Raw genomic sequence first — 72,089 nt, forward strand, 5'->3', positions numbered from 1 at the left:
AAGCAGACACCACTGGGTCTCAAGGTTAAAAATCTTGAAGCTTGGTAAATAGGGGATCAGAAGACAGAGTGACGTCATCTGAGTTCTGCAGATCCTGTACTGGGGCTCAGAAGGATCAAGCTCACCACACCAGTGGATAATTGAGGAACAGCAGATAGAAACTGGTGCAGTTGTACTGTGCTGTGGGCACATGGTGGGGTCAGACACTGACTACAGGTGGCTGATAAACATCACCATAATGAGCGCATCCAATGTGGTTAGAACACATTGGGTTGACTATATCGTATGGTGGCCAAGAGGGAAGCAGTAGACACTGCCGATATGGGTCAACAGACACTACATTCAGTCTAACAGAAGGCGACTAGACATATTACTGTGAGTTAATGGGAGGTCAGCAGTCACCGTGCTGAATCTAAAGGAAGGCAAAAAAACCCCGTGATACTGAGTTAATGGAAGATCGTCAGTCACAAAGCTGGAGGCTAAAGGGGTGAAAAGACACTCTGCTGTGAGCAAAGGGGTCAGCAAAAATTGTAATGGCAGTGAAAAGGGGTGGTGAGACATGATGCTCCGAGCTAACGGGGAGTCAGCAGACTTTGCTGGATCAAAAAGTTGTGATAAGACAAGATATTGTGAGCTGATGGTATAGGTCACTGTACAGACACTGTGCTCTAGGCCCACAGAAGTGAAAAGAAATGCTGTAGGTTAATGGGGCTGACATATCCTGGGGTAAAACCTACTGTGGCGGTGGCTAATGGAGGATCAAGAGGAATTGTGCTTAAGCCATTAGGAGTCAAATACACACAGTAGTGTTGGCAGCGAGGGTGCTAACCGAGGGTAAGCATAAACCATCACGGGGCCTCAGTGAAGGTCACCTTCATGAAGCAAGGCCATTTCAAAAGCCTCCAGAGGACTAAGTCTCCCATTGCCAGTGTTCTTATCTGATCTAGTGGTCAAGATTCCTGGTTTTCTCCCTGGAAGCCCACATATGGCTCCTGTTGTGGGAACCCATAACATTTGTATTGTTGCTTTTAAATTTTAATTGAGATATAATTTATATCAATAAAGTGCACAAATCTTAAATTTACTCATTTAATAATTTAATATGCATTCCAATCAAGATACAGAATAGTTCTTTCACCCCCCAGGAAGGTCCCTCCTACCCCTTAGGATTTAATCCCCATCCCACAGGCAACCACCGATCTGCTTTCTGTCACTGTAGATTACTTTTATTTATGTTTGACATTTTCCATAATAATAAGAATAAGAATAAGAATTTTAAAACATAAAATTGAAGTTTTTTAAATGGTTGAGCTGAAGATTAAAAGAATAAATAAGATAACATCTTGATAAATGTAATTAATACTCAGTAAATGAGGGTTAGGGAATGCTGTTTAAAAAATGCATAAAGTATATTATACACATTCACGTGTATGCTGTATTTGGAGGCATCTGATGATTAATCCAAATATCCTGGGTCTTCATATTTATTATGAAACATCCAGGAAACAAAACAAAAACATGTACTTAATTTAGCATCAATTTACTATAGCATAGTGCTACAAAATACTAATGGCAAAGGATTAACTTTGGTGGATCAAAATGGTGCATTAGAAAACATTTCCAGGGTGCCTGGCTGGTTCAGTTGGTAGAGCATATGACTCTTGACCTTGGGATCATGAGCTGGAGTCCCATAGTGGGCCTAGAGCTTACTTAAAAAAGAAAGAAAAAGAAAAAGATAAGCTTTACCAAAAAAAAAAAAAAAGAACACATTTTCCAAGTTGAGAGGTTTGGGTATACACTAACAAACCTCCACTAAAGGGTATTTTTCAGGCAAAGAAGAAAATGATCCCGGATGGAATGCAGAAAGGAATGAAGAGCAACCAAGATGGCAAACAAGTGGGTAAAATGAAATGAACATATGAAACAAAAATGTTTTGTGGGGATACATGACTGTATCTGTGTATGTGTGTATATGTTTGTGTGTGTGTGTATATATATATACACATATATATAATATATACATATATTACATATAAATATATAAACCCCATAATACACTATTACATTTTAAAATATATATGTACATACAGCTATATGAGCAAAGTTTCTATTAAAAATTAGCTTTAAAAGATAATTTCTTGGGGAAAACCATAAAATACTATCAAAGGTCAAAAAGGCGACTTAAAAAATAAAAAGACAAACCATATTCATGAATACAACAGCTTCAAGCCATTTTACACCTTTCAGACTGGCCACAGTTTGAAAGACTGCTAATAAGTCCTGGTGAATACGTGGGAAAATGTAAACTTCATCTCAAACTGCTCATGAGAATGTAAGTTAGTACAACCTAGAAGGGGAAAAATCCAATTATTTAACAAAGTTGAAAAACTTCTGCATCAATCTGAAGAACCCAGCTAGGGGACAGAAACAATACCAGTTATTTTTTAATGAAAAGAGCTTATTATAAAGACTTTTTAGCTAGTCGCAGAGTTACTAACCATGTAACTGAAAAAATAGGGAACATTAAAATTATCGTGGCGATAGCAACTACAGGAAGCAGCTGGGCTAAGGTAACAAGGGAAGAAACTGGAATTGAAAAGTTGGAGGAGTAATGTCATGTGGGTGGGACTCACACCTCTAGGGAGGTGGCACTGGCCAGCGGCTGCCAGCGTCTCTGAGGGGGTGGGAGGCGTACTGTACGTAGGGGGTTCCATGGGTGATGGAAATCTACAACCTGGATTAAACTACCACCACCGGGAGGAACTGCTGCTTGGCCAAGGGAAGAAGTAACACTGGGCTGACACTCAGATGAACAGGGAGTTAACAGGAAGGGGAAAAAAAAGAGCATGTCCCTTCTTCCTTCCTCACCCTCAAAGTTTATATTTAGTATCTCTTATTGGGAAGACTCAACAGGAAGAACATGGCAAGACAGAAACATGTTTTGTAGAGTCACAGCCCAAGCACCACAAAGCACAGTGTAGAAGGGGGATGTTAGAGCGAGGGCACAAGAGCTGAATCACTTAAACACTGCCTACACTCTATGACCCATCAGTTCCGTTTTTAGATTTAGACACCAAACACAGATACGATACAAATGTCTTGCACCAAGAGAATGCAGAGAGAAATGAATGGACCAGACCTATATTTATCCGTGTGGACAGACCCTGGAAAGGTAACATTTCATGAAAGGAGCAAGCTGCAGAACTTTCAACACTGTGTGATACCATTCATGTAAAGTTTTTAAAAGCAATAGGGTATTATATATTGTACAGTTCACACTATACACACAAAAATTCTCAGGGTAGATGACAAATTCTCAATGTTGAAAGGAAAACCTTAACTTTAGAAGAAAGAATAGGAGAATATTACCACCCTGAATCTGATCCATATTCCAACATAAAACCTCAGCAGAAGACTTAAAATTAAACAACCAGGCACAGTCCGTGAGGACATATCTGTAACACACATAACTGAAAAAAGATTTTTATATTCTCATATAGTAAAAAACAAAGCCAATGGACACTTAAGCCAAGAAGTAAAAGAGAAGCTCATTAAAAACAATTAAAACAATTAAAAACAAACTCTTTGCTCATTAAAAACAATGAGCAAATGATAGAGCACTGTCAGTGCACAAAAGAAAAAACTGAAATGGCCAATCAGCAGACAAGAAGCTATGCCACCATACCATAGGGAAATGAGAAATCCGAATGAAATGAAAATGACAATGAACTATCCCCTAACAGGAACTGGGATGTATTTTCACACCAGTGTAGGAGCCAAACTGTTACAGGTGTACTTTGGGTGCAGGGTGACCAGATGACCCAAAGGGCTTGATCAAATGGTGATGAGAGTCTTCACAAAGAAGCTTTCTCCATTGTACAAGGCAAGGGCCGGCCTACGTGGGTTCTCTGATGTTCTGTGAGGTGTGCTTTCCGGCAAAAGGCTTTCCCACATTCCCGACACTCAAAGGGTCTCTCTCCTGTGTGAATTCGCTGATGTTCGATGAGGCGCACTTTCACGTAGAAGGCATTTCCGCATTCGCTACATTCGTAGGGTTTCTCTCCGGTGTGAGTTCTCTGGTGTTGACAAAGGGATTTCTTCATACTGAAGATTTTTCCGCATTCGCTACATTCATAGGGCTTCTCTCCTGAATGCATCCTCTGGTGTTCAATGAGGCGTGCTTTTACGTAGAAGGCGTTACCACATTTCTTACACTCATAAGGTTTCTCTCCTGTGTGAATTCGCTGATGTATCCCAAGAGATGAGTGTACCCTGAAAGATTTCCCACAGTCATTGCACTGATAGGGTTTTTCACCTGTGTGAGTCCTCTGATGATTATTGAGAGTCATTTTCATTCTGAAGAATTTCCCGCATTCACCACATTTATAGGGTTTCTCGCCTGTGTGAATTCTTTGATGTTGGTTTAGGGATTTCTTTGCACGGAAGTTCTTCCCACAGTCCCCACATTCGTATGGTTTCTCCCCTGTGTGAGTTCTCTGGTGCTGGGTAAGGGATATCTTAACTCGAAATGTCTTTCCACATTCACTACACCCGTAGGGCTTCTCTCCTGTGTGAGTTCTCTGGTGAATCATGAGGGTTGCCTTCTCAGAAAAGGTTTTCCCACATTCGGGACATTCATAAGGTCTCTCTCCTGTGTGCGTTCTCTGATGGAGAAGGAGTTGTGACTTCCTGCCGAAAGATTTCCTACATTCGTTACACTCAAAGGGCTTCTCCCCTGTGTGAGTTTTCTGATGAGCGATGAGGTATGACCTTGCACTGAAGGTCTTTGCACAATCTGCGCATTCATAAGGTCTCTCCCCGGTGTGTATTCTCAGATGTTCAATAAGGTTTGATTTCCGGCAGTAAGCTTTCCCACATTCGTGACATCCAAAGTTTTTTACCCCTGTGTGTGCCTTTTTAGGACCAACAAAGCCTGTTTTCTTGTAGAAGATTTTCCCGTAACCATTATATTCAACAGCTTGGTCCAAAGTTTGAATCTTCTGATGCCGGAGGTCATTATCATGCCCGAGGGCATTACCCCCAACAGAACTGTTGTCACACAGCAGTGAGAGAGATCCTTTAAAAACAAATTAGATCACCTTTTCACTTAAAAACTCAACAACGGCTTCCCCTGTCACAGTATCAAGTGAAAGTGCTGCATAAAGTCTATTTAAAAAGTGCTTAACAGAGCCTAAAAATCTCCACATGATTGCCCCCAGCTAACTCTCTTGATTTTGCCTCTCACCACCCGCTGTTAAGTTGCACTGGCCTCTTTGCTATTTTTAGGATATACCACTCAGACCAGACCTGACACGTACTATCCTCTCTACCCAAAATATTCAAAATCTCCATGGTTCTGTCTCTCTCCCATCACTGATGTTGGCAGACTCATGTTAACCTCACCAAAGAGTGTTCCCTGAGCACATTCTCGACAAGCACAGAACCATCACTAGCCAGCTTTCATATCTTGCACGGATTTTCTTTTTACCACCAAACATGATGTATTTGTCTCTGCTCCCATTCCCTCATCAGACTGCCAGCTCCAGGAGATCAGAGCTGTTAGGTCATTCGCTGCTGGACCTCCACACCGTGAACGTGACCAGATTAGAGCGGATACTCATTTAAGATTTGGTGGAACACTAAATGAATGAATGAGTGAAGGCCCGACAACAGAAGGCGTCCCAGGCAACAGAGGGAAGGAAGGCAAATTCGAATACTAAAGAGAGGCACAACAGCTAAGAATGTCAGAGATGAGGTGGGCAGGGATAGAGAAGAAAGGCAGATAACGACAGAAATCAAAATAAAAGCGCACGGAGCACGTGAGCGTGAGCATAACTGGCGTGTGTGATTTAGGGATCTGAAGTGCGCGAACCTTACGTGGCCTCCAGTCGTTTCCAAAGCACGAGGGCCTCTAAAAAGAGAGTACCAGAGAACACCTCCCAGAGTGTTTTGACCTGCATTTCTGGGCTCTCATTTCCCGTTTCCATATGTCTGGCTACTGCACACTCACCTGGGTAACCAGGGCCTGGCGATTCCTCCTCTAATATCCACAGCTCTTCCCCTCGCTCCAATTTGAAGATCATCTCTGGTTTGGCCACGCAGAGGCCTGTTAATGGGAAATGGCACAGGACATGGGCCAAGTTGTCTGAGCTTAGGGCCTCTGATGGAGGAGGAAGGTGCATCTTCGTGAGCTGCACAAGGAAGGGGGCCCATTTAAACCTTTCACTGGGGGGAAGCGACGACACACACACTTCCCGGTGCCCCCAACTGATCAGTCACCTGGGACCCCTGCATCTAGAACTCGAGCATCATCAACGTCTACAAAGGCTGCACACATCCCAGTAACCAAGAAAGGACACACATGCGACCGGGAGTGACATGGGAGATAATCCTCACCCACAGATGCCAGGTTGCTGTAGTTCTCCAACATGACATCCTTATGCATGGTCCTCTGAGCGGGGTCCAGTCTGTGCCATTCCTGTCGGGTAAAATCCACAGCCACGTCCTCAAATGACACAGATCCCTGTAACAACAATCTGCAAGGATCAGAATGGGACACACAGAGAAGATGTGTGGGAACTAATTCCACGGAGCACTAATGTAATAAGAGTTAACTAGGAGTTGGGGCGCATGGGTGGCCCAGTGGGTTGAGCCTCTGCCTTCGGCTCAGGTTATGATCTTTGGGTCCTGGGGTCGGGTCCCGCATCGGGCTCCCTGCTCAGTGGGGAGCCTGCTTCTCCTTCTGCCTGTCCCCCTGCTCATCTTTTCTCTGACAGATTAATAAAATCTTTAAAAAAAAAGAAAAGGAATAAGATGGAGTGCCTGTTCTCAAAGACCTCATGCCCCAATAAAGAAACTTGTATATAAACACATTCTTGCCAGGTGCCTGGGTGGCTCAGTAGGTTAAGCATCTGCCTTCAGCTCAGGTCATGATCCCAGGGTCCTGGGATCAAGCCCCGCATCGGGCTGCCTGCTCAGCAGGAAGCCTGTTTCTCCCTCTCCCCCTCTCTCTGCTTGTGTTCCCTCTCTCACCATCTCTCCCTCTTGTCAAACAAATAAAATCTTTATTTTTTAGCACACGGGAGCTGTGCTAGACTCGTGTGCAGGGTGCAGCGGGCTTTCACAAGGGATGGAATGGGAGTCTACTTTGTGTATCAGATTCAGCTCGATTCAGCTTCATTTGGGGAGACAGAGCTTTGAATCCCTAAACAAGAATACAATTTCTCCCCACAAACATGGGGCAATCACATAAGAAAAGGCAGGAAAACATGAAACACACATGGTGAGTTAGGGAACCTCACATAGAACAGTGTGACGGAAAACAGCACTTCAGGCTACAATGAAATAAAGGCTGTGGAGACACTCAGGGCCCAGAGAGTGGAGGGAATTTGGGGCTCTTCTTCCCTACACATTATCAGTCTCTAAGATATTTGACTGCATACACCATCAGAATATTTTCTGACCTTGGCACAATATATTCATACTTATAAATTATATAGAAGTACTGTCAAGTGGGGGAAAAGCACAGAATATTAACTCCCAGAAAAATGGCGTGAGCAGATGGGTTGGGGCTGGTGGCACATATTGAGATTAGCAAAACAAGAGAGATACTAGGCTGGCAGAAGGGGAAATTAAAATAGATCTTGGACCTCAGCTGGAGTGTTTATGACACATACTGATAGACATCCAGCTGGCAGGTGGGTATATGATTCTGAAGCTCCGAAGAGAAGGCCAGGATAGGCCAAGGCTTGGGAGGCAATCACATTTCAGTACCAGCTGAAACCACCAGAATAATCTGGATAGCTAAGAAAAAAACAAAGAGCTTGAGAAAACAAGTACTGAGTCAGCAGGGACACCAAAATGGCAGGGAGCTTGAAGGAGGGTACTGTGGGACAGAGAGAATGGGAGAAGTCCTGTTTGGGTTTTTGTTTTTTTTTTTTTTAATGCAATCCTGCCCCAAAGTCAGCCCCAGAGTCAAAGCCACAAGCTTTGTAGAAGCAGACACCTCGCACTCTGAGGAAGAGAAATCTTTTTCTTTAGCAACGAGAATAGTGCTCTGAAGAGTGTGGAAAGGAGAGCGCCTGGGTGGTTCAGTCGGTTAAGCGTCTGCCTTCGGTTCCGGTCCTGATTGCAGGGTCCTGGGATCAAGCTCCACATCGGGCTCTGTGCCCAGTGGGAAGCCTGCTTCTCCCTCTCCCACTCCCCCTGCTTCTGCGCCCTCTCTTGCTGTGTCTCTCTCTGTCAAATAAATAAAATAAAATAAAATAAAATAAAAAGCGACTGCCTTCGGCCCAGGTCATGATCCGGGCGTCCCGGGATCGAGTCCCGCATCAGGCTCCCAGCTCCATGTGGAGTCTGCTTCTCCCTCTGACCTTCTTCCCTCTCATGCTCTCTCTCACTCTCTCTCTCCCTCAAATAAATAAATAAAATCTTTTTTTTTTAAGAGTATGGAAAGGATCCACATTGCCTTTTCTCTAACCACCTCCCCACATGGCCCTGAGGGTAAACACAGTTATAGAAAGTGAGAGCCAAAGTGGAGAGATTAAAGCCCTAAGTCTCCAGCCAAAAGACCATGGAGGGGACCGTGGGGGAGCGGGATCGTGGAAGGGAGGAATTGCGCTAATAAAATAGCCTAGAATACATGAAACAAAACGAAAAGAACTGGAAGGAAAAAATGGGCAACTCCACATTTACAGCTGTTGACCTTCGACACTTCTTTTACTAATAAAAGTAACTAGAAGACAGAAAATCAGCAGGGATATAGAAAAACTGAACACCAACCAACTGCCTTTGCAGAGCATTCCACTCAAAAATATAGAAATTAATTATGTTTCTTCAAATACACATGGAATATTCACCAAGCTAGAACACACTCAGCATCATAAAACAAACCTCAACACTCTCCAAGACCCGCTGGGTCCCAAGGAAAGTTGACCTGGAACAACCAACTCCGAGATATATTTTAATAAAACAATTAGAATTTAGAGACAAGGAAACTATTCCCTCAGGGCCTCCAGGCAAAAAGATGAAATAACTCCCAAGACAAGAGAATTAAACTGGCATCAATTTCTCAAGACACAAAGCAGTAGTCATGTAGCACTTTCAAGAAAGTGAAGGGGGAAAAGTACCAACAAAGGCACTCCGATGCTTTAGACTTGATGCTCTTCAAGTATCGAGGCTATCAGAAGCACAGCTGAGTGGGCCAAAACACTGGTGCCCTCCCCAAGGAATTTCATAGAGCTGCACCATCCAATTTGGTAGCCACTAGACACATGTGGTTATCGAAATTTAAGTTTTGATGAATTAAAATGGAGTAACATAGGAAATTCAGTCTCTCAGTCGCATCAGGCATATTTCCAGTGTTCAGTAACCACATGTGGCTAGTTACAGTCCTGGACAGTAGAGACCCAGAACATGCTCATCGCTGCCGGAAATGCTATTGGCCAGCCCTGTACCATCCAACCAAAACCAATGAATGGGAAAATTCTGGCAAAAGCCTAACAGTGAGCATTCCATATACTAATTGTAAAGCTAAGACTAAAACAAGGTCGAAAGACAATGTATAAACTTGAAGTTGTCCTGACAAAGTAGAAGAACAAAGAAAAATGGAAGAATAGAAAGAAAAAGAGAAAAGATGAGTAAGATCATTGACTTCTATATAGGCAAAGCTGAGATACAAATTAGATGTTATCAAAGATTAATAAGGAAAAAAAGGTAGGGCCATCTGGTTGGCTCGGTTAGTGGAGCGTGTGACTCTTGATCTAGGGGTTGTAAGTCTGAGGCCCATAGTGGGTGTAGAAATTACTTAAAAATAAAATCTTAAAAGGTAAACAGGTATAGTCGTTATGGAAAACAGTATGGAGGTTGTTCAAAAAATTAAAAATAGAACTAGATGATCCGGCAGTCCCCCTTCTGGGTATGTATCTGAAGGAAGTGAAATCACTATCACAAAGAGATATCCGTGTTCCCATGATCACTGCAGCATTATTCACAATAACCAAGATATGGTCCATCGGTGGATGAAGGGATAAACACGTGGTTTATATATACAACCAGATTGATTGAGTCATGACAAAGAAGGAAATCCCACCATTTGCAACAAATTAGATGAAACTGGAGGACATGATGCTAAGTAAAATGAATCAGACAGGGGCGCCTGGGTGGCTCAGTTGTTAAGTGCCCACCTTTGGCGCAGGTCAAGATCTCAAGGTCCTGGGATCGAGCCCCGCCTTGGCTTCCTGCTCATCGGGAAGTCTGCTTCTGCCTCTTCCTCTGCCTGTTGCTCCCCCTGCTTATGCTCACTCTCTCACCCTCTCTTGCTCTCTCTCTGACAAATAAATAAATAAAATCTTTTTTTTTTTTAAAGGAAATGAATCAGAGAACGTCAAATACTGTATGACCTCACTTGTATGTGAAATCTTTCTTAAAAAGGTCGGACTCATAGAAGCAGAGAGGAGGGCGCCTGGGTGGCTCAGTGGGTTAAGCCGCTGCCTTCGGCTCAGGTCATGGTCTCAGGGTCCTGGGATCGAGTCCTGCATCGGGCTCTCTGCTCAGCAGGGAGCCTGCTTCCGTCTCTCTCTCTCTCTCTCTCTCTCTGCCTGCCTCTCTGCCTACTTGTGATCTCTCTCTATCAAATAAATAAATAAAATCTTAAAAAAAAAAAAAAAGAAGCAGAGAGGAATGTTACCAGGGGGATGGGGGAAAAGAGGACATGTTGGTCAAACAATACAAAGTCAGTTGTGTAGATGAATAAAGTCTAGAGATCTATGGGCACCCGGCTGGCTCAGTCAGTGGAGCGTGCGACGTTTTTTTTTTTTTAAAGATTTTATTTATTTATTCGACAGAGATCACAAGTAGGCAGAGAGGCAGGCGGGGTGGGGGGAAGCAGGCTCCCTGTGATCCCAGGACCCTGGGATCATGACCTGAGCTTTAACCTACTGAGCCACCCAGGCGCCCTGGAGGGTGCGACTCTTGATCTCAGGTTGTGAGATCTACACCCACGCTGGGTGTAGAGATTACTTAAAAATAAAATCTTTAGAGATCTAACATATAGGCATGAAGAACATACTTAATAATACTATATTGAACAACGGAAATATGCCAAGAAAGTAAATTACGGGTGTACTCATCACACACAAAAAAATGGTAACTATGGGGGCGCCTGGCTGGCTCAGTTAGAGGAGTGTGTAACTCTGGATCTCGGGGTTGGGAGTTCAAGCCCCATGGAGGGGTGTAGAGATTACGTAAATAAATGCAACTTTTTAAAAAAAAATGGTAAATATGTGAGGAGATAATATATTTATTAGCTTACCTGTAGTAATCATTTCAATATGTATATCAAATTATCATGCCATATACCTTAAACATATACAACTTTTGTGAATAAATAAGCAAATGGAAAGAAAGGAGGGTTGACTGAGGGTACTATAAGAAGTATTAACACGAAGGGGTGCCTGAGTGGTTCAATCGGTTCAGTTTTGGCTCTTGATTTTGGCTCCGGTCATGATCTCAGGGTCGTTAGATCCAGCCCTGCGATGGGCTCCACAGTGAGCATGGAGCCTGCTTAAGATTCTTTCTCTCCCGTGGGGTGCCTGGGTAAGCATCCTACTCTTGGTTTTGGATCAGGTTGTGATCTCAGGGTCATGAGACTGAGACCCACCTTGGGCTCGGAGTCTTCTTGAGACTTTTTCCCCCTCCCTCTCCCCCTCTGCTCCTACCCCCACCCACACACTCTCTCTCTCTCAAATAAATAAATGGTTTTTTTTAAAGATTTTCTCTCTCCCTCTCCCTCGCCCCCCACCGCCCCGCTCACACCCTCTCCCTCTCTCTCTGAAAGAAAAAAAGAGAAGTATTAACACAAAGGGAATTACCAGCATAAAAATACAACCTTCTCAATTACCAAAAAAATTTAGAGGAAACACTCAATAAAGAAGCACAGTGAATATAACATACACACAGTTATTACATCAGAAGAGAAAATGAAAGTATTGAGACCAAACATATTTGTATTCTTTCTATCATCAAACTATAACAGAAATAACTATTAATGGGCTTACCTCACCTGTTAACGAAAAAAAGATTTTCACAGTGCCTCACAAAGCAGAGCCCACCAACACCATGCATAAGAGACATGTTTAAAACATAGTCATTCCAAAAGGCTAAAATTAAAGAGAGGGACAAAGATTTACCAAACGAAAACAATATAAAAGCAGGGATAGAAATCCTGATGCCAAAGTAGAATTCCAAAAGCAATTATATGAGCCAAAGGAAGATACTCTGTAATGTTAAACGCCCCCTCCAAAATGAAGATTTGAAAACAAAGATACGTGAAAATACCTATGCACAAAGTTACACAGCAAAAGCCTCTATAAACCAAAACTGTAGGAATGCAAGAAACAGAAGCATTCTTTAATGGGAGACTTTTAATATACCACTCACAAAATGAGACAGGTTTAGTGGACAAAAGAATAAGCAATGATACAAAGGACCCAAGCAACATAATTAAGAAGGTGAAACTTTTGGACCTATACATATTGAACATTACAGATCATACAAAATATAGTCTTTCTCAAGCACACACAGGATATTCACAAAAACTGACCATATAGTAGGGCACAAAGAAGATAATCTCAGTAGGCTCCTTAAAATAGAAATATGACAAACGCCAATCACAATCAGTACAGAAATTTAACAGTTAGAAATTGACAAGCTGATTCTAAAATTCATATTTAAAAAATTAAGGGACCTAGATAGCCAAAGCAATTTTGAAAAAGGAGAAAGAAGTTGAAGGGCTTATATTATCTCATTTTAAGACTTATAAAGCTACAGTTCTCAAGACAGTATGGTATTTTTTCAAGATACACATGACACAAAATAAAGTTTAGAAAGAGACCTGCACATAAATGGTCAGTTGATTTCTAACGAAGGTGTCAAGGATATTCAGTAGAGAAAGAATACTTTTAACAAATGGCCCCAGAAAAACTTCAGAGCTTGGATAGTCATGCCCAAAAAACTTCAGAGCTCATGAGTGCCTCGGTGGGTCAGTGGTTAAGCATCTGTCTTTGGCTCAGGTCATGATCCCAGGGTCCTGGGATCAAGTCCTGCATCGGGCTCCCTGCTCCGTGGAGAGCCTGCTTCTCCTTCTTCTACTCCCCCTGCTTGTGTTCCCTGTCTCACTGTGTCTCTTTCTGTCAAAGAAATAAATAAAATCTTAAAAAAAAAAACTTCAGAGTTCCTGAAGGATCTTACTCAACTGTAAAGACTTATTATCTCCAGAAGGTAAGGAGATTATGAGGAATTTTCAAAGTAAGATTTTTGTATTTCTGGTCATTTAGTTAACATGGTGTCTTATCATGTTTCTCCATTATAAAGTTACCAATTTTCCCCAAGTCATTAATGAGTAATCTGTGGGGATGTAACTTGAGACTAAATATTTTGTTCCTCATTAAACTTTCATCCAGTAGCTTTGGCACTCATCAGTGATGCTTGCTTGGGTCGATTATTACTTTAATGATTTCAAAATACTTATTTTTCTAACTCTCATTCTTTCCACACTATTAATTGGCATTGGACATTAAGGAAAGAACTTTCCCTGTCTCCTCTTCCTTCATTTATTATCAATATGGACTTACGGTTTAGCTTGGTCTCCAACCAGATTCAACACCTAGCTGCACCCAAGACCGTATGCCACGTGTGGGTAAAATGGCCAGGAGGGCAGAGAAGAAACTTCTCTGGGACCCTGTCATGAAAAAATAATGAACTTGATTCCAAAATCTGCTGGCAGAGTCCTAACAGGGGCCATAGTTAGATAAGGAGGATATAGGGATACAACAGTTGATGGAATTAAGGTGGAAGATTGGATGAAAATGGGAATGTCTGAATGGACTTTACGGGAAGTAGTTACATCTCCATCTAAATGTATTTCTGAGATGGATATTGTGTCTAACGAGGGAATACTTCTCCTCTCTAGTATGGTAACACAGAAGGAATAGAAGTTCATCCTTTGGGCAGTATTAATTGTACATGATAACTGAGAATCTTCAGAATTGCCCAAGCCTACACAAGTTGTTATTCTTGGTGGACAAAAAGAGATTACTGCTTTTAATTAATGGCATGTTAGAAGCTGGAGTGCTGGTCCAACAGATTCTCCTAGAACAGCCTTGTGTGACCTGTGACAAAGGTGGATGGCACAGGAAGACTAACAGCAGATCATCAGGGCTTACATAATTTAGTAACGCTTTCTAGAATCAGTAGCTTCTGATATGGTTTCAACAGTGGAAAAAACAAAGAAAAGTAAGGAGATTGGTTCTCAGTGACTGATCCTGCAAAGGCTTTTTCTTCTACCTCAATGTAGGAAAAGAGTCAGTGGTACTTTGCTTTCACATGGGGAAGATCCCAATTTCCACGTACGGTACTACCACGGTGTTCTCTGAATTCTAGAAGGGATTTAGACTTGATCCAGGTCCCAAGGACAATAATACACTACACTGATGACATCATGGTAAAGTCAGAAACTGAAATTCAAGCCAGGACTGACTGACTCGCAATAGCAACACATGGCGAACAGAGGGGAGTAGATAAATCCGACGAAAATCCAAAGGCCTCCTCAGATGGTGAAATTCATCAGAATATGCTGATAGCAAGAGCGATCCATGACATTCCACAGGTAACCAAAAATGAACTCTTGCTGGACCACCAGCATGGGCGAGAGCCAGAAACTGACTGGCACTTGAAAGGAGCCAGAAACTTCTGTCATTCTCAGAAGGTCAGGAGGCCTCAGGCCCTGCATAAGGCATGAGTGATGGGATCTACTCTTCTTCCTGAAAGGAGGATTCCACGTCACCAGGTCAACCGGCGCAGGCATTTCTTTCATATGATGAAGATCAGGGATCTAACCTTACCTGCAAAGCTAGAGAGGAACCATGTGTCCCCACTGGGATGACAGGATTTTCGGCAATCATTGTGTGTAGAGTCTATAAATCGAAGAGCAGGCCAAATACTAAAATGTCATCTGTTCACCGGACCCACATGTGCCCGGCAGCCCAAGGCTTTGCTGTGGGAGCAATGACTCTTGCTATGGGCTAAGGAATTCTGGGCAAAGCCTAAACCTTAGAAGGAGGGAGGCTGTCTTGGTCTTGGAGGGGGTAGTTGCTTTACCTAGACATCTCATCTTGACGTTGAATGTTCATGTTGAAGGTAAGTCATTATAGTGGGTCAGACAATAACACAGTGATTTGAATATTGGCTTCCTTTCTTGCAGGCTTCATCGGTCTGATGACCAAATTATAGGTGATGAGTTCACGAACCAGGTCATTCAGGGGAGTCAAATCAGCACCCCAAAATGTCACTTTTGTATTAATAGTTTTTTTAAAGATTTTATTTATTTATTTGACAGAGACCGCAAGTAGGCAGAGAGGCAGGCAGAGGCTTTAACCCACTGAGCCACCCAGGTGCTCCCAAAATGTCACTTTTAAAAGTACCTGTTACTGGTATATTTACTTCCTTAAACTCTTCTGGTGAAATCAGTTCTAAAGAGGACAACATTCCAGTCCTGATGTACTTCCAGTCACTGCAGAATATCATGTACATCGGATGTTACATAGGAATCCGATTTATTCCAGTTAATTTAACTTTCTTCTGTGTGCTTTGTAGACTGAGGGAGTACTTTGCTTTTAAAGCTGGTTACCTATTGACTCCTCTCAAAACATTGCATGGAATGTAACATTCTAAGCCTCCCCACAAGTGAAAATATATGGATGTGTTTCAACCAAACCCAAAAAGCTGAAAGAAGAACTATTCAGAAGTAGAAATATTTATTTCAGGATCACACTTGCAAACATGAGAATAACTCACTTATGGATCCCAGTGTAGCCCTTCTGTAACTGCAAAATTATGTTTATGTTGCTGCTATATTAGAATAATTTGTAAAGGGCACCTGGGTGGCTCAGTGGGTTGGGCCTCTGCCTTTGGCTCGGGTCATGGTCTCAGGGCCCTGGAATCGAGCCCCACGTCGGGCTCTCTGCTAGGCAGGGAGCTTGCTTCCTCCTCTCTCTCTCTCTGCCTGCCTCTCTGCCTACTGTGACCTCTCTCTGTGTCAAATAAATAAATAAAATCTTTTTTTTTTTAAAAAAAAAGGAAAAAAAAGAATAACTTGTAAATGTCATCTTGAAATAGAAATACATATTTTGGGGTGCCTGGGTGGCTCAGTCAGTTAAGCATCTGCCTTTGGCTCAGGTCATGATCCCAGGGTCCTGGGATCAAGCCCCACATCAGGCTTCCTGCTCAGCGGGGAGCCTGCTTCTCCCTCTGCCTCTGCCTCTCTTTCTCTCCATCTCTCATGAGTAAATAAATAAAATCTTAAAAAGAAAAAGAAATACGTACTTTAAGTGTTAATGCAAAGGTAAATGAAGAAAACTCTTTAAATATATGAAGTATGTTTATTTTTCCCATAAGAATCATAAATGTTAATGAATTACCTATAATGGAAATGATTAATGACTCATGAGCCAGCTGGTTTGGTCAGACATTATACACAGACTTCGGTATACTCCAGGTGTTATTGAACTTGTGAAATTCTCTCGTCTAACCTAAATTTACATTCCACGGTCATAATGTGTAAATGTAGTCTTACTAGAGTAACTGAACACATAAACAAACAAACAAACAAAAAACCCAGAAACCTACTGTTGCCTACCGCTGGTACTAAGCAAAAAACACAGCGTCTGATCAGGTTATCTGGATTTTGAAGGATATTTGTTTCATATCTGTGCATATTGTTAGCTCCTATCTATAAAATTACCCAAATAAGGTCATATTTGAATAAGATCCTGAAAAAAAGTAAGCCATCTCAACTGCAAAAAACAGTAGCTCGTTGTATGTGTGTGGGTGTGGGTGTGTGTGGTGAAAAAACATATTTAGAATTAGCCAGCTGGACCCAGTTTTGATGCTCCCATTTTTGCCGGCAACATCCAAAGCACCATAGTCAGGAGCCCGTCGAACATATGACTTCTTCTCTCCATTGGGCCTGATCAGGATGTTGATGATCTTGGCTACGTCAATGTCATAGAGCTTCCTCCCAGCCTGTGTGATCTGCTGCTTGTTGGCCTTGACGTCCACAATGAACACAGGTGTGTTGTGGTCTTTCTGTCCTCTTCACGGCTGGCTTGGTAGTCAGGGGGAATATGATGACGGCACAGTGGTCAAGCTTGTTTCTCCTGGGGGCGCTCTTTTGAGGCTACTTAGGCTGCCTTCAGAGACGCAGAGTCTTGAGCCGTCAGAAGTTACGTGGCAGGCAGATCTTTTTTGTGTGTGACTGGATGCCTTTCAGCACTACTTTCTTGGCCTTCAAGGCCACCACTTTGGCTGCAGCTTTGGGAAGGGCAGGGGTTTCCTTACTAGCCTTCGGTGCCATCTTAGTGAAAGGGAACCATGGCTCTCTTGATGCCTTTGGCCATCAGGATCCACACTCATATGATTCTGAAACCATCCACAACTTGGGCTAATGAAGGCAGGAGCCCAGGAGGCTCACGAGCAAAATTACTGCGGTGATGGGGATGGAGGTTATGTACGGACCCAGCAACATGGGCTTCCACTCACTAAGGCTGATCTGGCTCCAACCACAGTCACGTGCCCAAGGTGCTAGTCGCAGAGACCAACACTGAGTCTCTGATATGGCACCATTCTCTGGGGTTATCACCCACCAACCTGGTGGCGGCATGACGACACCGGACCGCTCCCGTCATGGAAAGGGGAGCACGTTGTTACAGGAATAGACAGTCACTATGAATATGGAGTTGCTTTTCCTGCACACCACGCTTCTGCCAGAACTACCATCTGTAGACTTACGTGCTGCCCTACCCACTATTGTGGTATGCAACACCGCGTTGTTTCTGACGACGGAATTTACTTCACGGCAGACGATGTTCAGCAACGGGTCTGTGCTCGTGGAATCCACTTGTCTTACAGGGTTCCCCACTGTCCTAAAGCAGCCGGCTTGACAGAATGGCAGAACGGCCTTCTGAAGACGCAGCGGCAATGCCAACTAGGGGGTAATGCCTTGCAGAGCTGGGGCGATGTCCTCCGGGGGGCTGCACGGGCTCTGAATCAGCATCTAATACATGGCACTGGCTCTCCCATAGACAGGAGTCGCGGCTCCAGAACTCAAGGGGTGGAAACGGGAAGTGGCACCAGCCACTATTACCCATAAGGACCAACTAGCAAAAATGTCCCTTCTCGTCCACCATGTGACCTTATGTTCTGCTAGTACAGAGATCTCTGTTACAAAGGGATGAATGCTTCCACCAGGGGACATAGTAGTGATTCCATTTCCCTGGAACCTGGGACTGCCACCCAGCCACTTTGGGCACCTCATGCGTCTGAATCAGGCTGATTGAGTCTGACTACCAAACAGAAATTAGGGTGAAGTAAGGAGGTATACGCCTGAAACACAGAAGGCCCCTTGGGCACCTGCGTGGTGGCTCAGTAGGTTAAGTGTCTGACTCCTGATTTCAGCTCAGGTCTTGATCTCAGAGTTGTGAGTTCAAGCCCCGTGTTGGGCTCATGCTACGCTCCGAGCAAAAAAAAAGGCCCCTTAAAGCATTCTATCGTGCTCTGTGATTAAAGTTAATGGAAACCTATACAACCCAATTCAGGAAAGACTATTAATAGCCAGACCCTGGAGGAATGAAGGTTTGGGTCACCGCACTAAGCAAAGAACCATGACCCACAGAGATGCTCGCAGAGGGCAGAAGGAATATGGAATGGGTAGTAGATGTATTTATAAATACCAGTTATGACTACATAATGAGTTCCAGAAATGAGGACTAAAATTTTTATGAGTATTTCTTCCTTGTTTTGTTATGAACATCTGTAGAAGACAATTATTTTTGCTTTGTGCCCTCCCTTAGCCTCTTATCATCCAACATAAAGTCTATGCATAATGATTAGCTTTACATCACAGTATTTAACTTATGGTATATCAAGGAGAAGAGTAAACACCACTCAATGACTTTGCATCCTCTTCTGAGGAAATAATTGGCCTGTTTTCAGCTGTACACGTGTACACGTTGGACAGAAGGATGACCCTATTATTCTCTTTATTTGGGGACTGAGCGTGATGTCAGGTGATGCATGTGGAAGCCAAGCTGACAAGGGGTGGACTGTGATGGTCAGTTTCACGAGTCAAGTTGGCTAGCCATCGCCCCCAGCTACTCAGTCAAACACTGATCCAGGTGTTGCTGTGAAGTTATTTTGTGGTTGCGTTTGAACATCTCCCATTAGTTGACTTTAGGAAAAAAGATTATCCTCGATAATCTTGAGTGGGTTTTATCCAATCAGCGGAAAGGCCTTAAGAGCAAAACTGAAGTTTCCCCGAGGAAGAAGGTCTACCTGTGGATGGCAATGTCAGCACCTCCAGCCAGTTTCCTGCTCTGTGGATTTGGGACTTGCTTAGCCAACTCACACAATCACGTAATTCAATTCTTTGCAAAAAATCTCTTAAAGTACCTACAAATATATACCCACTACTGGCTCTATTTCTCCAATGGAACTCTGACTGATACAGAGTACCCCGTTGGGCCTTTAATCCCTATAAGACATGGAGGAGGAGAAGGCAGACACAAAGGAGAGGGTCACGTAAAGACAGAAGCAGAGATTATAGTGATACAGCCACAAACCAGTGAATGCCTGTACCCATGAGAAGGTGGAAGAGGTAAGGAAGGGCTCTCCCTTTAGGTAATAAAGCTAGAAGAATTTTGAGGCAAGTGACAGGAAAAACCCAGACTTCCCTGTAGAGAATGTTGGAAGAAATATGGACATTACAGGGCACCTGGGTGGCTCAGTCACTTAAGCGTCTACTTTTGGCTCAGGTCATGATCCCAGCGTCCTGGAATTGAGCCTCACATTGGGCTCCCTGCTCAGCGGTGGGGGGCCTGCTTCTCTCTCTCCCTCTGCCTGTCTCTCCCCGTGCCTGTCTCTCCCCATGCCTGTGCTCTTCTGCTCTCTGTCAAATAAATAAATAAAATCTCTTAAAAAAAAAACAACCAACAAGAAATATGGACGTAGGGACGCCTGGGTGGCTCAGTTGGTTAAGCAGCTGCCTTCGGCTCAGGTCATGATCCCAGCGTCCTGGGATCGAGTCCCACATCGGGCTCCTTGCTCAGCGGGGACCCTGCTTCTCCCTCTGCCTCTGCCTGCCATTCTGTCTGCCTGTGCTCACTCTCTCCCCCTCTCTCTCTGATAAATAAATAAAATCTTTAAAAAAAAAAAAGAAAAAAAAAAGAAAAGAAATATGGACGTTAAGGGCACTGCTGGAGAGGGCTCAGAAGAAGGTAGAAAGGATGGTAGAAGAAGTTTCTATCATTTTAGACAATACATATATCATTAACACAATGTTAACAGCCATATGAACATTAAAGGTGCTTCTGGTGAACCTTCAGGTGAAAATGAGGAACATCTTACTGGAAACTGAAAGAAAGACTTTCCTTGTCATATAGTGGCAGAAAATTTGGTAGAATTGAGGTGTACCTTGGTTAAGCATCTTCGGCTCAGGTCATGATCCCAGGGTCCTGGGATCGAGCCCCACGTCAGGTTCCCTCTCCCCCTAACCCTCTCCCCAGCTGTTCTCTCTCTTTCATAAATAAATAAAATACTTAAAAATTAAATTAAACTAAATTCAATTTTAAAAACTTGGTAGAATTGTGTTCTATAGTTCCATGGGAATGAAACCTTATAAGGAACGAACTTGGATATTTAGCTGAGAGATATTCAAGCGAAGTACTGAAGGTATAGCCTGGTTTTGTAAAAGGTAAAGGTAAAACAAAAGGAGTATCTTGAGTAAGGAACAATTACGCAGAAAAAACCCAACACTTGATGATTTGGTATATTCTCAGCCTACACATATTGTCATGAATGCTAAAATTAGAAAACTCATTGTTGAGAACTAGTGCTAGGAAAGCCAAGGGTGTGGCTAATCTTTCCCTGAAAAAATTAGGTATGTGGCTCATCGATCCACTGAACCATCTCCACAAAATCCAGGAATGGCGATGGGATTATCCAGTACAGATCTTTGGGGTCCCTCTTGTCTAAAGGGAACATCCACAAGAGAGTCACAAGGCTTTTGAGAACGCTATAGGCATAGAAACTTTGCCAGCTTGAACTGAAAGGGACAGATGGGGGACAAAATGAGAACATGCTGAGAGCTTCTAGGTTGGTGAACATGTGGAAGTGGGGAGACTGATATGTCTCGAGAGGGTGGGGTTAGCTCTGAGCCCTTTCCCCGCACCTCGCCTTGTGCATCTCTTCATCTGGCTGTTGGTCTGTTTACTTTATCAGACCCTTTAACAAAAAAGAAACATTTTTAAAACGACACAAGGCTTCCAGACTTCCAAAATTTTATAGGTAGGAAACCAGCTGACGGAACTACCCAGCTGTAAGTGTGTGCTACTCCGCCAGAAAAAAAAAAAAAAAAAAGGAAGAATGACTTCAAAGGTAGAGCCGCAGGTGCATCCAGGGGAAGCGTGGGTCCAGAGGTAGAGGCCAATGGACACGCTGCAGGCATCGCAGAGGCTAGAAGCATTGCCATAGGTCCAGAAGCTCAAGAGAAAGAAACACTATTGCAATATCTCAATTCTGTCTTTCTGATGCTTCTTCCTTTATAAGTCAGTTTCCTCTGGACTCTAATGGGGAAAGAGCACGATGGCAATTTGCTGAACAGGCAGGAAGACCAACTACATCTACGGTATGCTCTTCCAATGGGGACACTTGGGACCCCGCTGGGCACGGTACTCTATCCATGACTTGTCATCCGGCAATTGGCATTGTACTCATTACCTGTGTAGATGTGTCTGACAATATCAGCAAAACAAGTCGGCATCGCACAGCAACTCACAAGGAAACTTAGAAAGAACCAGCCTGGATGGTGTCAGAAAAGGCATGGGAAAGACTTAAAAGGGGGACGGTAATAGATTAAGGACCGAAGATGATGGTGAAGATGGAAACACTTGGAATGCAAATCCTACTCAACAGATGTAGTGAGACTGGTACAATATGTACAACCAATCACTGTTTCTCTTTAAGTCAACTAAAATTCTACTGGGGGAATGAAGGAGGGCATTGGTTGTGATGAGCACTGGATATTAGACTTAAGTGTTCAATTACTACATTGTACACCTGACACAAATATTTTGTGTATGTTAACTGACTGGACTTTAAAGAAAAACTTAAAAAGTTCTACTGGGGAGAACCTGGGTGGCTCAGCCCTTAAGCATCTGCCTTCAGCTTAGGTCATGATCCCAGGGTCCTGGGATCGAGCCCCACACTGGGCTCCCTGCTCAGTGGAGAGCCTGCTTCTCCCTCTCCCACTCCCCCTTCCTATGTTCCGTCTCTTGCTGTGTCTCTCTCTGTCAAATAAATAGATAAAATCTTTAAAAAAAATTCTAGGGGTTTGGGGGATGGATGAGCCTGGTGGTGGGTATTAAGGAGGGTATGATTGCATGGAGGACTGGGTATTGTATGTAAACAATGAATCTTGGAACACTGCATTAAAAACTAATGATGAATTTTATGGTGACTCACATAACACAACAGAAGAAAATACTTAAAAATATGCACATACAAAAAATTCTATCGGGGCAGTAGGACTGCTTTATGTTTTCCAACTAATCTATATTTTAAAGTGTTTCTTTAATCCCGTTTAGTGCATGTGAGTTAAAACACACAGACCAATAGAATAGGATACAGAGTCCAGAAATAAACCCACACATATATGTCAATTACTATACAACAAAGGAGGAAGAATTTACAATGAGAAAAAGGCAGTCTTTTCAATGAATGGTGTTGGGAAAACTGGACCGCTATATGCAGAAGAATGAAAGTGGACCATTTTTTACACCATACAAAAAAAATAAACTCAAAACTCCTAAAATGAACCATAGGCAATAATTTCTTGGACATCGCCCTTCGCAACATATTTATTGATATGTCTCCTCAGGAAGGGAAACAAAACAAAACCACTGGGACTACACCAAAATAAAAAGCTTCTACACACACACACACACACACACACACACACACACAGAGGCTTCTGCACAGTAAAGGAAACCAACAACAAAATGAAAAGGCAACCTATTGAATAGGAGAAGATATCCACAAATGATGTATCTGATAAGGGGTTAATACGCAAAATACATAAGAACTTATACAACTCAACCCTAAAAAAATCTGATTAAATAACGGGCAGAGAGGGCGCCTGGGTGGCTCAGTGGGTTAAGCCTCTGCCTTCGGCTCAGGTCATGATCTCAGTGTTCTGGGATCGAGCCCCGCATCGGGCTCTCTGCTTGGCAGGGAGCCTGCTTCTTCCTCTCTCTCTGCCTGCCTCTCTGCCTACTTGTGATCTCTCTCTCTGTTAAATAAATAAATAAAATCTTAAAAAAAAAAAAAAAACGGGCAGAGATGGGGCACCTGGGTGGCTCAATTGTTAAGGGTCTGCATTTGGCTCAGGTCATGTTCCCAGGTCCTGGGATTGAGTCCCACATGGAGCTCCCTGCTCTAAGAGAAGACTGCTTTTCCCTCTCCCCACCTCCCTACTTGTGCGCGCTCTCTCTCTCTCTCTTTCTCTCACTATCTCTCTTTCAAATAAATAAAAATCTTTAAATAATAAATATAAAAAAATTTTAAATGGGCAGAGAACCAAAACAGACATTTTTCCAAAGAAGACAAATAGCCAACAGACACATGAGAAGATACTCAGCATCACTCAGCATCAGGGAAATGCAAATCAAAACCACAGTGAGATACCAACTCACACCAGTCAGAACGGCTAGAATCAAAAAGAAAAGAAGGAAGTGTTGGCAAGGATACAGAAAAGAGGAAACCCTAGTGCACCATTAACGGCCATGTACATTGGTACAAGCACATACTGTGGAAAACAGCATAGAGATACTTTTAAAAATTAGAAATAGAAATACCATATGACCTACCAATTCCACTACTAGGTATTTACCCAAAGAAAATGAAAACACTAATTTGAAAAGATATAAGCACCCTTACGTTTACTGCAGCATTTTATTCACTAGCCACGATATAGCAGCAGCCCAAGTGTCCATTATGAGATGAATGGATAAAGAAGATACATATACACAATGGAATACTGTTGAGCCATAAGAAAGAATAAGATCTTTCCGTCTATGACAACACAGATGGACCTAGAAGGTATTATGCTAAGTGAAGTAAGTCAGACAGGGAGAGACAAGTACCCTATTTTTTCACTTATACCCGGAATCTAAAAAAAAAAACAGACTCATAAACACAGGGAACAAACTGGTGGTTGCCAGAGTGTAAGGTGGTTGGGGAATGAGCAAAATAGATAAAGGGGATTAAGAGGTAGAAACTTCCAGGGGCACCTGGGTGGCTCAGTGGGTTAAGCCTCTGCCTTCAGCTCAGGTCATGATCTCAGGATCCTGGGATGGAGTCCTGCATCAGGCTCTCTGCTCGGCAGGGAGCCTGCTTCCTCCTCTCTCTCTCTCTGCCTTTCTCTCTGCCCACTTGTGATCTCTCTCTGTCAAATAAATAAATTAAATCTTTTAAAAAAAGAGGAAGAAACTTCCAATTATAAAATAAATAAGTCACAGAGATGGAAAGTACAGCATGGGGGGTGTGTCTGGGTAGCTCAGTCATTAGATGTCTGCCTTCCGCTCAGGTCATGATCCTGGGGTCCTGGGATCTGTAAGGACCTATTTTAGAAACTGTCCCTGCTCCTCTTCTCCCAGGGGATTTACAGGTAACAAAGCCCAGATACAAAGGTGGGTCAGGCCAGGTGGAGACATCGATCAGTGGCGGGGGGGGGATGCATACTGTCTCCCTGGTTACCAAGGAGTATGGGCCCCGCCCTTTGGGAGCCCTTTTGGCGCCAATCCCAATCAAGGTGTAATAGGCTGGTTCAAATGTCTACTAGGGTAAATTGTAACTCAATTGGTCACCTAGCATCCCTGTGGAGTTTCCTGTGTGTGTTATCTCATTGGCCACCTGTGCGTGGCCAGGCCCGACCGCATGGCCTTTGCCCTTAAAAGCTAGCCTGTGAAACAGAAGGGTCGCCCTCTCTTGTAAGAGGTGCGGCCCCTAACGTTCGGTTAGATTCTTGGTGCTTGGCGCGAAATAAAGCTTCGCTTGACCTTCGCTTTGTAGCTTCTTTAATCACGGACCCATTATTGGGGCATAACAGGATCGAGTCCCACATTGGGTTCCAGGCTCTGCGGAAAGCCTGCTTCTCCCTCTCCCACTCCCCCTGCTTGTGTTCCCTCTCTTGCTGTCTCTCTCTGTCAAGTAAATAAATATTTTTTTAAAATAATATAATAGATAATAACATTGAAAGTAATATAACATTGTATGCTAATTATGCTTTATTATAAAAGAATCTATAACCTAGAAATAATATAACATTGTATGCTAATTATATAGTAATTATATACATTAACTACATATAACTTGTATATGTACAATATAACATTATAGGTAATGTTATAATCTGAAAAAAGATTTTATTATATATTTATTTGAGAAAGAGAGAGTGAATGAGAGAGAGAGCAAGCACAAGCCGGGGGAGAGATAGAGGGAAAGGGAGCCTGACGCGGGGCTCATTTCTTTGTAAACCAGAGTTAATTCCATTTTGAGTTCCCAATCCCCATCAGGCTGGAGAGAAACTCAGCGTTAGTTATTTGGGGATCCCTCACTTAGACTTGTGGATGACTTACTGTATTTTATTTTATTTTTAAAGATTTTATCTATTTATTTGACAGAGAGAGAGAGAGCAGCCGAGGGAGAGAGGCAGACTCCCATGCTGAGCAGGGAGCCTGACCTGGGCCAATCCCCACGACCTGAGCTGAAGGCAAGCCACTTAACGACTGAGCCACCCAGGCACTACCCCTTCCATCAGCTTTCTTTGTTTTTTAATCTTTATTTTATTTATTTGAGAGAAAGAGTGTGTGTGAGAGAGAGAGCACAAGCAGGGGGAGTGGGAGAAGAAGAAGCAGGCTCCCCGCTGAGCAGAGAGCCCGATGCAGGGCTCGATCCCAGCACCCTGAGATCATGACCTAGACTGAAGGCAGCCACACAACAGACTGAGCCACCCAGGAGCCCCTTACTCTTTTTCGTTTAACCAACAACTGAGCCACTCAAGCGCTCACCCCATCAGCTTTCATATGTAGTATTTCATATACCCAGTATCAGTATGCCGTTAGATGGCATGTTCTGCTTAAGCGTATTTTCTTCTAAAACGCTTAAGCCAGGGCGCCTGGGTGGTGCAGTCATTAGGTGTCTGCCTTCGGCTCAGGTCGTGATCCTGGGATCCTGGGATCCTTGGATGGAGTCCCACATCAGGAAGCCTGCTTCTCCCTCTCCCACTCCCCCTGCTTGTATTCCCTCTCTCACCATCTCTCCTTCTCTATCAAATAAATAAATAAAATCTTAAAAAAAAATTCCTGACCCTCAAGTATCAGGAAATCTTTACTTTGGAAGAGTTATTGATTTCTTTATGGAGATACTGTAATTTGCGTATCGGATTGCACTTCTTACGGTTACGCCTTCCCAAGATATCAGAGATCAGTCTGGACTTCAGAGCCTCTAGCAGTACAGGACTGTCTACCAGCACGCCTACATTCTAAAACGTATGTTGATCTTTTCTTCTTTTTACTCCCTTTTTTTTATCCTAATACTTCTCTACTTATACTTAGAAGCATCTTAAAAACCACAGGAAAACCAAAGCAACAAGTAAATGAACAAATAAAAACTGAGGAGGTGGTCATTTCTGACTCTTCTTCAGATGATCCGGGAAGGAAGAGTTGGGGCGGGGTCAGGAGGGCTACTGAGGAAAATGTTGCCATGTATGACCCGCAACCGTCAGTCTCCAAACAGTATGACTATGTAGAGTATGAAGAGGAAGATGTTTCACTGACATCCACCGAATTCCTTACAACCTAGTGATCCTTCTCCTGCAACACAAAAATTCCATTTCTAGAAAAATGTCTTCAACAAATAATCGTGGATGTGCCTAAAGACATAAATTGAGGAATTTCACCACCAAAGTGTCAATGTTAATGAAAACCCACTGTCACTGCCATTGCTCAAAGGATGAAATGCTATGTGACCATTAAGATTATGAAGAGGGGCGCCTGGGTGGTTCAGTGGGTTAAAGCCTCTGTCTTTGGCTCAGTTCATGATCCCAGGATCTTGGGATCAAGCCCCGGCATCAGGCTCCCTGCTCAGCCGGAAGCCTGCTTCTCCCTCTCCTACTCCCTGTGCTTGTGTTTCCTCTCTCATGCTCTCTCTCTGTCAAATAAATAAATAAATAATCTTAAAAAAAAAAGAAACTAGACCTAAACTGTTCCAACCACAAAAAACAAATGATAATTATGTGATATGATAGAGATGTTAACAAACACTACAGTGGTAATCACATTTCAATATATAAATGTATCAAACCAACACATTGTACACCTTAAACTTCCACAATGTTATATTATCAATTATATCTTGCTTTTCAAAAGGACCAAAGTAAACCCAGAGCAAGCAGAAGGAAGGAAAACAGAAAAGAGCAGAAATCAGTGAGGGCTCGGTTGGCTAACCACTTGCCTTTGGCTCAGGTCATGATCCCGGGGTCCTGGGATCAAGCCCCACATCGGGCTCTCAGTGGGGAAGCCTGTTTCTCCCTCTCCCACTCCCCCTGCTTGCATTCCTGCTCTCGATGTCTCTCTTGCTGTCAAATAAATAAATAAAATCTTAAAATAAAAGAAAAAAGAAATGGGGGCACCTGGGTGGCTCACTGGGTTAAAGCCTCTGCCTTCAGCTCAGGTCATGACCCTAGGGTCCTGGGATCGAGCCCCACATTGGGCTCTCTGCTCTGCAGGGAGCCTACTTTCTCCTCTCTCTCTCTCTCTCTGCCAGCCTCTCTGCCTACTTATGATCTCTGTCTGTCAAATAAAAAAAAAAAAGAAATGGAAATGAAAGGTATACAGAATAAAGAAGAAAAAATAAAAATGTCCCTATTTCTAGATGACATGATTGTCTAGGGGTAAAATCACACACACAAACAAAAATCTCCAAAAAAAGAAAAACCTCCTAGAACTGAATTCAGCAGTCATGGGAAACAAGATCCAATACAAAAACCCACTGTATTTCTACATTAGCCATGAAAATATGGACTCTAAAATTAAAAATACATATATAAAGTCATTCATAATCACTAAGAAATATGAAATACTTTAGTATAAAGCTGACAAAACATGTACAAAACTTGTAAATTAATAACTACAACACACTAGCAATCTTTTTTTTAAAGATTTTATTTATTTATTTAAGAGAAAGAAGGGGAGAACACCAGAGAGAGAGCATGAGCAGGGAAAGAGGCAGAGGGAGAAGCAGGCTGCCTGCTCAGTAGGGACTTGATCCCAGGACTCTGGGATTATGACCTGAGCCAAAGGCAGACACTTAACCCAATGAGCTACCCAGGTGCCCCACATAAGCAATCTTGAGAAGAAAGAACAATGCTGGAGGCATCATGCTCTCCGATTTTAAACTATCATACAAAGCTATAGTAATCAAAGCAGTGTGGTATTGGCATAAAAATAGACACATATCTCGGGCACCTGGGTGGCCCAGTTGGTCAAACACCCACCTTCGGCTCAGGTCATGATCCCAGGGTCATGGGATCAAGTCCCGCATCGGGCTCCCTGCTCGGCAGAAAGTCTGCTTCTCATTCCCGCTCTGCTCCTCCCCGCCACCCCGCCACCCCCGGCTTGTGCTCTCTCACTCTCTCTGTCAAATAAGTAAATAAAAATAAAATCTTAAAAAAATACACACATATCTCAATGGAACAAAACAGAGTTCAGAAATAAACCCACACAAACACATGGCCAATTGATTTATGACCAAAGACCCAAGAATAATCAATGAAGAAAGGAGTCTTCAATAAATTGGACAGCCACATGCAGAAAAATGAAACTGGGGACCACGATCTTACACCATGCACAAAAATTAACTCAATGGATTAAAGACTTGAACCTAAGACCTGAAACCATCAAACTCCAAGAAAATATAGGTAGTAAGCTCCCTGACATCAGTCTTGGTGATGATTTTTTGGATTTGATACCAAAAGCAAAGGCAACAAAAGCAAAAATAAACAAGGAGAACTACATCAAACTAAAAAGCTTCTGCACAGCAAAGGAAACCTCAACTAAATGAAAAGACAACCCACCGAAGGGTAGAAAATATTTGTAAATCATATATCTGGTAAGAAGCTAATATCCAAAAATTTATAAAAAATCCGTATGACTCAATAGCAAAAAACAATCTGATTTAAAAATAGGCAGGGGCGCCTGGGTGGCTCAGTGGATTAAGCCTCTGCCTTCAGCTCAGGTCATGATCTCAGGGTCCTAGGATCGAGCCCCACATTGGACTCTCTGCTCAGCGGGGAGCCTGCTTCCTCCTCTCTCTCTGCCTGCCTGTCTACTTGTGATCTCTGTTTGTCAAATAAATAAATAAAATATTTTTAAAAATAAAAATAGGCAGGGATGCCTGGGTGGCTCAGTTGGTTAAGCAGCTGCCTTCGGCTCAGGTCATGATCCCACATCGGGCTCCTTGCTCTTCAGGGAGCCTGTTTCTCCCTCTGACTCTGCCTGCCACTCTGTCTGCCTGTGCTCGCTCTCGCTCTCTCTCTGACAAATAAATAAAATCTTTAAAAAAAAAAGGGGGGGGGATAAATAAATAAATAAAAATAGGCAGGGGAGGGGCGCCTGGATGACTCAGTCGGTTAAGTGTCTGCCTTTGGCTTAGGTCATGATCCCAGAGTCCTGGGATCAAGCCCAGGGAGCCTGCTTCTCCCTCTGCCTCTGCCTTCTCCCTGCTTCTCCCTCTGCCTCTGTCCCTCCCCACCATTCATGCTCTCTCTCTCTCTCTTTCTCGCTCTCGTTCTCTCACTCTTTCAAATAAACAAATAAAATCTTTTTTAAAAGATGGCCAGAGGGGGGGAAAAATGGCCAGAGGATTTAAACGGACAGTTTTCCAAAGAAGATGTGCAGATGGCCAAAGAGTACATAAAAGATGCTCAACAGCACTAATTTAGGGGCACCTGGCTGGCTCAGTAGGTAGGGTATGCGACACTTGATCTCAGGGTTGTGAGTTCAAGCCCCACGCTGAGGATGAAGCCTACTTGAAAAAAATTACTAATCTAATCATTGGAGAAAGGCAAACCAAAACCACAATGACATATCACCCCACACCTGCCAGAACAGCTAGTATGAAACACACAAGTTGGTGAGGATGTAAAGAAAAGGGAGCCCTTGTGCACTGCTGATAGGAATAGCAACTGGTACAGTCACTATGGAAAACAGTATGTAGGTTCCTCAAAAAATTAAATATAGAACTATCATATCATCCAGAAATTCCCCTTCTGAGTATTTATCCAAAGGAAAAACACACTAACAAAGAAATATATACACCCCATGTTCACTGCCACATTATTTACAATAGCCAAGATAGGGAAACTACCCAAGCATCCATCAACAGAAGAATAAAGGAAATATGGTGCGGGTGTGGGGGTGGGAGTGTGTGTGCGTGCGCGAGCACGCGTACACACAATAGAATATTATTCAGCCCTAAAAGAATGGGGAAATCTTGCCATTTGCAAGAATATGGATGGATCCTGAAGGCATTATGCTAAGGGAAATAAGTCAGAGAAAGAAAAATCCTGTATTATCTCACTTATATGAGAGATCTAAAAACAACAACAACAACAACCAAGCTCACAGTATAGAGAAAGATTGGTCGTTGCCAGATGTAGGGATAAGAGTTAGGCATTATGCCTCCATCAGAAAAGACGAATACCCAACTTTTATATCAGCATGGACAGGACTGGAGGAGATTATGCTGAGTGAAATAAGTCAAGCAAAGAGATTCAATTATCATATGGTTCGCTTACTTGTGGAGCATAAGGAATAACATGGAGGATATGGGGAGATGGAGAGAAGGGACTTGGGGGAAACGAATCAGGAGAGACTGTGGACTCTGAGAAACAAACTGAGGGTTTTAGAAGGGAGGGGGTAGGGGATTGGGTAATCCTGGTGGTGGGTATTATGGAGGGAACATACTGCATGGAACACTGGGTGTGGTGCATAAACAATGAATTGTGGAACACTGAAAAAATAAAATTAAATTTTTAAAAAAGAGGCAAAATTGGTGAAGGGAGTCAAAAAATACAAACTTAGGGGCGCCTAGGTGGCTCAGTGGGTTAAAGCCTCTGCCTTCAGCTCAGGTCATGATCCCAGGGTCCTGGGATCGAGCCCAGCCTTAGGCTCTCTGCTCAGCAGGGTGCCTGCTACCCTCCCGAAATGGCCTGCCTCTCTGCCTACTTGTGATCTCTCTCTCTCTCTCTCTGTGACAAATAAATAAATAAATAAATAATCTAAAATGAAATAAATAAATAGGTAGATAGATAGATGAAGAGCATGGTATGAGTGAAGAATAGACAAATATATCAGTGGAACAAACAGAAAGGAAATAGATCCAGGGCTCCTGGGTGGCTCAGTCAGTTAAGCATCCGACTCTTGATTTCAGCTCAGGTCATGATCTCAGGGTCATGAGATCAAGCCCCAAGTCAGGCTTCATGTTCAGTGTGAATCTGTTTGTTCATCTCCCTCCCTCCCGCCCTCCCTTCCACTCCCCACTTGCACGCTGTGTGCATGTGTGCACACGCATGCGCTCTTTCTCTCTCAAATAAATAAATAAAATTTTACTTTCAAAAATATTGTGTTTGTTCATTTATTTATTTATTTGAAAGAGAGCACACAAGCAGTGGGGAGGGGTAGAGGGAAAGGGAGAAGCAGGCTCCCCACTGAGCAGGGAGCCCAACACATGGCTCCATCCCAGGACCCTGAGATCATGACCTGAGCCAAAGGCAGACACCCAAAGGACTGAGCCACCCAGATGTCCCTTCTCAGATAAATAAACACATCTTTAAAAAAAATGGAAAAAAGTTCTGAATAGACATTTGACCAAAGAAAATATACAGATGGCAAATGAACATGTACAACTATGTTCAACATCATTTTTCATTAGGGAATTATAAATCAAAACAATGGTGAGATACCATTATACCCCTATTAGAACAGTTACAGTCCAAAAGCCCAACAATACCAAATGCTGACAAGGATATGGAACAATAGGAATGTTCTCATTCATTGCTGGTTTGAACGTAAAATGGTGAAGAACTTAGGAAGACAGTTTGACAGTTTCTTGTAAAGCCGGTCTTACTGTATGACCCAAAATTGCACTCCTACTTATTTACCCATGTGAACTGAAAACATATGTCCACACAAAAACCTGTATATAAATGTTTATAGCAGCTTTATTCATAATTGCCCCAAACTGGGAACAACTAAGATGTCCTTCGATAGGTGAATGGATAAGCAAATTGTGGTACATCCATATGCTGGAATATTATTCAGTGATAAAAATAAACGAGATATAAAGCCACAAAAAGACATGGAGGAAGCTAAAATGCAAATTGCTGGGCGCCTGGGTGGCTCAGTCTTTAAGCATCTGCCTTCGGCTCAGGTCATGATCCTGGGGTCCTGGGATCGAGCCCCACCTCGGGCTCCTTGCTCAGCGGGAAGCCTGCTCTCCCTTTCCCACTCATCTGCTTGTGTTCCCTCCCTCTGTCTCTCTCTGTCAAAAAAATAAATAAAGATCTTTAAAAAAATTTTTTAATAAAATAAATAAATAAAATGCAAACTGCTGAGTGACAGAGGCTAATCTGAAAAGGCTATAGACTGTATGAGTCCCACTATATGACACCTTAAAAGAGGTAAGACTATACAGAGACAATAAAACAAAAAAAACAGAAGCTCAGGCCTAGGGAAAGAAAGGATGAACAGCTGAGGCACAGACGAAACTGTTCCGTATGAAACTGTAATGACAAATATATATTATTACGCATTTGTCAAAACCTAAAGAATGTGCAACACGAAGAATGAACCTTACTATAAACTATAATTAATAACAGGGTATCCATATTAGTTCATTGTAACCAATGTACTACACGAATGCAAGATAATAATCATGGGGAAACTATGGAGGAGACAGAGTGGTACATGGAACTACATGTACTATTTTCTCAATTATTCTATAAATCTAAAGCTGTAGTAAAAAAAAATTAAGTCAATTGTTTGAAATGCACTTAGCATACAATCTAGCCATTGCATTCATGTGCATTCGTCTCACACAAAATCCTTACACAAACAATCATAGCATCTTTTTCATAATAGCCCCAAACTGGAAACAGCCAAGATGTCCTTCAACAAGAGGTTGGTTAAGCCAACTGTGGTACATTGATACCAGGGAATACTATTCAGCAATAAAAAGGAACAAGCTATTCATATACCCAACAATCTGCATGAATCTCCAGAGAATTATGCTGTGTAAAAAAAGCCAGTCCCAAAAAGTTACCTACTGTATTATTCCATTTATATGTCATGCTTGAAATGACAAACTTATAGCTCAGTGATGGTCAGGAGTTAAGGAGGGAGTGGGGGAGGAGGGAAGTGGTTGTGTCTATTAAAAGGCAAGATGAGGGGTCCTTGTCATGATGGAAATGTACCTATGTCAATAACCTAGTTGTGATACTATACCAAGGCTTTTGCATGACGTTCCGGTTAGAGGAAACTGGGTAAATGGTACATTGCATTGGAATCTACGATTATCTCAAAATTTAAAAATTTATCTTAAAAAAAAGAAAAACTTTTAAAGTAGGCTCCTCCTCCTTACCTCAAATGATCTGCCAGGCAGTCCTGGAACCAGAGCAGGGAGCCTCTGGGGTGATTTCCTATTAGCTGACATGTTCACCCTGGGTCTCAGCCCACCTTCCAAAGCTGGAGGGGAGTCGGTATATGGGCTGCGGTCAGAATGAATGGAAGATCCCGCAGCCTCCAGTAAGGAGAAACCTCAACAGCTCCACAGAGACAGCAAGAAATCCTAAAAGGACAGCATCCGTGTGATCAGTGTCATTCCACATTTACACCACAAAGTTCAGCAACCCCCACTCTGAGCGTTAGGGTGGATTAAGAAAACGATCAAGATATCTGAAGTCAAATGAATGACCTCAGAGTCCTTTATTCTGGGGCTGACTCCACAGGGAGCGTCACACCTTACCTAGCCAGCCTATTCCTCAATTCTAGGTTCAAGGTGGACCTGAGTTTGCAGGGAGGGCAGAATTGGGGCAGCAAATGGTGCTAAAGTCGATGGGGACCTGAGGGGTGACTGACAGGAAACTTGGAAACCTGGTAATCTGAATGAAAGGTATCTCTTCTGCCCTCTTCAATTATTTTTCCATTTTAGAGTGAAAAATCCCTCTTATATTCTTCTAGAGGAAGCTCTTAGCCTCTTCTTTCCAGAGACGGTTCAACATTAATAATATTTATTAATCAACAAATGGGGGGGGGCATGTTGCTATTAACTTACACCAGAAAAGCATTTGACATTATTCAGGAGACGTTACCAATAGGACTCCAGCTAAAATTAGGGAAGATATAACCCATTTAAATATCACAAAAATCATTTACAAAACACAGCCCTGGACTATTATGCTAAAAAGTAAAATGAAGAAGCTATTGCCATTAAAATTATCAACAAGATAGGGATGTCTAATAGAACTCACAATTGTTTTGCTGGCTCTAGCTCACACCAAGGAAGATGAAACAATAAGAATGGATATTGCAAGGAAATGAAAATGTAGCTTTCTTTTGCCAATGATATGATTTTATACAAAGAAAAAACAGACACTACTAGCATTCATAGGGCAATTTGAAAAGGGGCTGGATACCAGATAAAATTATAAGAGCAGATAGTTTTCCCTCTACAACAGCAGTGATCATATAAAAATGGGAAAAAACCCATTACTAATGACAGCAAGAAATACACAAAATATATTTAAGGAGTTGGACTTCTACAATTAAAAAAAATTAACAAATATAAAACAGTCACACAGATATACCATATCCTTGGATAAGATGTAATAAAAATGTCAACCCTTCCAAAATGCATTTTATTAAGGTAATATAAATAATAAAAAAGAAACACAAATCTCAGTAATAATAAGATGGTGTATGTAAAATTTTGTGGAATGCAGCTGAAGAGATTCTTAAAGAGAAATTCATGTTCTAAATGGTTTTTAACAAAGAAGAAAGGCTGAACATTAATGAATTAATATTCAATTTAAGAAGTTAAAGAGAAAGTGGTACAGATAAGCGCAGAAATTACAGAAATAGAAAACAAAGGTACATCAGAGAGGATCGACAAGGCCAAAAGTTGGTTCTTTGGAAAGACTAGTAAGATTCGCACGCCTCTGGGGAGATTGATAAGGAAAAAACCTAAACACACTCTACTAAGATTTGACAACAAGACGCAGCAAGGAATCTAAAAATTGACTATCCCAGAAACCCCCATCCCTGAGCTGCACAGATTCCCATTCACCAGATTCTGCAACTCCCCACCAATGGACCTTACAAACTGACAATTCGTCATTCCCAAAAGCCAACAAAGCCATCACCTCAAAATCACTGATGACTGTCACGCCTTAAAACCTCGTGCACTCGCTTTAGCGCCGCGCGCCAACAAGACTTAAACGTCCTCTGAGAGCCACTTCCGTTTCCTGTCCTCACCCCTGACAGTGCCCCTTCTGTGGTGTTGGTCTCGCACACATCGGAATGGCTGTGATGCTGTGTGGTCTACTCACTCTGAGCAAGGTGCAGTTACGGATCTGCAGGGATTCTGTCCATGAGTGGCTTTGTTGGGCGAGGAACATGGTTGTGCCGAGGCTTTCCTCCATGGAGGCCGCCATCTTAGCGCCCATTCCGTACAGTGGGCTGTTCCACCGAAGGCAGGGGCGGGGGGCGTTGTTCAGGGCAAGCGTCCGGGAGAAGTTGGTCATTGGAACTGGGTTCTGTAGGTCTGTGCAAAGTTTACAGAAGCGGAGGCGCCGGGGGCAGGGGAGATGTGACCTTATCTCTAAGGGAGACACCACTGGAGAGAGGGGAAAGAACAGGATTAGTTTCCTCCGGGAAGATGTCACTCGGAGGAAAGGAGAAATTAGAATGGTACAGTCCCCCCCCCCCCCCCCCGGCTGATACCACTGGGCAGAAGAGGGAAGGAGTCGGTGTGGTACAGTTCTCTCCTTGGAGATACTCCTGGCAGGAGGTGGGGAAAGTTAGGTTATTGTTGATCCCCTCCTGGGTGATACCACTGGAGAAGAGTGGGGAGGAGTCATAGTGATACATTATTTTGATGTGCTGGAATTGGTGTAGAAGGGAATTGAAACCCCCTCAGTCTCCATTACTGCCATTACGCCCACTAAAATGATAGTGGCTAGAAATAATAATAATAATAACCTTTGATATAGACAACTAATATTTTTAAGCAAATAGCCAATAGAAAAATATTTTAAAAACATAGTAAGCATACTGTCCCCGAAAATACATCTCGGAAACATGCCCCTAACTCCTCCTGTCAACCAGTTTGCAGCCTCGTAATCTCTCTTACATGGGACTTTAGGAGCTACTATGTACTCTTGGGAGAGAAGAGAGAATTCTACGTGTTCTTCACCTCCGAACTCCTAATCTAAACATTCTTCAAAACCTACTCCTACATATACCCTTCCTGCAGGCCTTCTCTGACAAGAGGTAGAAGGCTCTTGTCTGTTGAAGGCATTTCAGACACAACAGGTAGGCCCTAGCTAAGCTTGGGCATGGATTGCTGGGTCCCCTAGGAACATTCAGACCCTCTGCCTGGGTGTCAGCACAACAATCGGGAGAATTAGAGTGTCACCCTCTCAGTATTTGTGAACTGAGTGGAAGAAAGAGTAGCAAATGTGAGAATATTATTGTAGCACACACACTTCTACAGAAATTTCCAAAATATTCTTGTCATGACTTTTGGGCAACATCTCTGATCCTGGACTGTGCTAACTTCTACCATCAATGCCTCCTGGGCTGAACTCAAACCTGGATCTTTTTCAACTCTACCAACACCTTGTTGCACTCTTGATCTAAATTCATGTGCTCTATTAATCATTTCATCATTAGTATCTTTGTATTTTGACCATGAATCCAAGATGCTGTTAACTCATTTACCATATGTGCCCCTTTTTTATAGACTGAAAGTAGGCATTTGTTAATTTTCCACTATCAATACCTCTCTGGTCTGTATCTCAACTATTGGACCAAGGTTGACTTTTCTACCATCAATGTCCTTTGGATTAGACCTCCAAAACAGACATAGGTCTCAGATGACTGGGTTCCAGCACAAACCTGAGAGGAAATTATGTCTGAAGAATAACAGAGGCCCAAGTTCAAGAACTGGACCTGAGGACCATCAAAAGTACAAGTTCATTCATGGTAGAAGATTGCTCCCGAGGCTGGGCTTATGGTCAGTAAAACAAGAGGGTGATTTCTGGCAAAGTCATTAACAGATGTTTTTTAGATCAAACCAGGGAGATTGATGATGTTGAAAGTTCATATTTTCCTAAGGTAGAGACAGGGAATTGTTAATGGAGGCCCAGGGTTCCAAGTCAGAAGTGATGGTTTGTCACCTCAGAGAACAGACTATAAAAGACTGAGGCTTCTATGTGTCCTCTCACTCTTTCTCTCTCTGTATCTCTTCATCCCTCATATCACTCATTCTGGGAGAAACCAGCCGCTGTGTCATAATGACACTAAGGCAGGCAGCCTTTGGAGAGGCCCATATGCCAAGCACACCTACCAATAACCAGTGAGGAACTGAGGCCTCTAGCCTATAGTCATATGAATGAGCCAGACTCCAGCCTCAAGGACTACAGCCCCAGGCAACAACTTTAACTATAACCTCAGTTAGAGACCTGAAACAGAATCTTGAACCCAAGCCTCTCCCAAGTTCTTAACCCCACAGACACTGTGAAATAATAAATGTTTGTTGTTTAAACCTTTACGTTTAAGAGTAATTGGTTGTGCAGCAATAGATAACAATATAAGCATTTAAAGTTTTGGTATTTTGTTCATCATGGATTTTTGCATTAATTTTGACTTTTGAAAACACTGCACTGGTGCAACTGGCTGGCTCAGTCAGTTAAGCAGGTTATGATCCCAGGGTCTGGGATCAAACCCTATACTGGGCTCTTTGCTCAGCAGAGAACCTGCTTCTCCTTCTCCCTCTGCCTGCCGCTTCCCCTGTTTGTGCTCTCTCTAATTAATTAATTAAAATTTTAAAAAGAAAACATTACACTGAATGATATTTATCTTGATTACTGAGTTTTTTTCATGCCCCCTTAAATTTTGCTTTTGGAGGTGACTCACCCTAGTCCTGGTCCTGCTAAGAAAACTTCTCTAAAATCATAGACTATCAGAAACTTTGCTATTTGAAATTATATCAAAGAATAAAACATCCTACTCTGCCTGGAGGATCCAAGTCACTTTGACATAGAGGAGCAACTTCAATTTCCAGCCCAGCTTCAGAGGCTCAAATAAGGGGCATCTGGAGTGAACATGTCATATATATTTTTACTTGAGTGTTTCCAGATAAAAAGGCCCCTGAATCCATTTCACAGTCCAGACTTAATATTGACTCTTTTATATACCAACTTGCTTTGCTTTGGGCTAATCAAAACCCTGCTTCACTGAAAATTTTTTTAAGGTTTTATTTACTTATTTGTCAGAGGGAGAGTGTACAGGCACAAGCAGGTTTAGTGGTGGGCAGAGGACAAAGCAGGCTTCCCTGCCGAACAGAGAATCTGAAGTGGGGCTTGACTCCAGGACCCCAAATCATGACCTGAGCTGACCACCCAGGTGTCCCTCATTTAAGGTTTAACTTAACTCAACTCTTTCCCAAAACCCTATAGTAATCCCATTTCCTCCTTTGTTTGCAAAGTCTAAGGTGATCAACCATCCTTGCTTGCCTAAAACTGAGGGATTTACTGGGCCAAGGGACAATCAATGCTAAAACCAGGAAAGTCCCAGACAAACTTGAACAAGTTGTCTGCCCTAGGTGAGATTCCCTCGCAGTCCTTATGGTGTGTGGTCTCCCTTGCTGCAGCAAGTTAACAGGCCCATTAATGTCAGACTATGGATGGGCCCCTGGTGGTCTTTATGAGGTAGGCTTTTTCAAGGTCATTAATGTTGGAAGGGTTCAGAGGTCACGTTTGAGATCAGTCCTGGTATACACTGATGGTGGAGTATTTAACAGACCTGCATTGAAGCTTCGGATCAAAGAGGCATTGATGTAGGAATAATTAATTGAAGGCTGAGTGCTAAACCATGTCAGAAAAGCACTAATGGTTGAAAGTTATCAGAGCTCTAAATCAGACCAGAACAATATTAGATGGGGTTAGAAATTGGTCCATAGGAGGTAGAAATGTTAAAAGGGGTCCAGAGTTTAGATTTTGACAAGAAGGTCTTTGGTGGTGGATTAGATCACAAATGACCGAGTTCAAGGGCCAGCTGGATGAGCAGTGGTGGTGGAAGAGTTAACAGAAGCCAGCAATTTGAATCTAGACCAAGTCTGTGGGTTGTAGATAAATGGTACAGCTGGCCAATGGCTGTGTAAGAGAGGTGGGGTCTAGTTCCTGGTGGCCAATGAGCTGAAGCAGCAGCCTGTTACTAAGGTGAAGCTCCTGTTGCTATGTGCTGAGTACCAACGCCTTGAGAAATGAGCCAGCCAAAGGGACACCAGAGAAGCTGTAGACTGAAGGCACAGTTAGGGAATGGCTGAGCATAGGAGGCTCTGGCCTCTCCACTCAAATAAGGCTGCTAGGTCTGTAAACCAGAAGTCCCTATTGTCCAATGCAGGGAGGGGGCAGGGCCCGTCTGAGGGGGTGTAGATACCTGATGCTGTGTGAGGGGTAAAGCCTGGAGCTGCTCTGGACAGAGGACGCAGCTGGCCAATGACTCTGCGGGGGAGGCGGGCTTTAGTTTCCCTGGCCAATGAAATGTGAACATCCCTGTCACTATGCAGAAATAACTTTGCTGTACCAAATTATATCCATAAGAATGAAGCCTTTCCCTGTTGCCTGGAGAATCTAAATTGCTTTGATGAAAAACAACAAGCCTCCATGTCCAACTCAAGTGGGAGGGGAGGAGGAAACAGCATGAGGGGCTGCAGACAGGTGACACATTAGGAAGAAAAAGAAACAAATGAAATGTCATGATGTATTTTATTTAAACTACATATCCAAAACATCATTTCGACTTGTAATCGACTTGTTTTTTAAATTGCTGATGAGATATTTGGCATCCTTTTTGTTGCAAATAAGTCTGCGAAATCAGATGTGTATTTTATACTTAACAATATGCCTCAGTTTGAATACTAAATTTCCACCAGAAATACTTGATTTGTATTTAGATTTCATAACATTTAAATTTGAAAACAGATTAATATTCACAAATTCGTCCAAACATACTTGAAAAGTTTTCTGATAACTGAATTGAGTATCTATTTTATTTTATTTTTAAAAGATTTTATTTATCCATTTGACAGAGAGAGAGATCACAAGTAGGCAGAGAGGCAGGCAGAAAGAGAGGGGGGAGCAGGCTCCCCGCGGAGCAGAGAGCCTAACTCAGGGCTTGATCCCAGGACCCTGGGACCATGACCTAAGCTGAAGGCAGAGGCTTAACCCACTGAGCCACTAAACTAAATGTTTAGTTAAGGGTGCCGGTGGTTTAGTGGGTTAAGCCTCTGCCTTCAGCTCAGGTCATGATCTCAGGGTCCTGGGATGGAGTCCAGCATGGGGCTCTCTGCTCAGCAGGAAGCCTGCTTCTCTCTCTCTCATTGCCTGCTGTTCTACTTGTGATCTCTCTCTCTCTGTGTCAAATAAATAAAATCTTTTTAAAAAATAAAATAAATGTTTAGTTAATTCAAATAAATAACATTTAAAATTCAATTCTCAATCTCACTAGTTTCATTTCAAGTATTCCATAACCACATGTGGCTGGTGTCTACCATATCAAATGGCATAATTCTAGACAATATGCCACTGATGGTGGTCGAGTTATAGACGAATGGTTTTGAGTTGTGGACCAGGTAGGCGTGGATGGTAGAAGAGTTCACAGAAGCCAGGGTTGAAGATATATAAAAGATGGGAAACGGTGATGGATTGTTGACAGAAGCCCACCTTCAAGGACAGACCAATGTAGCAAGGATGGTGGAAGAATGAACAGAAGCCTGGGTCTGAGGTCAGCCCTGAGAGGTGTTAATGGTTAAAAAATAGAGTTTTCCAGTCACAACAGGATAGCAGAGACCCGTTTCTCACTGCTCCCTCCTGCTAAGCGCAACTATCAACCCTAGAAACGAAACAGGAGAGCATCAAGAGAAAACTATGAAGGGTGGTAAAAAAAAAAAAAAAATTAAAGTGAGTTTGTTTTTTAAAAGATCTTATTTATTTATTCGTCAGAGAGAGATAGCATAGAAGGAAAAGCAGGCTCCCCACTGAGCAGGGAGCCAGATGCAGGGTGTGATCCTGGGACCCTGAGATCATGACCTGATCCGAAGGCAGATGCTTAACTGACTGAACCACCAGGCTCCCAAGAAGGTGAATTCATTTAGGATCCCAGGACTGGAGGAACAGTACAACTTCAGGGTATCTTACATTCCATCCTCCATCCCAGGAGAAGGGAACTCAGGCCGGGCATTTTCTAACACCCAACCTAGGAACACGAGGCAGCTCAAGGAGGTTCAAATGGAAGACCCTCTGACAACATGAGGCAAACCCAGTAACCACAAGGGGATGGACTGGGAGCCTTCTTACAATAAGCGGCCATGAGAAGTTCTCTCATTCTCCATTGGGCCCCAGACTGCCCTCCCCCACCAACACTGCAGCAAACAGGGGGAAGCTGTAAGAGGGAGGCAGCCACAGCAAGACACCAGGCCTGGAAAACTCCCCTTCCCTTGAAAGCCCCCAAGACCTGAGATTCCCTTCCCGCAATAGGAGGCACAAGGCAAGTGCATGAAATCAGCAAAAAGAACCCAACCAGGCAACCAGACTTGGAAAATCCTCCACATTACCAGGGGTACTGGGGCAGGCAGGCAGAAGCAGCAAAAGGGGCTCAGCCACAACAAGCATCATGCCTCAAGATGCCACTTTGAATGTGTGGGCCAAAGATTCCCCTTCCCTGCACAGAGACACCTGGGCAGCCATGAAGTAGTGATCAGGGGAGCTCATCACATCCCTCTACCACTGAGAGACCCCAGAAGTCTGGCCTGTAGAAATCTTTTCCACCCCCTCAGGCAGAACCAACAGAGACAAATGGAAGCCCCAGAGATACCAGATAGACCAAGCAGATGAAAATTACACCACAAACTTTCTGAAAATTAAACTTCCACTGGGGGATGGGGGATGTCTGGGAGGCTCAATCAGTTAAGCATCCGCCTTTGGCTCAGGTCATGATCCCAGGGTTGTGGGATCAAGTCCTGCATGGGGCTCCCTGCTCAGTGAGGAGCCTGCTTCTCCTTCTGCCTGCTGCTCCCCCTGTTTGTGCTTTTTCCCTCTGACAAATAAATTAATAAAAATTTTTAAAAAGAACTTCTATTATAACTACAGCACAAAAACTAGGTCAAAGCCCACATCCTAAACCTAAACAGGGTAATAAAAGATTTTAATAAGATGCAGAGTCTCCTAACATCATAGACAAATGCCTGGGATACAATAGAAAATTCTCCTTCATTCCAAGAACAAAGAAAATCACAACTTGAATGGGAAAAGAAAACCTGGTGCCAACACAGAGATGATCCAGATGTTCCAATTATCTGCTGAGGATTTTAAAGCCGCCATCATCAAAATGTTTCAACAGTTATAAAATCTGCAAATTCTCATGGAACAAACGAAAAAACAAGAAAAATCTCAGCAAAGAAATAGAAGTTGTTGTTTAAAACCCAATGGCAATTATAGAACTGAAAAATGCAATAAAAGAAATAAAAATCTCACTAGATGGGCTTTTTAAAGAACAAAATTGAACTGAGTACCTTTAAACCTCTAATTGGCTTTATTCAATCATTAATGAATCTAGCAGTATCCCATCTATGCAATAAAAAACAGCTCTGAGGAGCTGTACAAAACATTAGATTTTTATAGGTAGAAGAAGGCAGAACAAGGAAGTTACTAGCAAGGAGTGAATTGTTTCAGACAAGGTCACCTTCCTTTGAGGGGTGACGGAGGTCTACAAGTAATTACCTCATTAGTGCTGACCAGGAAATTCTAGCTGACTGGTTTATATTACATTCCTGGGAGAGACTGAAACTGCAGTTATGTTAGGAACTAAGTCTCTATTTGGTGATATGAGTTTAGCACAGGTGACTCCATTTTGGGGCCTGTCGTCCTCCCCCCGCCCCGCTCCCCACCACCATGGCCTCAATAGTAGAGTGGAGATGACAGAATATAGAATCATTAAATTTGAAAACTAATCAATAGAATTAACCCAATCTGAACAACAGAGAGAAAACTGATTGAAAATATTGAACAGATGGGGGACCAGGGTGACTCAGTTCTTAAGCATCTGCCTTCAGCTCAGGTCATGATCCCGCATTGTGCTTCCTGCTAAGTGAGAAGACTGCTTCTCCCTCTCTCACTCCTCCTACTTGTGTTCTCTCTCATTCTCTCTCTCTCTCTCTCTGTCAATTAAAAGAAGAAAGGAAGAAAGAAAGAGAGAGAGAAAGAAAGGAAGGAAGGAAGAAAGGAAGGAAATGCTGAAGTGAGAAACAGTAACAAAACACCTAGCATTCGGGATGCCTGGGTGGCTCAGTGGGTTAAGCAGCTGCCTTTGGCTCCAGTCATGATCCCAGTGTCCTTGCTCGGCAGGGAGCCTGCTTCCCCCTCTTCCTCTGCCTGCCACTCTGTCTGCCTGTGTTTGCGCGCGTGTGCGCTCGCGCTCTCTCTCTCTCGCAAATAAATAAATAAAATCTTTTTTTAAAAAAAGCACCTAGCATTCATATCGTAGATGTTCCAGAAAGGTGACAAAAAGCGAGGCCAAAAGAACACTTAAATAACTGCCGAAATGTTCCAAATCTGTCAAAAGACACAAACCTACAGATCCAAGGAGCTGAGGCAATCTCAGTGGGATAAACCCACCCCAAATTCACATCAAGATATATCATAATTAAGCTTTTGAAAACTAAAGACAATGAAAATACGTTGAAAGCAACCAGAGAGAAACAAAGCATTAGCTCTAGGGGAACACCCATTTAAATGACAGCAGATTGGGTGAGGGAGTTGGGGAGATGTTGTTTAAGGGGACAAACCTGCAACTCTTAGATAAATAAGTTCTGGGTATCTAACGCACAGCGTGATGAATATAGCTAAGGGTATCATATCTGATGTGAAAATTCGGGGATTCAGGAGTGAAAGGTCAAGCAAGAATTCTTGAGATGTCTTCCGTGCAAAAAGGTGGTTTTATTAAAGCATGGTGACAGGCCCCATGGGCAGAAAGAGCTGCACTGGGGTTGTGAGAAGTGGCTGGTTATACACTTTCAAGTTGGGAGGGAGTTAGGGATAATGTAAGTCTCTAAGGAATTTGGAAGCAAGGTTTGCTGGACCTTGAGGGGCCGCTGTTGAAGATAAGGTCATTTACTACCATCTAGTTCAACCTTAGTCATGAGACCCTTCAGATGGATATCGGCAAGCCTATGCTTGGAGGATGACTGCTAAGATACGTCTTAGGGGGTAGAGATAAAGGAAGTTTCCAAAGGAATTTTTCTGTTAAGGAGATTTACAGGATCCTGGGGGGTTGGGATGATGCAAAGGTGGCTTTTGCCCTTAGCTAAGTATTAAGCTAGGGGAAGGTTGCTCTGCCTGTCTCAAGAACTTGTCAGTGGGCTGTAAGCAGTAAGGAAATTTATTTTTTTTCTTTTGCCCCTGTTCCCGACATCAATATCCTTGAATACTGCTAGGAGAGTAGATCTTAAATGTTCTCACCATAAAAAAAGAAAGGGTAACTGCGACAGGATGGAGGTATTAGCTAATGTTACAGGAGTGATCATACTGTAATATATAAATGTCACCCTCGACCGGCAAGGAAGACAAGAAGCCTGATTCCGTGTTAATGCTTCATTTCCGGTTTATTTCGTCAACTTCCTTAGCTTATATGCGGCAGGGTGACCAATAAGGGGCCAAGCAATGGGGAGAGCCAATGAGAGTCCTGTTACTATGCTGATTAAATTTGAAACAGCCAATGACTATGTCCTCCTTTAGGCGGGCTTCACCAGAAAGTTTGTTGTATACTTGCAGCATATTTTGCTGGCAGTGAGCCAAGCGCCATCTTGTAATGGTGGGGACTTTCCTGGCCGGAGGCGGTCCCCGACATATAAATGTATCAAATCAACACATTATCCACCTTAAACTTACACAATGTTATATGTCAACTATATCCTAATTTTTAAGTTAAAAAAACAAAAGCTCTCAGTAAAAATGACAACAAAGGGGCGTGTGGGTGGCTCAGTCAGTTAAGCGTCTGCCTTCGGCTCCAGTCATGATCCCAGGATCCTGGGATGGAGCCCTGCTGTGGCTTTGGGCTTCCTGCTCAGCGGGGTGCCTGTTTCTCCCTCTCCCTCTGCCCTCTCTCAGCTCGTTCTCTCTTTCTCTCAAACAAATAAATAAAATCTTAAAAAAATAACAAAAATTTAAAAAAATTCAACCAAGTACATTTTGAAGATCTAATTGGCTTTATTGACTCCTGAATTGGACAGCAACCCATCTACCGTCTAGCAAGTCCGAGGGATTACAGAAACGGAAAAGTCTTTAAAGATAGAAGAGGCAGTGGGAAAAAGGAAATTATTAGCAAAGACCCCATGGTTTCAGGCAAGGTCACCTGCCTTGGGGGGGGGGGTGTGGAATGGAAGGAGTCTCTCAGTAAATTTCCTATTGCTCACCAGGAAATTCCCAGGTTGACTGGTTAAAGGTTACATTACCAGGGGGTTGAAACTGCAGTTAGGGTTAGGTATTAAGTCTTGGTTTACTGACTTGGGGTCGTAACCCTATGGGATACAATTTGGGGCCGGTGGCTTTCTTTTTAACGCTGGTACTCTAGTAACAAAAATGTTCCTGAGTTATGTGACCTGCTGTAGCAAATTAATGGAGCCTAAGGAGGGGTCGTGAGAATCTCCGGTTTGTAGCCAGATGGTCAGAAGTACAGGTAATCTGAGCCTGTGACTGCCATCTGAAGTGTGTCTGTGGCAGGCTGGGGCGTGGGGGGGGGGGGGTCTTGTAGGACTGAACCCTTAATCTGCAGAGCCTGGGGCCACCTCCGGGTAAACGGAATCAGAATTGCCCGCAGTGGTGTCAGAAGCCCACCCCCGCCCCGCATTGGAATTGGGTCCAGGAACCCTACGTAGTTTGGTACCAGATACGTGGGATTTGCTAAGAATGGCCCTTGGCTACTGGAAACAAGTGGTTTGGAGAAGGGGGTGGGGGTGGGGGTGAGGCAGGTTTGATACTGGGGTGGCCACGTGGTCACTTAAGGTTTAGAGCCGAAGCTATGCGGTGCTCAGTTACTAAAGATAAAAATTACCAATGAAATTTAAAAATGCATCCAACTCGCAGGCGGTTGGTTCACTGAATGCATAAGGAAAGAATGAGAAGCTAAGAAGAAAACGAAGTAATAAAAGGCCAAATCTTCAATCCCTTGGTTATTGTCATCTGTAATAGCTAAACAAAAAGTCAGAGAGAATGCCGGCTCCGGCTCTGTTGCTAGCCCAAGCTCAGATTTCAGTCTAAACTTCAGCCCCCGGCATCAAAGCCGCCCCCAAGGTAAAAAACCCAGGTGGGGGATGGGCAAAGCCGGGAAACGATTGAAACTGGCGGGAGAGGATCGGAGGGAGAGGGGGTTGTTTCCTTTTGTAGATTGGGGTGCCCTCAGCTTCCAGAAGAGCCTTTACCAAAATGAATTATGAGAATCATTTCCTTAGGAGCTGCGTCCGTGGTCTTTGAGTGCTGCTGAGCGGAAGAGCATGTCTGGTTTGATCCAGGACTCGCAGCTCACTCCCCAGGTCAAGATAAATGCTGTGATTAAGGGGCCCCCTTTCACGGGGCACCGCAGACAACCTTATTGTGGCAGAACTTAAAAACAGCTCCGGAAGCCTTATTGAATTTGGAGTCTCAGCTTCCCCTCCCGGGTCTTACAGATGCTAATGAACATTAGGGTCATTAACAAGTGAATGGGGGGGGAGATTCCGAGGGCACAATCCGAGGACTCTTCCCCCACCAGGTGGAAAAGTTTTTAACAGTTGTTTAGAAGTGGGGTAAAGAAAGCAAATAATTTAGGAGCAAAACGGGGGAGAGTCACGGGATTTGTCCCAGCAGGGCGGAAATCTTTAGATGGTTAGTAAGAGATGGGATGAATGAAACAGACATTGAGGGGGTTAAAGCAGAGGTTTTAATACAGCACTACCGAAGGTAGCAATACCAAAGCTATTACCAAGGGTTGGGTGGCCAGAAGGGACCCCACCACCACTACTGCAAGTATCCCAATATCAAAGGGCCTCAAACAATTCTGCTTTATTTACCCCAGTTAGAAGCAATTTGAAAAGTCAGGAGGTAGAGATTCCTATAAGAAACCCGACCAGCAATCCCATGGATCAATGGTTAGGCAAATTAATCGAGTTAAAAGTTGACAAAAGCCCTGGGGCTGGCTTGGTCACTGGAGCCTGCGACTAAATCTGGGGTTTGTGAGCGCCAGCCCCACGTTGGGCATAGAGATTAATGAAAAAATAACATATAAAAAAAAAAAAAAGTTGACAAAAGGACCAGAGCCCCGTGGCTGGGTCTGTCTCTGAGGAGCCAAAGGCCTTTAGCATCAGAGTAGAAAAAATGGTAGGGGGATGGAGAAGTTTCTAGGACTCCTTAAAACAGAAGCCTTATAGATACAGAGCTGTAGTACCAAAACCTGCCGATGAAGTCTTAATGGAGGCTACGGTTAGAAATGCAAGCCAAGGGGAGCATGCTTTTCCACCCCAAAATATGCTTCTTTGGCTTGGGGATTATTTTAAGCTGCTTACTTTCAAGAAACAGCAGACACAGGTGAAACTCTGAAAATTGAATAGAGGTTACATTTGGTAAGAGACATTTACATGTATAAGAGAAATATCCATTTGCAAAAGAGTCTTTGTTACCTTACCAGGAAGAGGGTTATGACTCAATCTCTAGAAATTCTTTTTTTTTTAAGATTTTATTTATTTATTTGACAGCTAGAGAGGTAACAAAAGCAGGGGGAGAGGGAGGGGAGAAGCAGGCTTCCCGCTGAGCAGGGTGCCCCTCAATCTCTAGAAATTCTTATCCACAGAGAAGACGGTGACTTAACTCTGCATAAGAACCCTATGCCAGGGGCGCCTAGGTGGCTCAGAGGGTTAAGCCTCTGCCTTCAGCTCAGATCATGATCTCAAAGTCCCAGGATCTAGCCCCACATCGGGCTCTCTGCTCAGCAGGGAGCCTGCTCCCCTGCCTCTCTGCCTGCTTGTGATTGATCTCTCTCTCTCTCTCTCTGTTAAATAAATAAAATCTTTTTTAAAAAAAGATATACCAAAGTATCCTGTGCTCTGTTTCTTTTGTCTTTAGCTGAAGGTGGTATTTAAAGGGATGGCTTTGATCTTTTGGGGGGGGTGCAGGGAGTTACTCAGTTTTCCTGGTCTGTCCCATGTATTAGGGAGGTATACACGTGATTAAACTTGTGTTTTTCTCCTCTTGATTGGTCTTGTATTAATTTAGTTATCAGACCAGCCAAAGAAGCAAGAAGGGGAGAAGGGAGAACTTTTCCACCCCTACCTAAGGGCTGATAAAATTAAGGTGAAAGTTTGTAGGGGAATTGCTGTGTTTGAAGAGGCTTTATGTGAAGTGGTTGCATTTTTTTTTTAAATCTAATTGTATTGTGGAGATGGACACTGTAACTGACTGGGGAATGTTTCCTCTGCCCAACAGCATGACCCAGAAGGCGTGGAAGCCTGCCCTTCAAAGCAATGTTAATTGGACATGCTCAATGGGAATCAGTAAGATTGCTGGAGCCCATGGTGCAGCACGGGAGCTGGAGCGTGTAAGAGATTTCAGAATAGAGTGAGCCAGCCTAGATAAGAGTCTCTTTTAAAAATAGGGTCAGGAGGCCATCAGGGAGGAGGAATTTATGCACATACTCATTGAAGAAGCCATGAACTTTTTTTGAACTTTTCAGCCAGCTGCAAGCCCTCAGCCTGGGCTTAACTTTTCACCATGGGCCCCCTCCTGCCCCTGTCCCCCAGTCATCCCCAACTTCACTTCGAAAGGAACCAAAATGATTTAACAATTGTCAATCCCTCCTGTGCGTATGAACCCAAGGAATCCCAGTTAACCTAGTTTCGGGCCCCGTTTTCCCTGGGGGACCTGAAAGAGAGCTACACTGTAAGGCTTTTGCCCCTTCCTTTGTTTTCCTTGGAACATAACTTAGATTTCTACCTGAATCTGTATCTCCTGAATTGCAAGTCTAATTGCTCAAATAAATGCCTTTTTGTTTAAGTTCTCGGGGAATTCTTTCTTATTCTTAGTCCGGGGAATTCTTTCTTAGTCCGCAAGCGCTGATAGGGACAAACAGGGAGCTTAGATTGGGCCTTACGGCAAAAAACAGTGAACGCCTCCCAGCAACTACTCTGAGGACTTTGAACTAGAGAATTTGCACTGGAAGGCACTTAATACCTTCCTATGAGACATTATTAATTGAAGCTATCTCTGCGACTGAAGGACATAAAGTGATCTTAATGCCAGAAAGTAGGCCACGAAAGACAAAGACCTGGTGAACAAATCCAGGCCTAAAGGAAGTGGCCCAAAGGCAAAGTCCAGAACAAGTTCAATAACCTAGACTTCTTTGACAAAACAACATATGACAAACTCTGCAAGAAAGTTCCCAACTATACATTTATAACCCCAGCTGTTGTCTCGGAGACACTGAAGGTTCAGTCAGGGTTCCCAGACCCGGGCAGCCCTTCAGGGGCTCTTAGGAAAGGACTTATTAAACTGGTTTCAAAAATCAAGCTCAAACCTAAGCAACCATCAACTTAACAGAGACTGCTATATGAAGAAGATGTTATATAAAAACCTAATAGTAACCGCAAATCAGAAACCACCAAGAGACATAGAAAAAGAAAAGAGAAAGGCATCCAAGTGTATCACTAAAGAAAACCAGCAAACCATGAAACAGAGAAAGAGAAGAAAGGATCAGAGACAAACAACCACAAAACAAGTAACAAAATAATTATAAATACTATCAATAATTACTTAGGGACTGACTGAGTGGCTCAGTCAGTTAGGCGTCTGCCTTTGGCTCAGGTTATATTCCCCTAGTCCTGGGATTCAGCCCCCGCATCCAGCTCCCTGCTCAGTGGGGATCATGCTTCTCCTTTTACCTCTGCCTGCCACTCCCCTTGCTTGTGCTCTCTCTGTCAAATAAATACATAAAATCTTTTAAAAATAATAATAATAATAATTTACTTTGAATGTAAATGGACTGAACATTCCAATCAAAAGACATAGGGTGTGGGGTGCCTGGGTGGCTCAGTCAGTTAAGCCTCCAACTGTTTTTTTTTTTTCCCAAGTATTTTATTTATTTATTTGAGAGAGAGCATGAGCGGGGGAGTAGCAGAGGGAGAGGGAGAAGCAGGCTCCCCGCTATGCAGGGACCCTCCCCCACCCCATGTGGGGCTTGATCCCAGGACCTTGGGATCATGGCCTGAGCTGAAGTTAGACGTTTAGCCAACTGAGCCACCCAGGCACCCCAAGCATCCAACTCTTGATCTCAGCTCAGGTCTTGATCTCAGGGTCATGAGTTCAGGCCCTGCATTAGACTCCATGCTGGGCATGCAGCCTACTTTAAAAAACACAGGGTCACAGAATGGATTAAAAAGGAAAGACCTATGTATGTGCTGTGTACAAGTGACTCCTTTTAGACCTAAAGACACTGGCAGATTAAAAGTGAGAGAGTGGAGAAACACCTATCTTGCAAATGGATGTCAAAACAAAGCTAGAGTAGCAATACTTATTTCAGAAAAAATAGACTTTAAAATAAACACTGGGGGCACCTGGGTGGCTCAGTCGGTTAAACATCTGACACTTGGTTTTGGCTCAGATCATGATCTCAGGGTCATGAGACTGAGCTCCATATCAGGCCCCCTGCTCAGCACAGAGTCTGCTCAAGACTTTTTCCCCTTCCTCCCCCTCTGCTCCTCCCCCTCCTCACGCCCACGCACTCTGTCTGTCTCTTCTCTCTGAAATAAACAAACAAACAAATAAAATCTTCTTTTTAAAAGAATAAAAGCGAATCAGGAGAAAGAATGTTAAAAAAACAAAAACAGACTGTAACAAGAGACAAAGAAGGACCCTATATAATAATAAAGGGGAAAATCCAACAAGAAAATATGACAATTATAAATACTTATACACCCGGGCGCCTGGGTGGCTCAGTGGGTTAAGCCGCTGCCTTCAGCTCAGGTCATGATCTCAGGGTCCTGGGATCGAGCCCCACATCGGGCTCTCTGCTCAGCAGGGAGCCTGTTTCCCCCTCCCTCTCTGCCTGCCTCTCTGCCTACTTGTAATCTCTCTCTGTCAAATAAATAAATAAAATCTTAAAAAAATAAATAAATAAATAAAAAATAAAAAAATAAATAAATACTTATACACCCAACATGTGAGCATCCACATACATAAGGTAGTTCATAACAAACATAAAGAAACTAATCTATAGTAATACAACAGTAGAGGACTTTAACACACCACTTCCATCGATGAACAGAACATCCAAACAAAATCAACAAGGAAACAATGGCTATTACACAACGGACCAGAGGGATTTCACAGATATATTCAAATCATTCCATCCCAAAACAGCAGAATACACATTCTTTTCAAGTACGCATGGAACATTCTCCAGAAAGATCCCATATTAGGTCACAACAAATCTCAGCAAATTCAGTTTTAGTACATGTGCTGCTGAAGCAAGCACTAGTCTCAGCAAATTCAAAAAGATCAAAGTCATATCATGCTTCTTTTCTGACTACAAAGCTATGAAACTAGAAATCAACCACAACTACATGCTACTAATAATGAATGGGTCGACCAAGAAATCAAAGAAGAAATCAAAAGTACATGGAAACAAACCAAAATTAAAACATGATGGTCCAGGGCGCCTGGGTGGCTCAGTGGGTTAAGCCGCTGCCTTCGGCTCAGGTCATGATCTCAGGGTCCTGGGATCGAGTCCCACATCGGGCTCTCTGCTCGGCAGGGAGCCTGTTTCCTCCTCCTCTCTCTCTCTGCCTGCCTTTCTACCTACTTGTGATCTCTCTCTGTCAAATAAATAAATAAAATCTTAAAAAAAAAAAAAAACCATGATGGTCCAAAACCTTTGGGACACAGCAAAAGCAGTTCTAAGGGTGAAGTTTATAGCAAGAAAGGCCTAGCCTTCTTTACTCAAGAAAGAAGAAAAAGCTCAAATAAACAAACTAACCTTATACCTAAAGAAGCTAGAAAAAGAATGACAAACAAAACCCCAAACCAGCAGAAGGAAGGAAATAAAAGATTAGAGCAAAACAAATGATATAGAAACTTTAAAACAATAGAACAGATCAATGAAACCAGGAGCTGGTTCTTTGAAAATATCAACAAAAATGGACAAACCTCTAGCCAGACTCATAAAAGAAAGACGCAAATATAAAAAAATCACAGATGAAAGAGGAGAAATAACAACCAACACCACAGAAAACAGTTGTAAAATAATATTATAAAAAGTTATATGCCAACAAATTGGACAGCCCAGAAGAAATGGATAAATTCCTAGAAACATATAACCTATCAAGACTGAAATGGGAAGAAATAGAAAATTTGAACAGACCAATTACCAGCAAGGAGGTTGAATCAGTAACCAAAAAACTCCCAACAAACAAAAATCCAGGGACAGATCACAGACAAATTCTACAAAACATTTTAAAAAAAGTTAATACTTATTCTTTTCAAACTATTACAAAAAAAAACAGAAAAGGAAGGAAAACTTTAAATTTATTCTATGAGGCAAATATCACCCTGATACCAAAACCAGATTTAAAACACACACACACACAAAGAGAGAACTATAAGCCAACATCTCTCATAAACATAGATGCAAAAATCCTCAACAAAATACTATCAAACTGATTCTAACAATATATTTTAAAAAGTCATTCACTGGCAGACAGTCTCTGCTTTATTGTCCTGCCTGCCATTCCCTTGTGGTATATTCAACAAACTTCTATCCTTTTTATTAAGGTTTTATTTATTTATTTGACAGAGAAAGACACAGCAAGAGAGGGAACAGAAGCAAGGGGAGTGGGAGAGAGAGAAGCAGTCCTCTCACTGAGCAGGGAGCCCGATGTGGGGCTCAATCCCAGGACCCCAGGATCATGATCTGAGCTGAAGGCAGATGCTTAAAGACTGAGCCACCCAGGTGCCCCAACAAACTTCTATCTTCTTTAAAAAAAAGATGATTTACCACAATCAAGTGGGATTTATTCCTGAGATGCAAGTATGGTTTAATATTTGCAAATCAATCAATGTGATACATCACATCAATGAGAAAGAATAAAAACTATATGATCATTTCAGTAGATACAGAAAAAGTATCTGAAAAACTATAACACCAGTTCATGATAAAAGCCCTCAAAAAAGTAGGTTTAGAGGGAACATACCTCAACATAATAAAGGCTACATAAGAAAAATCCATTACAACGATCAAATTCAATGGGGAAAAAGTAAGCACTTTTTGCTTAAGGTCAGAAACAAGACAACGATATCTACTCTCACCACTTTTATTTAACATAGTACTGGAAGTCCTAGTCACAGCTATTAGACAAGAAAAAGAAATGAAAGCATCCAAATTCATAAGGAAGAAGTAAAACTTTCATTATTTGTAGATGACATGATACTATATAGAGAAGACCCAAAAGAATCTATCAAAAGACTACTAAAACTGATAAATGAATTCAGTAAAGTCATAGGTTACAAAATCAATATACAAAAATCCATGGCATGCCTATATACTAATAATGATACAGCAAAAAGAGAAATTAAGAAAAAAAATCCCATTTAGAAATGCACCAAAAAGAATAAGATACCTAATAATGAACTTAACCAAAAAGGCAAAAAAACCTGTACTCTAAAAGCTATAGAACACTGATGAAAGGAATTAAGACAACACAAAGAAATGGAAAGACTTTCTATGCTCATGAATTGGAAGAACAAATTTTGTTAAAATGTCTATACTACCCAAAGCAATAATTTAATCTAACATTTAATCTAATCCCTATCAATATACCAATACCATTTTTCACAGAACTAAAATAAACAATCCTAACATTTGTATGGAACAACAAAAGACCCCAAATAGCCAAAGCAATTTTGAAAAAAGGAAAGCAAACCTGGGTGGTATCACAACTCCAGACTTCAAGTTATATTACAAAACTGTAGTTATCAAAACAATAGGGTACTGGCACAAAAATAGACACATGGATCAATGGAAGAAAATAGAAAACCCAGAAATGAGCCCCCAATTATGTGGTCAATTAATCTTCAACAAACCAGGAAAGAATATCCAATGGCAGAAAGACAGTCTCTTTCATAAACTGTGTTGGGAAACTAGTCAGTTACATGCAAAAGGATAAAACTGGACTACTTTCTTACATCATACACAAAAATAAATTCAAAATAGATTAAATAACTAAATGTGAAACCTGAAACCATAAAAATCCTAGAAGAGAACACAGGCAGTAATGTCTCTGATATTAGCTGTAGCAACACTTTTCTAGACAGGACTCCTGAGGCAAGGGAAATAAAAGCAAAAATAAACTATTCGACTACATCAAAATAAAAAGCCTCTGCACAGCAAAGGAAATAATCAACAAAATTAAAAGGCAACCTACAGAATGGGAGAAGAGGTTTGCAAATGACATAACTGATAAAGGGCTACTATCCAAAATATATGAAGAACTTTTATAAGTCAACACCCAAAACCCAAATAGTTGGATTTAAAAATGGGCAGAAGACATGTATAGACATTTCCACAAAGAAGACATCCAGATGGACAACAGACACATGAAAAGATGCTCAACATCACTCATGATAAGGGAAATACAAATCCAAACTGCTATGAGATACCACTGCATACCTGTCAGAATGGCTAACATAAAAAACGTAAGGAACAACAGGTGTTGGTGAGGATGTGGAGAAAAAGGAGCCCTCTTGCCCTGTTGGTGGGAAGGCAAACTGGTGCAGCCACTCTGGAAAACAATGGAGGTTCCTCAGAAAGTTAAAAATAGAACTACCCAGGGGCGCCTGGGTGGCTCAGTGGGTTAAAGCCGCTACCTTCGGCTCAGGTCATGATCCCAGGGTCCTGGGATTGAGCCCCGCATGGGGCTCTCTGCTCAACAGGGAGCCTGCTTCCCCCTCTCGCTCTCTGCCTGCCTCTCTACCTACTTGTACTGTCTGTCTGTCAAATAAATAAATAAATAAATCTTTAAAAAAAAAAATAGAACTACCCTACAATCCAGCAACTGCACTACTGGATATTAAATCCCCCCAAATATACAGAAACACTAATTTGAAGGGATACATGTACCCCTATGTTTATAACAGCATTATTTATAATAACCGAATTATGGAAGTACACCATGTGTCCATTTATAGACAAATGGACTAAAAAGTTGTGGTATATATACAATGGAATATTATTCAGCCATAAAAAGAATGAAATCTTGCCATTTGAAGTGACAGGAATGATCCTAGAGAGTGTAAGGCTAAGTGAAATAAGTCAGTCAGAGAAAAACAAATACCACATGATTTCAATCCCATGTGGAATTTAAGAAACAAAACAAACAAGCAAAGGAATAGAGCAGGTGAAAAGAGAGAGAGAGAGAAACCAAGAATCAGACTCTTAACTATAGAGAACAAACAGATGGTTACCAGAGGGGAGGTAATGGGGGGGGGTGAAATAGGTGGTGGGGATTAAGGATGGCAGTGGTCGTGATGAGCACTGGATGATGTGTGGAAGTGTTGAATTGCTATATTGTACACCTGAAATTAATAAAATCCTATATGCTAACCATACTGGAATTAACATTTTAAAAAGATTTTATTTATTGGGGCACCTGGGTGGCTCAGGTCATGATCTCAAGGTCCCAGGATCGAGCCCCACATCGGGCTCTCTACTCAGCAGGGAGCCTGCTTCCCCCTCTCTCTCTGCCTGTCTCTCTGCCCACTTGTGATCTCTCTTTGTCCCTGTCAAATAAATAAATAAAAATCTTTAAAAATTTTTTAAATTTATCTTTCTGAGAGAGAGAGAGAGAATAAGCAGGGGGCAGCCAAGGGGAAGGAGAAGGAGGCTCCCCACTGAGCAGGGAGCCTGATGGGGGGCTCAATCCCAGGACCCTGAAATCATGACCTGAGCTGAAAGCAGATGCTTAACCGACTAAGCCACACAGATGTCCCGGAATTAAAATTAAAAACAAAACAAAACAAAACCTCCGAGCTGAAGTAAATTATACCAGAAACATCAAGGGTGGAGATGCCCCAGCTGCTGATGAAGATACAGGAACAGATCCTACCAACCGTACATTTTGAAAAGTACAGCTTCATTAAATCGAAAAAAACAAACAAACAAACCATAAAATACCCACAATGTCTAGGATAGTGTTGAAGAAATGCCCTAATGGGTATGGGGGTGCCCAGAAGAATTCCATGATGAAATGGAAATAGTTTATAAGGATCATGCTGCCTAGGCATGGGAGAAAACAGGGAGAGCAGGGAGCCCCTCTTGCCTGGATTGATTCTGGAACTGTGTGAGGAATTGCTGGATTCTATTGTCACTTGGACAATGCCTTATCCACAGCTCTCAACTGACCAACAACGAGCTTCTTGGTTGGTGGATGGTAGTCCCAGCATGAGTGGAAAGCATCCTGTTTAGAAGGCCACCACTCTGATTGAATAAGGTTAAATACTGATCAGCTCAGTGGTCTGAATTGCATGTTCTTTTGTTAGCAGTGATGGAAGAATTGAACCATGGTGAAAGCCTGTATGTTTGACTTTTTTTTTTAAATATATTTATTTATTTAATTTATTAACATATAATGTATTATTTGTTATAGGGGTACAGTTCTGTGACTCATCAGTCTTACACAATTCACAGCACTCCTCTAGCACATACCCTCCCCAATGTCCACCACCGAGCCACCCCATCCTTCCCACCCCACTCCTCTCTCAGTTTGCTTCCTGAGATTAAGAGTTTCTTATGGTTTGTCTCCCTCTCTGGTTTCATCTTGTTTCATTTTTCCTTCCCTTCCCCTGTGATCCTCTCTCTTGTTTCTCTTGTGTGTGTGTGTGTGTGTGTATACACACCCCACATCTTTTTAACCATTAATAAATACATCTTAAAGAAATACATCAGAGGGAGAAAGCAGTGAGAGATAGGCCAGGGGTTAACCATGGGGAGCACACAATTTATGGAGAGAAATTGTCTTCATCTCAACACATAATTCTTTGAGTGCTTACTATGTGCCAAGTGCTGTGTTAAAATGTTTGACTTTTGACGGACTCATGGGCTGTGGCCAATTGCCCGGCCACAAGATCGGCAAGCAGGCAATGGGAATGTGGCCTATTAAAGAGATGCCCATGTAGGACATAGCCCTCTAGAAATTTTTTTAAGTAATCTCTACACCCGAAGTGGATCTCAAACTCATGACCCTGAGATCAAGGGTCCCGTGCTTTGCTGACTGAGCCAACCAGGTACCGCGGCCCTGTGGAAATATGAGGGGTGTGTCAGAGTAGGACATGTCAACGCCCATCAGAAGAACTCCGCTCCAGGTTTGGAAGGTGGTTGGAATAAACAAGCAGACATCTCCATGTACTCCCCTGAGGTGGCCACCTGGATCCATGAGATGAGTGGACATTGGGGGTCTGCAGCCATGCAGAGATGGGCTGGTTCCAGACCTGTTCCTCTGGCACCTTCGGAGGCACAAAATGTCAAAAAGAACTGTTCTGTTAGCAAAGGAGACAGAGTACAGGTGGCTTTGTGGCAGATTCCCTGGTGGGAAGAGCTGGTGAGGGAGCCTGATGCTGGCAGCCCAAAGGGCTACGAGTGGGTCCTGACAGCAGGAGCCACTGACTCTAGACCTGCTTTGCTTCTCCCGCGGGAGGGGTGGGCACTCCAGCGCTGGGAAAGAACCAGAACTGAGGACAGGGTGCTTCTTTGGACAGCCCACTGACACTTCTTCAGACCGAGGAATTTCGAGCTGATAATGGCCAGCACTGGGCAGGGATATCCTCCTCAGAGTACTAGTAAGACAGAGAGTGGAGGGGGCGATTAAACAATGGTTGTCGAAAAGTGGGGAGGGGCCGGGGGGGGACACGCATGAAGTGGGCGGGCTTACAGTCCTTCACAAGCGTGTGCTCGCACTCAGCGCGAACACGAGGAGGCTACAGGAGTGTCCCCCCCCACTGGATAGATTCCTCTGTTTTTCTGGTGGGTCTGGGGAAGGGGTTGTGGCCTCAACTTGCCCCCGCCCCCTACTTGATGCAGTGGTAGGAGGACAAGGGCTGCAAGTAGAAGGGCTGGAAGCAGGGATGATTCCTGAGCAAGAAATGTAGCTGTGTTTTTAACTTTTATGTCGGGATTCCTAAGGGCCTAGTGGAGCAGAATTTGACTTCACCCCGTCTGGCAAAAATGGATTAACAATGGATGTGGCTCTATTGCTGAGGGGTAGAGCTAGCCCACCAGGCCATGTGCCTAGGTAACCTTACCCTGTGTGAACAGGAGTCACTGAAGGGAGGCATTCACTAGACTAGTATTGCTGCCTCCAATCTAGAGCACTGGAGGGGTAAAGCCTAATGTCCCCTCCAAAGGTGGAAAAGCTCGGGTATAATCGAAAAGAAGGAAAAATAGTAGCTGAGAGGAAGGGGATGAGTGAATGGGTTATGTTATATAACGAGAGAAAGCTAAGATACATTAACACCTTTAAAGAGGCTCAGAGCAAGAAATGATACTCTCTAAACGTGATTATACCAAGTGCCTGAGAGGATGAAGCCGTAACTTTGCTGACACCACTCCTGCTTTTGGAAACTGACCAGATGAAAGGGAAGCCTGTGTAGGGGAGGAAAAATTTTATTCCTACCCTTCTAGTTTCTTTGGCTGGTTTCATAAATAAACTGACATAAGACAGGGGCGCCTGGGTGGCTCAGTGGATTGAAGCCTCTGCCTTTGGCTCAGGTCATGATCTCAGGGTCCTGGGATGGAGCCCCGCATCAGGCTGTCTGCTCAGCAGGAACCTGCTTCCCTTCCTCTCTCTCTCTGCCTGCCTCTCTGCCTACTTGTGATCTCTCTCTCTGTCAAATAAATAAACAAAATCTTTAAAAAAATAAAAATAAATTTAAAAACTGACATAAGACAGATAAACAGGAGAAAAATTTAATTATGGAGTACAGGAGCCCCAAAAGTATAAGACTCAAGGGCAAGTTGGTCAGTTGAGGCGTATAGGCCATCCTGAACTAAGAATAGCAGAGAGACTTGGGGCTTCAAAGGGGAGGATGATAATTCACAGGACAGTAAGAGAATCAAAGTTTGGTAATTAGATATTTGCCCTGCCATATAGACAGGTCTTTCAGATACAAGTTATCTCTGGTAATAGGTCTTTCTCTGAGCCAGACAGCCACCCCCAATCTAAATTATTTTAGGTAGTTAAGGGAGAAGTAACTGCTGGGCCTTGATTGCCTTCAGTTCAAAATAATCCATGTGTCAATGTGGTATGTTTTGGTGTCACATATTCTGCTCCCCTTCACCTGCATATCTGAGTGGTTTCACCCTGGGAGACATTTTCATGTGATATGATGATGGACTGGATAGTTACTAATGACTGAATGAGGTTCTAATAATGTTGCATTATCTTTTAACATTTATGATGATTTTGCTATAAAGGGTCCATGTTCAAAGACCAGGGAGTGGAGAGCAATAATGCAATTTACTTATTTATTTATAAATATTTTAGTTATTTATTTATTAAGATTTTACTCACTCATTTGACAGAGAGAATGAGAGAGCACAAGCAGGGGGAACTATAGAGGGAGAGGGAGAAGCAGGCTCCCTGCCGAGCTGGGAGCCTGATGCGCGCTCAATCCCAAGACCCTGGGATCATGACCTGAGCCAAAGGCAGACACTTAACCATCCAAGGCACCCAGGCACCCCTTATTTATTTATTTTAGAGAGGTCAGTGGGAAAAGGGGCAGATAGAAAGGGAGAAGCAGACTCCTTGCTGAGTAGGGATCCTGACACAACATGGGGCTTGATCCCAGGACCCTGAGACCATGACACCTAACCAACTGAGCTACCCAGGCAATGTTGTGATTTATAATAGGAAATATATATTTAGTCTTCTTTTCCATTTCTGGCACAGCCCTCCTAAAACCCCTGGAATTTCCTAAGTGAGAGTCTTCTGTTATGTTAATAAGATGGTTTTCGAAACACTCTAAAGAGAGAGAGAGAGATGGTTGCCAGGGGAACCAACTATGATTACAGGGTTGGAATTTTTTGTTCCCCCCCCCCAACATCTCAGGAGGGTACAGGGACTAGAGATTGAGTTCAGTCACCAGTGGCTAATGATTTAATCAACTGTGCTTATGCAATGAAGCTTCCATAAAACCCCAAAAGGATGGATTTGGAAAACTTCCAGATTAGTAAACACATGGAGATAAGGGGAGAGAGGCAGGCCAAGAGAGGGCATGGAAGCTCTGTACCCCTCCGACTCATTGTTTTATTCATCTCTTTCATTAGGCTGTTCCTGAGCTATATCCATTTTTAGTAAACTGATGATCTAGGAAGGAAAAATAAATACAATTTTAAAAAGACAGGGAATTAAAGACATACTCAGACAAAGGAAACTGAAAGAATCTGTTGCTAGCAGATGTACCCTTAACAACTGGCTAAGGAAGCTCTTCAAAAAACAGAAAATGAGAAAAGAAAGAATCCTGGGGGAGTGTCAGTCAGCTGGTCGTCTGCCTTCGGCTCAGATCATGATCCCAGGGTCCTGGGATCAAAGCCCCAGTCAGGCTCCTTGCTCAGTGGGGAGCCTGCTTCTCCCTCTCCTCTGTCTGCTGCTCCCCCTGCTTGTGCGCGCTCGCTCGCTCTCTCGCTCTCTCTCTGTCAAATAAAAAAATAAAATCTTTTTTTAAAAAAAGACTCTTGGAGCATCAGGAAGGGAAAAGATTCAAGAAGGGCAGAAATATAGATGCATACAATAGACTATCCTTTTCTTCATTAGTTTTACATACTGTATCATACTTGATGGTTAAAAACAGAAGTGGGAAACGGTGCCTGGGTGGCTCCGACAAAAAAGAGTCTGCCTTTGGCTTGGATTGGGATCCCGGGGTCCCGGGATCAAGCCCAGACATTACAGATTGAATGGTTGTGTCGCCCCAGAATTCCTATGTTGAAACCCTAACTCTCCATGTGGCTGGGTTTGGAGATGGGGCCTCCAAGGAAGTAAGTAAGGTTAAATGAGGTCATAAGGGTGGGGCCCTGATCTGATGGGATTAGTCACCTTATAAAAAGAGACGCCTGTAGACAACAAAATTATATTATCATCATAATACATACATAAGTACAGACTAGATCTGTACTTCCATAGCAGAGAAGAAATGACAATTACCTGACATGAGAGAGGTGCCATTTTATCACAATGGACATCATATTATAATATGAAAAGGTATCAAATCAACGTATTATATACCTTAAATTTACAAATTGCTGTATGTCACATATATTTCAATAAAACATTAAAAGCAAAAAAAATGAATCAAGAGCCTTTATTTTTCCATATTAAATAGACACCAGAGTTCTCAGGTTCTCTCTCTCTCCCCGTGTTTCTGTACAAAGAAGAGGTCACATGTGTGAATTCAGAGAGAAGGCAGCCATCTGCAGCCCAAGAGGAGGGCCCTCACCAGACACCAACTGCTGGCACAGTTCTAGTTTCCAGAACTGTGATAAAATACCCTTCTGTTGTTTAAGCCATCCAGCCCATTGTATTTTGTTATGGTGGCTCTAGCAGAATAATACACTGGTAAGAAATTTGATGTGGTTTCTGCAGAAAGAAACAGGCAAAGGAGGGTAAGAAGGTTTATAATTGTTTAGTTTGAATACTTACAGGGGCCTCTGGGTACAAGAGGCTGCCTCTAGTTGTCTGGTACCTGGCCTTGGGGTGAGTACGGCAGACAGATAATGGCCTGGAGTGTGACAGCCTGAGAAAGCAGTGGTGAAGGCTATGGGCTCTGGGAGTGCCTGGGTGGCTCAGTTGTTAAGTGTCTGCCTTTGGCTCAGGTCATCATCCAAGGATCCTGGGATCAAGCCCTGCACCGGGCTTCCTGCTCTGTGGGGAGTCTGCTTCTCCCTCTATCACCCCCGACCTGCTTCTGTTTCCTCTTTCGCTATCTCTCTCTCTGGGTCAAATAAATAAGATCTTTTTTAAAAAGGGTGTGTGTGTGGTCTCTGGATTGGTTGGTTTGGTCATGGTACTCATTATCGATATCAAAACACATTCCTGTAGCTCAGGAAATCCTAAGGATTTTAAGAATTCTGTGCCAGAAAATGGGGACAGTGACCAAATATATATATTATACTATACAACCTGAAGCAGACAAAGCATGAAACCATATTAATTGATGCATAAAAAGTATTGGACAAGATCCAACACTCACTCTTGATTTAAAAAAAAAAAAAAAAAAAGAACTCTCAGCAAGTTAGGAATACCAGAGAATTACCTCAACTTGATAAAGACCATCTACAAAAATCCTATAGCTGACACCGTATTTTTGGTTTCATATTTTGGGTTGAATCATTTCCCCCTAAAATAGGGAACAGGATGCTCAGGAGTGGACAGTGTGGTCTGAGAAAAAAAATAAAATAAAACAGGGAACAGGGCAGGAATAACTGATCTTACCATTCTTATTCAACATAGTATGAGAACTTCTAATCACTCCAATAACACAAGAGAAAGAATACAAGCAACCAGATTATAACGAAGAAAGTAAAAACTGTCCTTATATGCAAGTGACATGATTGTCTATGTAAAATATCCCAAGGATTCTACCTGTGGGGGTGCCTGGGTGGCTTAGTCCATTAAGCATCTGACTCTTGCATTCAGCTCAGGTCGTGATCTCATGGTCATGAGATTGAGCCCCATGCTGGGCTCTGTTCTCCCTGCAGAGTCTGCTTCAGAATCTCTCTCCCTCTCCTTCTGTCTCTCTCCCCACTCATGTTTTCTCTCTCATAAATAAATAAATAAACAAACAAACAAATAAGTAAAATCAATCTTACAAAAAAAAAAAAGGAAAGAAATCTACCCCCCAAACCTTCTAGAATTAATCAGGGAATGCAGCAAGCTTGCTAGATAAAAGATTAACATGCAAAACAATCACATTTCTATATACTAACAATGAACACACAGAAACTGAAATTTTAAATACGATATGATTTACAAACAGTCCTGAGAAAATGAAACACTTGGGTATGCACTTAACACAATATATAAAAGGTCTTCACGATCTAGAGATTACAAAATGCTGATGAAATAAGAGAAGACTTTATTTATTTATTTACTTATTTTAAAGATTTTATTTATTTATTTGACAGAGATCACAAGTAGGCAGAGAGGCAGACAGGAGGGGCGCTGGGAGGGGGCAGGAAACAGGCTCCCCGCTGAGCAAAGACTCCATGGGGGTGCTTAATGCGGCTTCAGTTAAAGCCAAAGGCAGAGGCTTTAACCCACTGAGCCACCCAGGCACCCCTTTATTTATTTTTTAAAGGAATTTATGTATTTATTTGACAGAGAGAGCACAAGTAGGCAGAGCAAGAGGGAGAAGCAGACTCTCCACTGAGCAGGGAGCCCAATGCAGGACTCAATCCCAGGACCCTAGGATCCTGACCTGAGCTAAATTAAAGGCAGCCACTTAACCAACTGAGCTACCCAGGCACCCAAGGGAAGACTTTAATAAATGAAGAGGCATGCTGTGTTCATGGATAGGAAGTCTCAACAGAGTAAAGATGTCAACTTTCCCCATGTCAATATATAGGTCTCATGTAATTCTCATCAGTATCCCAACAGAGTTTTTGTAGACAGACAATAATTTTGTGAAATTTATATGGAAAGACAAAGGAACTAGAATAGCTAAAACAATTTTGAGAAAGAATAAGAAAGTGGGAGGAATCATGCCACTCAATATTAATGTTTATCTAGCTACATTAGTAAGACAGGCTGTGGGGCATCTTGGTGGCTCAGTTCGTTAAGCATCTGCCTTTGCTCCTGCCATGATGGAATGGAGTCCCACATCAGGCTCCCTGCTCAGCGGGGAGTCTGTCTTTCCCTCTCCCTCTCTCTCCCCTTGCTCTTGCTTTCTGTCTCTCTCTCAGACGAATGAATAAAATCTAGAAAAAAAAAATGAGACAGTGTGGTATTGGAAGAGGCACAAACCCATAAAAGAGTGGCACTGAACAGAGAACCCAGGAAAAAAAAACCCACAGGAGTATGGCCAAATTATTTTTGACAAAGTTGCAAAAACAATTCAATGGAGAAGGAGAGGCTTTTTGACAAAGGTGTTCGAGGACGTAGACATCATAAAAAAAAATTAAGCCTTGGGGCACCTGGGTGGCTCAGTGGGTTAAGGCCTCTGCCTTTGGCTCAGGTAATGATCCCAGGGTCCTGGGATCGAGCCCCACGTCAGGCTCTCTGCTCTGCAGGGAGCCTGCTAACTCCTCTCTCTTTCTCTCTCTCTGCCTGCCTCTCTGCATACTTGTGATCTCTGTCTGTCAAATGGATAAATGAAATATTTAAAAAAAAATTAAGCCTCAAACCTTACATAAAAATTAATGCAAAATGTGAAATGTAAAAACTTCTAGGAAAAAAAGCATAGGAGAAAATCATTAAGTTCTAGGGATAGGCAAAGAGCTCGAAAACTGGACACCCAAAGCATAGTTCATAAAAGGAAAGGTTTATCAATTGCACCTCATCAAAACTAAAAACATTTATTGTGCAAAATCATTTGTGAAAATGGAAGACAAAAAGACAAGTTAGAGACTGGGAGAAAATTTTGGCATACTACATATCCAACAAAAGACTCATTCCTAGAAAATACAAAGAAGTCTCACAACTCAGGAGTATAAAACAAACAATCCAATTACAAAATAGGAAGAAAACATGAACAGACATTTCACCAAAGAAGAGGGACAGATGGTAAATAAGTACATGGAATGATGTTTGACATCTTTAGCCATCAGGGAAACACAAATGTAGGCCACAGTGAAAATCAGGATACACACATCAGAATGGCTAAAATAAAATACTGTGACAATACCAATACTAGTAGGATACAGAGAAATTGTTCATTCTTATATCCTGGTGGTACTGTAGAAAGGTACAGCTACTTTGGAAAACAGTTTGGCAGTTTTTCATAAATTGCATCCTTGGGCATTTATCCCAGAGAATTACATATATGTAATGTGTAATAGGTAATATGTAATATGATTTTTTAATACGATGCGGGTTTTAAAAAAAAAAGAGTTGATTCATAAGCCTCAAAAAGGGATGCCTGGGTGGCTCAGTCAGTTGGGCGTCTGCCTTTGGCTCGGGTTGTGATCCCAGGGTCCTGAGATGGAGTGCTGCACTGGGCTCCTTGCTCAGCGGGGAGCCTGCTTCTCCTTCTGCCTGCTTGTGCGCTCTCTTTCTTTCTCTCTCTTTCTCTGACAAATAAATAAATAAAATCTTAAAGAAAAGAAGTATTGCCACCAGATTATAAAAGATTAGTTAAAACTGATTAATAGGAACAATCTTGCACAAACAGAGATAGCTTTGCTTTGGAGGATAATAGCAACATAGAACTGGGAGGGATCCTCAAAGAGAGTCAGATTACACAGTTGGTACCTCTTCCAGAAAGTACATTAAAAAGACACTTGATGGGACATTCTGTATTTCTTTCATGACACATGCCACTTCTGAAAATTCTCAACTTTTTTTTTAATTTTTTATTTTTTATAAACATATATTTTTATCCCCAGGGGTACAGGTCTGTGAATCACCAGGTTTACACACTTCACAGCACTCACCAAAGCACACACCCTCCCTAATGTCCATAATCCCACCCCCTTCTCCCAACCCCCTTCCCCCCAGCAACCCTCAGTTTGTTTTGTGAGATTAAGAGTCACTTATGGTTTGTCTCCCTCCCAATTCCATCTTGTTTCATTGATTCTTCTTCTACCCACTTAAGCCCCCATGTTGCATCACCACTTCCTCATATCGGGGAGATCATATGATAGTTGTCTTTCTCTGCTTGACTTATTTCGCTAAGCATGATACGTTCTAGTTCCATCCATGTTGTCGCAAATGGCAAGACTTCATTTCTTTTTCTTTTTTTAAAATATTTTATTTATTTATTTATTGGACAGAGAGAGAGAGAGATCACAAGTAGGCAGAGAGAGAGAGGAGGAAGCAGGCTCCCCGCTGAGCAGAGAGCCCGATGTGGGACTCGATCCCAGGACCCTGAGATCATGACCTGAGCCGAAGGCAGCGGCTTAACCCACTGAGCCACCCAGGCGCCCAAGATTTCATTTCTTTTCATTCTTTTGATGGCTGCATAGTATTCCATTGTGTATATATACCACATCTTCTTGATCCATTCATCTGTTGATGGACATCTAGGTTTTTCCCATAGTTTGGCTATTGTGGACATTGCTGCTATAAACATTCGGGTGCACATGCCCCTTTGGATCACTACGTTTGTATCTTTAGGGTAAATACCCAGTAGTGCAATTGCTGGGTCATAGGGCAGTTCTATTTTCAACATTTTGAGGAATCTCCAGGCTGTTTTCCAGAGTGGCTGCACCAGCTTGCATTCCCATGGCTATGAGATATTTTTTTTAAATATTTTATTTATTTATTTGACAGAGACAGAGATCACAAGTAGGCAGAGAGGCAGGCAGAGAGTGGGAAGCAGGCCCCCTGATGAGCAGAGAGCCCAATGTGGGGCTCGATCCCAGGATCCTGGGATCATGACCTGAGCCGAAGGCAGAGGCTTAACCCACTGAGCCACCCAGGCGCTTCTGAGATATTTTATTTGCAGTTCAGAGTAGCTTTTCTTCATCAGTGTAGTAGAAATGCCCAGAAACTAGTAACAGAAATCCCTAATGCAGGTACAGAACAGCTTTATTGATTTCTGGATATGTCCAGTCATTCTGAATGTCATCCAGATGGTGATCAAAATCTACCAGAATTTCATTAAGACCTGCTACACAGGAGTGACACCAAGTTCCTCTGGAACTCTGGCCAGTCTTCACAGTAATCAGTAATCACGGGATGGGTCTCCACACTGCTATTTCCTTTTTTTTTTTTTTCATGGTGTTCATATACATGGATTGAGGTTACCACATAGTCCGTTGTAAACCTTGTATTGTCTACCATGATGATGTCTATAAGTATATGTGTATGTGTAACAAAATTATATTTCTTACAAATTAGATAGATATGTATATGTACATATCAAAATTTTTAGAGCCAGTATTTTATATTAAGATATATGGACATCTTTCTAAGTCTTACAATGAAGACATTTAGTGGTCATAAAAGGATTAGTTGCATAACGGTGAAATATAGTGGCTGATTCGTACAAATGTTAACTGGTGGAGATACATAGGCTTCTGTACTCTCTAGACAGAATGGACTTGAAGCTTTAAGGAATGTGCCTGGAGGGGCTCCTGGGTGGTTCATTGGTTAAGCATCTGCCTTCGGCTCAGGTCATGATCCTGGGCTCCTGGGATCGAGCCCTGCATCGGGCTCCAGCCCTGCATCGGGCTCCCTGCTCAGCGGGAAGTCTGCTTCTCCACCTAATGCTCCCCCTGCTTGTGCTGGTGCTCGTGTTCCCTCTCTTGCTGTGTCTTTCTCTGTCAAATAAATAAATAAAATCTTAAAAAAAAAAAAAAAGGAGTGTACCTGAATATGAAGTAAAGGTAAATTGTAAAGGGAAAATAATACACATAAAAAATATAATTTAGGGATGCCTGGGTGGCTCAGTTGGTTAAGCAGCTGCCTTCAGCTCAGGTCATGATCCCAGCATCCTGGGATCGAGTCCCACATCGGGCTCCTTGCTCAGCAGGAGCGTGCTTCTTCCTCTGCCTCTGCCTGCCATTCTGTCTGCCTGTGCTCGCTCTCTCTCCCTCTCTCTCTCTGATAAATAAATAAAATCTTAAAAAATATATATATATATATATAATTTAAAAAGTAAGAAGAAGCATGTTTATTATCATTACAGTTTTCAAAATCATGATTTTTAAAAGTGTTTTTGTTTTTATTTTTTAAAGATTTTATTTAGTTGAGAGAGAGAGTGAGAGTGAGCACAAGCAGGGAGAGGGGCAGAGGAAGAAGGCAGCTCCCCACTGAGCAGGGAGCCCGATAGAGGGCTTGATCCCAGGACCCTGGGATCATGATCTGAGCTGAAGGAAGACACTTAACTGAGCCCTCCAGACCCTCCTTTAAATGTTTTTATTATGGAAACTTAAGCATATGGACAAAGAATACTAAAAAAAGTATAATTACTTGGCATATAACCATCACAAATTTCTTTCCTTTTTTTAATTTTTTTTTAAGATTTTAAGTAATCTCTACACCCACCATGGGGTTTAACTCACAACCCAAGTCCAAGAGTCATACACTCTACCAACTGAGCCAGCCAGGTGCCCCCAAAAATCTTTTTTAAAAAAGATATATTCGGGGCACCTGGTGGCTCAGTGGGTTAAGCCTCTGCCTTCAGCTCAGGTCAATATCTCAGGGTCCTGGGATGGAGCCTCATATCGGTTTCTCTGCACAGCAGGGAGCCTGCTTCCTCTTCTCTCTCTGCCTGCCTCTCTGCCTACTTGTGATCTCTGTCCGTCAAATTAAAAAAAAAAAAAAGATCTATTCATCTATTTTAGAGAGAGAGAGCGCAATAAGTGGAAAGAGGGACAGAGGGAGAGAGAAGCCAACTCCCCAATGAGTGCAGAGCCCAACACAGGGCTCAATCCCAAGACCCCAAGATCACAACCTGAGCTAAAATCAAGAAACCCATGCTCAACCGAGTCACCCCGCACCCCCATAAAATCATTTCTCAATCCTAAATAAATCACATAGACATAACATCTTCACACTTAAAAATATAACATCTTTTCATCTATGTGATTAGTTTAATCTGTGTAGTTTTATGTTTTTATGTATAATATATACTTTATGTAATATTATTTATATAATAAACATACATATTTATACATACTTTATACAGTATATATTTATAATATATAAAATATGTCTATATATGATTTCTATATTTCTATATACATTAGATATCTATATTTACCTATATAAGCAGGAAGAGAGAATTCTCCAAATTTATACTTTGTGGTGCTATTTCCAAACCCCTAAAAACTCGTCCCTTTCCTGCTGCCCCGTCCCAGATCGCTAGGACCACAACCCTGAAGAACCAACTCCAGGAGCAAAATCCCAGAGGGCAGGTGGCCTAGGCAAACTGTCACTTTGCAGATGGTAACAAGGATGCATACTGGTGGCAAAGAGATGAGAATACGGGTGCCTGGGTGGCTCAGTGGGTTAAGCCTCTGCCTTTGGCTCACGTCATGATCCGGGGGTCCTGGAATTGAGCCCCGTGTCAGGCTTTCTGCTCAGCGGTGAGCCTGCTCCCCCTCCCTCTGGTTACTTGTGATCTCTCTCTGTCAAATAAATAAATAGATCTTTAAAAAATAAAAACAAATAGACGAGGATCGAGAAAAGAGGACAGATTAAAAAAAAAAACAGAAGGAGTCTTTGTTACAGCAACTCATCTACACACTGGCTTTTGTCAAGAATGACTTCAGTTAGTGACCAAGGGGCAGGGGTGGATAAGACAAGTTATGAAGATCTGTGGGGTCAGTAATAAGGAGTCCGTGGGGTGAGTGATGAGAGGTCTGTGGAAGGACTGGATGTCTGTCAAGTAAGTTATGAAGTTTTATTATTTCCTAGTACAAAGTACTTCTGATTGTGATACAGCTGTCTTTCCTTTTATAGAGAATGGCGTGGCAAGATGGCTTACCCCCAACTTTATATAACTAACATTCTAAATTTTCTTTTAATGCTTGACATTTATTGCTTTTTACATTTTCCATCTTTATGACAGCTGCAGTTTATTCGTCATTTTGATATGTGCTGCAACACTTACATTTTTGAAAAAGTTATATTAATTTTTGTCCAATATTTGCTCCTCTAGTTTCTGTCTCTAGTTTCTTTTTTTTTTTAAGAATTTATTTCTTTATTTGAGAGAGAGAGCGAGCACAGAAGGAGAGGGAGAGGGAGAAGCAGACTCCTGCTGAGCAGGGATCCCTGCAGTGCGGGGCTCGATCCCAGGACCCTGGGATCATGACCTGAGCCGAAGGCAGATGCTCAATCAACTGAGCCACCCAGGTGCCCCTCTCTGCCTCTGATTTTTAAACTAACATTGGCTAGTTCCTCTAGGACATGTCAAGTCCTGACAGGGACCAATCTCATCTTTTTCCTGACTTGAATAAAATGGCTTTTGTCGTTCCACAGTTACTATGATGCTGGGTATTGTTTTGATATAAAAATATTTTATCACAGGGGCACCTGGATGGCTCAGTTTGTTAAGTGTCTGCTTTCGGCTCAGGTCATGATCTCAGGGTCCTGGGATCAACCCCTGCATCAGGCTCTCTGCTCAGCAGGAGGCCTGCTTCTCCCTCTCCCACTCCCCTTGCTTGTGTTCCCTCTCTCACTTTCTCTCTGTGTCAAATAAATAAATAAAATCTTTAAAAAATATATTTTATCACATTAAAGAACTTTCTAACTATTCCTAGTATATTAAGTTTTTATTCAGAATGATCAATGGTTTTTATCATGTATGTTTTTGACATCCTGGAGATAATCTGGGTTTTCTTCTAACATCAATCAATATAATAGGACACATTTTTTTTTTCTGGGAAAGCCAGGAGAATCAAATGGAAGAAAAAAAAAATCCACTTGTTCATGATGTATTATTCTTTTGATGGGTAGTGTGTTTCACAGTTTTTCATATATGATTTATATATTGATAGACATAACTGAAATATGGCTGTACTTATAATCTGATTTTTTTCTCCTTTTGATAATGTTGATATCAATGTTGTATTCAATTCGAAAAAAATTGAAAAATTTTCCCTTTTCTTTCTTTAGTTTTTACATAAAATCCTTTTCATGTTTTAGAATATCACATTACAGATTTATTTATTTTTAAAGATTTTTATTTATTTATTTATCTATTTATTTATTTATTTATTTGAGAGAGACAGAAAGAGTGAACATGAGCCGGGTAAGGGACAGAGAGGGAAGCAGTCTCCCGGCCAAGCCTGGAGGCCAATGTGGGGCTCGATCCTGGGACTCCAGGGTCATGATTTGAGCCCAAGGCAGATGCTCAACCAACTGAGCCATCCAGACACTCCTATTACATTACATTTAATTATCATATCCCCTTAGGGTCTTCAACAGTTTCCATCACTTTTCTTAGCATCTCCTTATTTTTGACATAACAAGATGTTCTAGGTTCATATTGTATTTTCCCTGTTCCAGTCCTGTGATCAGCCATGTCTCCAGGGAGCTCTGGTAGGTGGAAAATATTACTGGGAGACTGAGTTCTGGGCACCAGGCATGCTCATTACAATGGGCGTGTGACTGTTCCCAAGCCATCTCAGTGGACAAAAGAAGATATACAGTGGTGTGTTGGAGTTGGCTTGTATGCATTTGTAAGAGCTGATTGTTAAATTTTCATTGTTAAATCAAGTTGGTTGTCAAGCACAGCCATTATTAAATATTCAATGATATAAACTTACAATTAAATGAATTATATTAAAAGCAAAAGTAGGTGCCTGTGTGGCTCGGTCCGTTAAGTGTCTGACTCTTGATTTCGGCTCAGGTCATGATCTCAGAGTCCTAGGATTGAGACCCCTGCCTCAGGGTCCACTCAAGATAGAGGGAGA

General features: G+C 42.5%; 1 protein-coding gene across 2 annotated transcripts; it reads right to left on the reverse strand.

Annotated features, from left to right (window-relative positions):
• Positions 1–3,848: 3,848 nt before the first annotated feature.
• ZNF157 (zinc finger protein 157) lies at positions 3,849–35,907 on the reverse strand. Of its 2 annotated transcripts, none has more exons than XM_013057582.2 (5): positions 35,774–35,907; positions 33,808–34,014; positions 6,397–6,523; positions 6,011–6,106; positions 3,849–5,077 (listed from the first exon to the last, which is right to left on the reverse strand). In XM_013057582.2, the coding sequence occupies exons 2-5, from the start codon at positions 33,877–33,879 to the stop codon at positions 3,855–3,857; spliced, it is 1,518 nt and encodes a 505-aa protein (XP_012913036.1). In that variant the 5' UTR covers positions 33,880–34,014; positions 35,774–35,907; the 3' UTR covers positions 3,849–3,854. The 2 variants fall into 2 exon arrangements, with proteins under 2 accessions (XP_012913036.1, XP_012913037.1); XM_013057583.2 differs by lacking the exon at positions 35,774–35,907 and adding an exon at positions 35,588–35,756.
• Positions 35,908–72,089: the final 36,182 nt, after the last annotated feature.

This window comes from Mustela putorius, unplaced genomic scaffold (assembly GCF_011764305.1).
Source record: "Mustela putorius furo isolate JIRA1106 unplaced genomic scaffold, ASM1176430v1.1 tig00003903_pilon_pilon_pilon, whole genome shotgun sequence".
Lineage (NCBI taxonomy): Eukaryota > Metazoa > Chordata > Mammalia > Carnivora > Mustelidae > Mustela > Mustela putorius.

Coding starts and splice junctions, on each gene's coding strand:
- ZNF157 (XM_013057582.2), bottom strand. CDS start 33,879: ATGTCAGCTAATAGGAAATCACCCCAGAGGCTCCCTGCTCTGGTTCCA. Junction 6,524..33,807: donor TGCCTGGCAGATCATTTGAG/GTAAGGAGGAGG, acceptor TTGTTGTTACAG/GGATCTGTGTCATTTGAGGA. Junction 5,078..6,010: donor GCCAGGCCCTGGTTACCCAG/GTGAGTGTGCAG, acceptor TTGTTTTTAAAG/GATCTCTCTCACTGCTGTGT.